General features: G+C 43.1%; 6 protein-coding genes, 1 non-coding gene and 1 pseudogene across 10 annotated transcripts; 5 read left to right on the forward strand and 3 right to left on the reverse strand.

Annotated features, from left to right (window-relative positions):
• Positions 1 to 9,115: 9,115 nt before the first annotated feature.
• On the forward strand, positions 9,116 to 10,079 carry LOC102719487. The gene has a single exon (XM_040523562.1). The coding sequence runs from the start codon at positions 9,168 to 9,170 to the stop codon at positions 9,654 to 9,656; it is 489 nt and encodes a 162-aa protein (XP_040379496.1). The 5' UTR covers positions 9,116 to 9,167; the 3' UTR covers positions 9,657 to 10,079.
• A 7,632-nt stretch (positions 10,080 to 17,711) lies between these two features.
• Positions 17,712 to 20,128, forward strand: LOC102714727 (cytochrome b561 and DOMON domain-containing protein At3g07570-like). Its single transcript, XM_006652401.1, has 4 exons — positions 17,712 to 18,156; positions 18,554 to 18,950; positions 19,073 to 19,368; positions 19,736 to 20,128. Exons 1-4 carry the CDS (start codon positions 17,947 to 17,949, stop codon positions 19,970 to 19,972), a joined length of 1,140 nt encoding a protein of 379 aa, XP_006652464.1. The 5' UTR covers positions 17,712 to 17,946; the 3' UTR covers positions 19,973 to 20,128.
• Positions 20,129 to 20,815: 687 nt separating this feature from the next.
• LOC102715009 lies at positions 20,816 to 24,699 on the reverse strand (annotated as a pseudogene). The gene is made up of 4 exons (XR_005811615.1): positions 23,841 to 24,699; positions 22,819 to 22,951; positions 22,150 to 22,234; positions 20,816 to 21,412 (listed from the first exon to the last, which is right to left on the reverse strand). The product of XR_005811615.1 is annotated as a transcription factor RF2a-like (transcript).
• Positions 24,700 to 26,314: 1,615 nt separating this feature from the next.
• On the reverse strand, positions 26,315 to 30,731 carry LOC102715570. Its single transcript, XM_015836592.2, has 7 exons — positions 30,304 to 30,731; positions 29,661 to 29,760; positions 29,491 to 29,556; positions 27,993 to 28,107; positions 27,652 to 27,734; positions 27,449 to 27,510; positions 26,315 to 26,784 (listed from the first exon to the last, which is right to left on the reverse strand). Exons 1-7 carry the CDS (start codon positions 30,726 to 30,728, stop codon positions 26,676 to 26,678), a joined length of 960 nt encoding a protein of 319 aa, XP_015692078.2. The 5' UTR covers positions 30,729 to 30,731; the 3' UTR covers positions 26,315 to 26,675.
• A 1,233-nt stretch (positions 30,732 to 31,964) lies between these two features.
• Positions 31,965 to 40,577, forward strand: LOC102715293. Of its 2 annotated transcripts, none has more exons than XM_006652403.3 (5): positions 31,965 to 32,294; positions 37,383 to 38,135; positions 38,221 to 38,452; positions 39,074 to 39,153; positions 39,911 to 40,577. In XM_006652403.3, exons 2-5 carry the CDS (start codon positions 37,395 to 37,397, stop codon positions 40,043 to 40,045), a joined length of 1,188 nt encoding a protein of 395 aa, XP_006652466.1. In that variant the 5' UTR covers positions 31,965 to 32,294; positions 37,383 to 37,394; the 3' UTR covers positions 40,046 to 40,577. The 2 variants fall into 2 exon arrangements, with proteins under 2 accessions (XP_006652466.1, XP_015692077.1); XM_015836591.2 differs by lacking the exon at positions 31,965 to 32,294 and adding an exon at positions 36,863 to 37,110.
• Positions 40,578 to 40,644: 67 nt separating this feature from the next.
• Positions 40,645 to 40,717, reverse strand: TRNAR-ACG. Its single transcript has one exon. It is a non-coding gene; the product is annotated as a tRNA-Arg (tRNA).
• A 5,632-nt stretch (positions 40,718 to 46,349) lies between these two features.
• On the forward strand, positions 46,350 to 54,581 carry LOC102715846 (protein NLP2-like). 2 transcript variants are annotated; one of them, XM_006652404.3, is made up of 6 exons: positions 46,350 to 46,655; positions 49,734 to 50,621; positions 51,651 to 51,692; positions 51,826 to 52,560; positions 53,094 to 53,217; positions 53,309 to 54,581. In XM_006652404.3, exons 2-6 carry the CDS (start codon positions 49,749 to 49,751, stop codon positions 54,340 to 54,342), a joined length of 2,808 nt encoding a protein of 935 aa, XP_006652467.1. In that variant the 5' UTR covers positions 46,350 to 46,655; positions 49,734 to 49,748; the 3' UTR covers positions 54,343 to 54,581. The 2 variants fall into 2 exon arrangements, with proteins under 2 accessions (XP_006652467.1, XP_015692207.1); XM_015836721.1 differs by lacking the exon at positions 46,350 to 46,655 and having other exon boundaries at positions 50,011 to 50,097; positions 50,207 to 50,621; positions 53,309 to 54,342.
• Positions 54,582 to 58,263: 3,682 nt separating this feature from the next.
• LOC121054258 lies at positions 58,264 to 59,524 on the forward strand. The gene is made up of 2 exons (XM_040523530.1): positions 58,264 to 58,510; positions 58,628 to 59,524. The coding sequence occupies exons 1-2, from the start codon at positions 58,446 to 58,448 to the stop codon at positions 59,394 to 59,396; spliced, it is 834 nt and encodes a 277-aa protein (XP_040379464.1). The 5' UTR covers positions 58,264 to 58,445; the 3' UTR covers positions 59,397 to 59,524.
• Positions 59,525 to 60,948: the final 1,424 nt, after the last annotated feature.

Genomic DNA, 60,948 nt, shown 5'->3' on the forward strand with positions numbered 1-60,948 from the left:
ATAGACTAGGATGGAGCTTTCTGAAGTCAAAGTCTATCCGAATGTGTCATTGGATTGTTATACTATAGCTGAGTCTCACGAATATGATGGATGGCATCAGACATGTAGGTTCTGCATCGATTAAGTCCGTGGTGTTCAGACGTGACGGAATTAAAGTGATGGTGGGATGGTGGTTCAATTTGCAATGGATTATGAGCTCATGAGTTCATATCGCTTAATTGGGCCATGTTAAGTCATATTATATGGTTAGCTCTTCTCTATTCTATGGTATAAAAGGTAAAGAGATAGATATAAAGAGATGACGGTAAATAGAATATTGTTCTTTCCACCGATCGAGAGAACGAGAGATGGGAAGGATGGTAAGTAGAAGGGCTTTTTTTTATTATCCTTGAAAAGTACCGTCCTAAAAATTTTAGTATAAATTTTTGGTACCTCAAGATACAACGTACTTTTTGGTATTTCAAGATACAATATAACAGTGTGTTACCTTGAGATATTTTTCAAAGATGATAAAAAGGCTCTAAATAGAATATTGTCAATCCTTTATTACCGACCTATCAAATTTTGTACTAGTTTATTTCCCTAGTTATCATGTTTTTATCATCATTTATTCGTGTAGTACTTCCTTAAGTTTTGCAAAAAGGACGTGACCCCTCACGTAGTTTGCAATACGGTTGGTTTTCTCGATTACTCAGTAGGATGGTCTGGTCATTCAGATGCATTCTACTGTCACAAATATATGTTTTAGCGAGAGGAAATCGACCTTCAAGATGCCATAATGCCAACCTTGGAAATAAATCAAGTTCATAAAAGTGCATGTCTGTGCGAATTAGGAGCGTTAGGCTACGGTCTTCTCCGTGGATTTTAATTTTGTATTGATTTACAGGGCATGTTTAATGATAGAGTTTATTGGGGCATGTTCAATAGTAAAACCTATTATAGTTTTTATCTCAAGCCACGTCAGTAACAAGAGTCTATTTTATAATGATACTATAAAGAGTCCAGTGTGGTTTCTACATCAATGCAATAAAATATTTTTATTACGTTAGTTTCCTTTTTATACATGCTCATGTAAAAAAGTTTTCTTGAATAAATGGTAAAAGTCGACTCTAAACCATTGTCATAAATGACAATAGCTTTTCTCTCTCCTTTTCTCTCATTCATCCATCTCATCAAATTTACCTATATGGCGATTGAGAGAGTCAGCTATTAGACACCTTTGTATGTGCTCTTATAGGCTCAATCTCAAACCACTTTAGCAGAAAAAAATGTTAGCCTCTAAAGCTGGCTCTTCATAATTGCAGACTAATTAATTTCTCATTCGCATTCATCTTAGAGTCAATACACGTATAAAACATATTTTCTAGTTGTCCACTCATTTTATGCGTCAAGAGTCAATATTTTACTGACTCTATACAAAACAACACATTTTCTCTCTCCTATCGTCTCTCACTTTTTACGTCAGCGAGCATGCAGCGATACAGACGGCAATAAAAACCCTTTGTACGTATCCTTATACATATGGTTTCGAAACTGATAATTATGTTTTTTAAGTTGTTATATAAAAGTTTTAGCATCCTAATTTTTAAAATAAATTTAATTTAATTTTATCATTTAACCTATTAAATAGAGAAATCTTCATATTCATGGTAACCTTTTTAGTGTAGAACTGCACAAGGCCAGGCGCCCAGGCCATCAGGCCATGAGTTGCGGAGTGAAAAAATCAGCCTGCAACCACGACACCGGCCCGCGGTGACTTTTTTGCGCAACACGAGACGGTGGGAATCGCGGCGTCGTCGCGCGGCCGTAGTCCGTACGCTTCGTCGCAGCTTCGCCGAGGTATGCGGAGATGAGATCCAGGCCGTCTTGTCTGGGGCGCGTCGTCGCGTCATGGTACAGACCCGGCTCGGACCCCCACCCCCACCGCGGCGAAGCCGAACCGACGCAGTTACGCTACGCGGGCAAACGTGCAAACTGGAGCGGAATCTTCTCTAGCAGATCGAACGCCGGCCCCGGTCACGTGCTCGCACGCAAGAACGCCTGCAGCAGCAGCGGGCGGCCCCAAGCTGCCGTGATGCTTTGCCGTACGATCCAGCCGGCGCGTCTCGCGGTGCCGAGAAAATGGACATGGTACCATATTTAAAATATGTAGTGATTTCGCTAGAATGTTATCTTAAAAACGTGTTTATTTAAAATGTTATATTGAGTGAGTGATTTCAGTCAGTTTGCCATTTTTTTTTGAGTTTTTCAATTTTTTTGGCACATCAGTCAGGTGACACGACGAAAATATCTCTGCTTCCAGATGAATGAAACGTGTTTTACTCTAGTCTGGTCTAGCCAGTTCAGAAGGAGATCAGGCAGCCGCTCCTCAGTGCATCATCTTCCTCAGCTGACCTCGTGCTCAGTCGACATCACCTCCATCCTGCGCGCTGCAGCAGCCGTCCCCAGCCAGTTGTTGTGTCCCCAGTCGCCGCCAATCCAGCCATGGTCGTCAGCCGCAAATTTATATTTTTGTCACTCCATTCAGCATTACAAACTAGCAGAGGTCAATGCATTACAGCCGACCGATTATACTTCAACCAGAAGAGGTCACTGCATTACATACAGCGGCAGCGGCATGAGATAGAGGGATACAGTGGGGGTGGCGTCGCAGCGTCGAAGCGGACGGGGGGTCGCTGTGTCGCTGTCCTGGGAGGAAAAAGACGTTGGCTCAATGACAACCAACACGTTTTATTCAACTAGAACCAAGGGCATTTTCATTCCGTCGCCCGGCTGACGAGACAAAAAATTTGAAAAACTCAAAAAACCAGAAAAAATGACAATATGGCTGAAAACACTCACTCGATATGGCATTTTAAAGAAATGCGTTTTCAGGATGACATTCTAACGAAACTACTATTTAAACTTGGCACAATGTCCATTTTATCCCGAGCAGGATTCTCTCTTCCATGGACAACAAAAGAGCGCGTGCCGCTCTACGTCTGCAGAACGCGTGTGGCGTTCCGGCGTTCCCCGGGCGCAACTGCTTCCGCTCATATCAAAACCGAGAGATTGATGAAGATTCGTAATGTCCCTCCGGCCATTAAAGCTGGGAGGGGAAGCTAGTCAAATGAGGAGGAGATCTGCGATCGTGTCAAGGGCGCCGCGCGCCGCAGGGCTCTCAGATCTTGCTTTGTCGTCGGCGTGTCTGCTCGAGCGATTTGTGCTGTTGTTGATGGTGAGGGGTCCATCGTTTCACGGTTACAACTGCTTATAAGATAAAATTTGAATTTTAGAATTTAATTTTGAACTTGATTTTGTGGTTTCTTTATCATGGTTTCTTTATACGTTTCGCTTTTGAGTCGCTATGGACATGTATATAAAAGTTTTATCTGTAAATTATTTTTCGTTTGTAACAACGTATTTTCGTTTATTCCTTCGATAAGCGAAACGATGGGAGCCGAGAACTTCGGAATACGAGCATGATTGATTACTCCGAGTATGATCATTATGTATGTTGATGGGGTTGATTTGCTAAGTATGTTTGTACCTTGCCGCGGGCTTATGTTCGACTCTCATCATTCGTTTGTGTTCACTATCGCGGCACCTGGTAAACTGGATACAACTCGTGGAGAAAATTGCTATTCTACCATTGGTTTCGCTACAATGCTATCTCCAGTTTTAACTTCGCTATAATACCATTATCAAGCTAATGCGACACGCTGAATTGTCATTTTCAGTTATTTGATGCAAAAGAAAATATTTTTGCTCTTTCTTCTAGGATGAGTTTACCAAACTACCCCAGAGTATAGGTAATAAGGTAATTTAGTAGATTAAATGGTGTGGCAATTAGAAAAATATTCTTTCTAAAAAATAATAATAAAACATAAAATATCAAATAAGGTGGTGAGTAGACATATATTTATTACAAACTAAAATACATATAAAATAAAACAAAATTATATATGCACAAATACTGCAATATACCACTTAATCATAATTCTAAGGACTCCAAAAATATTTTAGTAGTTAACTTAATTGATATTTTGCACCCACAATTGTAAAGTTTATGTTAAGATTTTGGGTTTCCTCCACACTTAAATTTGCAAGATAAATAAGTCTTTTTCGAATCAATGGACTAAGGGCGTAAATGTCATTCCACCATAAAAAAACAGTGCATAATTGATTTTTTGGGGAAAAACAAGGCAACTGGTATTTTAGCGTGCTGCATCAATTTAAGAATGGTATTTTAGTGAAATCAAAACTAGAAGTGGCATTGTAGCGAAATCGCTTTTTGAAAGTGGTAGAATAGCAATTTTCTCCAACTCGTCTGGGCTTTCTTGGCGTGCATAGGCCTCTTTACCAAGTGGCAGCTTCGACTATGGGCCATACGGGTCCCAGTTTAACGGCAGCGGTGTGATGGGTAGACATGACATACAGAAGGAAAATGTGCACTTTGACTCACTCAACTATTGGCTGAGTTCGATTTATCTCTCTTAAGTCTTAACCATAAAATCAACTAATGGGGCTTCCTAACCTATAGATATTAATATTTTTTTATCATTCTTGAAAAAGTAACTCAAGATATCATATTTTTAGAAAATCTAACAAATGCCATTAACAAACACTTAATTCAAAGAAATGCCATCGACGAGTGTGAGTTCTAAGAAATACCTTCGTATAAACGAATTTATCTGAGAAATGTCATCGCCGTTAGGATTCCGTCAACTTTTTTTCGTTAAGTGCGATAGTATGAACAGTATTTTAACGGCGGAAATGAACGGAACCCTAATGGCGATGACATTTCTCAGACAAATTCGTTTGTACAATAGTATTTCTTAGAACTTGCATTCGTCAATGACATTTCTTAGACTTAGACATTTGTCAATGGCGTTAGTGTAAAGGTTTAGTACTTTAAGGTAACAAAAAATTTTGCTACCTCAAGTTACTTTTTAAGATGATAAAAAAATCCATAGATATTAGGTTATTTCGTGACCCATATTCATTTTTGTTATTTGAAGAAGGATGCAAACAACTATAGCAATATAATTTCCTTCCCAAAGAAAAAGAAAATAATGATTTTTCATTAAATGGGAGGTGCAAACACTACACCACATTAGAAACTTCGGTCGGTCCTCTGCCAAACAGAGAAATCGCACTAGAGACTCCGGTGAGAAGTACTTTAGACTCCGGTAGAGTTTCACTATTTGACTAAAAAAGTTGAATCGAATTATTCAGCCCTAAATACCGGAAAATGTGCTACTCCCTGATAACACTTATCTAAAACATTCATAACTCTTTGCTTCAGAGTTCGTTTTTGACAAACTTGGACTCTATGGACAGTTTATTGAGAATAAATTGCATAATCACCCAATGGCCACCCCATTACCTACTCATCTGTAACTCTCTCTCACACACACTTTAATTTTCCTTTTATTTTCTTTGCCTCCTAGAGTTCTCGCTTCTTCCCAGTCCGCAATGTTCACTTCACGCCACCCTCTCCATCGTGCTCCCCCACCAGCTTTCAACCTTTGGCCTATAAACCGTTACCATGGACTCTCTTCCACGCTTTGTGGTCGGGATCCCTCTGTTTCTAAATGAGAAAATGTTGTTTTGCCTCTCTTAACTATTGTGTGACTTCGATTTTCGTCTATCAACCGGAAAATTGGGTACAACACATCCTTCATTTTTTAAAACCGATGCAAATGAAGTCCGAAGGCAGCATTGAGTCCATTTTTTTTTTGCTGAAATGGCTGGTTTGACTGACATATGGGCCCCGTATATTTATTTTATTTTATCTCTAATGCCCTATTAGCACCACTTGGGATGATGATCAAATTAAACTAGCCACGTCATAAAAAACCAGACTCAATACTGCCTTGGGATTTTACTTGTACATTTTTAGGAGATGATTAATGTGTTGTATGTGGGTTTGCGGTCGAGGGACAAAAATCGAACTTACTCTATAGTTAAGGGAGGCAAAATGATCATTTCTCTGAACTTAACCACACACGGAGAACCGTTTATGCATGTCACATACGGACATACCACATTCATGGATGGTTGATGATGTAGCATTTTTTTTTGACCCAGGGCTTGTTTAGTTCGCGAAAATTTTTGGGTTGTCAAATCAAATGTTTGATCAGATGTCGAAAGCCTATTTCAGCGACTAATTAAAAAACTAATTATATAGGGTGTCAGAAAACCATGAGACAAAATTTTAAGCCTAATTAATCCGTCATTAGCACATATAAGTTATTGTAGCAGTTATGACTAATCATAGACTAATTAATGCTATATTTAACGATATATATATATATATATCCAAAAATTTGATATTACGAGTGAACCCGAAAATTTTTAGAAACTAAACAGGGCCTCACGTAAAACCGTCCTCCATTCTGCATTGTACCAGCACTGATTCTCGGGGAACTAGTCGATCCGTACTCATGTTTCCTAGCGGTGGCAGGCAGGTACAGAGCAGAGCCAACTGTTTGCTGTACCTCAACCTTTTCTTTAGCTTCACCATGTTCCTATGAACCGATCACCGACCGGCATGTAGCCAATTTACAAATGCGTAGGGTCAATGGGTTTCGAGATCCAAGCGTTTGATACACTACACCTAGCTAGGCGCGAATAGGCCAGTTAATTCTGGTACCCCCCCGGCGAGCTGAGCTCCCTCCACCCCACCGCGCGCGTGGCGTTCGTTGCGCGGCAAGCCGTGCGAGATCGCGGGCTCTTGTGCTTGCCGCCGCCCGGCCCTCAAAACCATACGCACCCCACGACGGTGGGCGTCGGGGAAGGTAAACAATATGCTAGCTGCGTCAAGCGTCCGGGCGAAACTTCCATCACCGCCTGAATTTCCGAGAGCTCTGATTATTAACGCAGGTACGCAACTCGATTGTGGCCTACCGTGTTTAGACGTGGTACCACAGCCGCAAAGTTCAGTAGGCTATACATTTTTTAGTGAGCAACAGTTAGGCGAGCAAGTAATTAGATGATGAACTTAATGATGACCCAAGCGAATAATTTTTAGAGATGCACGCTAGCTAGTCGAATGTACCACTACCTTGTCTGACTACTGGTACTGGTTCTAGGATCTCTGGTCAAAGTTCAAATGTAACACTGCCTTGTCGAATTATTCACTAGTATTGCAGTCTATGTTATCTGGTTTCCATTTCAAGTTGGTGACTAGCTTGCTGATCAACACTAGTCAGACACTTGCGAGGAGCAATTTCTCTAGTAGTAGTTCAAAATCTTGTTGCCTGCATTGTGCATTTAAGTAGGACTTTGAGAGATTAATGGATTTATTCTTAGGTTCCATTAACTTATTTGTGCGGTTTCTCTTAATTAATGGAAATCGGGACACACGGTGGAAATGTGGAGGTGCGTGAATACTTATGATCAAAAATCAAAATTAATTATTCCAACAATTTATCAACAGTTTGCACACAGTGCATGGATCTCTGTCACATGAACTTCGTCTTATATAGTGAACATCAAGCATGCGGCATGCCCACGTACCAAGCTACAACAGACTCAAATTTCGTTGGTCTATAGTGCAAACTGTCTACTGTCCTCCCCATGATAAGGCGACCGATCGGCCTCGTTTTCCTACAGCAGTTAAGGCGAACTCACCGATCAAAGATTCGTTGCATTCAAGCAATTAAGCACGTACGCTACGGAGTAGCCAGGGGACCTTCTTTTCAAACCACACATGACACACAACAGACAAACTAATTCTCTCTCGTACGTGCATCTGCAGCTAGCTTAACGGTGAAATTAAATAGCGCCTATATATACACACACACGCGAGAAAGCTTAGCTAGCCACCCAGAGCATCACCAATAGCATAAGCTAACTACCTCCTTAGTCTTCTACGTCGACGTACCTCTCGTCGATCGATCGATCGACCATGTTGTCGCAGAGAGGAAAAATCCTCGCTGTGTTGGTGCTGTTCGTGGTCGTATCATCCACCGTCGAGGCGGCGCGGCTGCTGCCGGGAGAGCAGGGCGGCCACGCGACGACGACGACGACGACGACGGTGTCCCTGCATGAGAGGGCGAGGTCGCTGCTCATGGCGTGGGTGGCACAGCTCACGTCGGGGCCGAGCCCGAAAGGCCCTGGCCACTAGACCACACGTACGTACGGACAATGCCAGCCTCGATGCGTACGTACGTGATCATGCACTCGATCGCGTCGACGTCGACGTCGCGCCGCATCGATATATCCTTAATTACCCTGTTACCCTAAGCTATATAAGTGCTATAGTACATTGTACTGGGACGACAATATCATATATTCATATGCATGAGTAGCTGTTATATATCTTTGCTTAATTTGTTAAAATAATTCCGCTGGTTACATGAGAGCTAGCATGCATGGTGCATGTTTTGTTATACACACGTGCTCCTTGCCTCCATCCTGTATTTTCTACACACATATATACTGGTTTCTGTTACTCGTTCATTACATGTGTACATGTTGGGATAATTTATAGCGAGGGTAATGTATATATTCTTTAGATAACAGATAATATAATCCGGCCTTTACTTCAACTGAAACTGCTATATCACTATTACACATGTGTACATGATACTTTGAATATATATTAATTTTCTGCATAAAACATTGTACGTATAAATTTTATGTATGAATTTAAAATAAATTGTAATCGTGTGCAAACTTTATAACATGATCAAATATTCACACAAACTTTTTATTATAAATATTATATATACAACATTTCTACATATACAAATATTATATATACAAACTTTATATGATAAATAATGTATATATATATAACTCCTTTTGAAAGTTTATACATTTAGAATTTATACTAATGTTTAGACATATAAAACTTGCATTTTTAAGTCCAATTTAAAATACAATTCGAGTTTCCAAATTTATATATGTTAGTTAAATAAAACGTTCGCTAGAAAGCTATTTGCACAAACGTTCGCTCGATAGACTTAACCGGGCCAACCTTTCCGGGATATCTACGCGTGAGAGGAACAGAGGACACCGCCTCGGCGTCTGCTTCGCGTGGGCCATGTGGGCCGGATGCTGCGCCAAGCTGCTCGGATTAGTAGCCCGCGTAATGAAAGCCCAATCTACCCCCATCCTGAACAGCATCTCGATCAGCCGGCGCCGCTCGCTGAGTCCCCCACTCCACCCGCTCCGAGATGGGCCTCAGCCCCTCCAAGCGCGTGGACGCCGCGATCCGGGGCGCGCCGGCGTTCGCCGCCGCCTGCGACGACGCCTACGACCGCTGCGTCGCCGACGCCCAGCACGCCTTCGCCGGCGTCCGCCCCTACCAGCTCGCCGACGCGTCCGCGCACCTCCACTCGTCCCTCCGGGGCTCCCTCCCGCTCGTGCGCCGCTGGGTGCCCACGCCGCCGTCGCGGGCCCGCGTCCACTCCGCGCTGCGCGCCGCGGGGCTCGAGGACGCCTCCGAGCTCTCGAGGATGCAGTTCCGCGAGTTCGCCGCCGAGCTGTTCAGGGAGGCCGTGCTCTCCGCCGCCGCCCAGGCGGCTCTCGTGCGTGCCCCTGCAGGCGCCGCCGGGCTCGTCGGTGTTGGCCTCGCGACCCGCGCCGGGGCAGGGGCGGTAGGGAGGTTGGTCGCCGTCTACACCGCCGGCGTTGCGGCTGCTGTTTACCTCAGCTTGGGCTAGGTTTGCTTGTTGATCCTACTGCCCCGTACAACCATAAAAAAGAGATCCGTATGTGCTAGTAGTATGTAATTCTACCTTGGAGGGCAGTTCTTTCATGGTAAATATCAGTTCCAGAGAAATGTAATATGGTTGAATATACTGATCTTGGTTTGCTGATGCTTCCGTCGATGGAAAACTGCATCAAAACGGACTGTAATCAGTGACGGATGACGCTGAAACAGCAATATACGGCTGCGGAATTGACTCTGTGCGCACGTCGGACAGATTGACAGAGGATACAACACATCTTGTTAGGCATTTCCCTGATGAAATCAGCAATTCAGATCGCTATTTAATTCCGCACGACTCTTCTAGCATCCTATAATGCGTTCCTCGTTTCTGCTTCCGGATAGGCAAGCAGATACATTGAGATTTGGACCGTGTAATATGTGCTACCTCTATATGGGCCGTCCGAAGCAGATACATTGATATTTTGATGGGCCTAACCTCCTGGGCTTTTTTTAAAGTGCTACTAATATTTTAGGAAGCTTTGCACTTTAATATATTTTTAGACGCAAGAAATAGACCAACTGTAACACGCTGTAGCCGTTACCGGGGCTGGGGAGGGACGGATTCAAAAAAGATCTTACAGAGTACAGACTGCATAGCAGCATAGACAAAGGCGAAACGAAGGAAAAGAAAGATACTACATGCTGAAAAAAACGCATACAACGTTGGCGATCGCCATTGCCCATTGCTGCTCTTTTTCCATGATCCGGTCCACCACAACTAGAACAGCGAGCGAACTCCAGTAAAGACAACGGGCGTTCCGCTGTATCCAACGGTGCCAGGAGACGAGGATGGCGAAAGAATCGAAGCTCTTCGTGTTCTGCTTCTGGAGTTGGCTCCACGACGTTTGCCACAAATCCGGAAGCATAAATCCTAAGCTCGGCGAAAGAGCTGTAGGTGAGTCCAGTTCAGCAAATTTGAACCACACCTGCCGTCGGAAAATGAGCAGCGACGCCTCACCGCGAACTGGAGGAAGAATGCGAAGCATACTGGAAAGATCACCTGAACACTGCCCCCACATTCACACGCAGCACAAGTGCTCGTTTCGCCCTCTTTCTGAGAGTAGCAACAGTACAAAGGCAACACCTTCAGCCTGCTACCCCATTCGTCCATTCCAGTATACATTCCCCTTGCTGTACACCTAAGGGGAGCTTCGTAAGTAGCAAATATTATACTGCCACACATGGGATTGTGATCTGGAGTTGCCCTCATCAATTCATCATCGCTGCTCGCTGATCAGTACGTCGCTCGCGCTCACGCACGCACGCCGAGACAAGGCAGGCCGAGTTGGAGAATATCCCTACCTCCAGCGAATGCGCTGTAGGCTGTAGCGTAGCGTCGCTCGCGGTTGGTGCGTCGCGCGCGGGGGCCGCACCGTCACATGGCCCCCCGTCGTAGTAACGCCTCCTCCCAACTCACCACACCGCAAGCACGCACGCGGCAGCACACAACAATACATGCGCGCCGGCCCGACGAGGCGGAGAGGGAGGCAGCGACGCAGCGTACGTCGCGTCGCGTTGGCGCTGGGCCGGGTCGTCGCCCGCCACCGCGGCGGCACATGGCTAAGGCCACCGGCCTCCAGCGCTCCACCTCTCCGGCCCTCGGGTGATTAATTAGTCGTCCTCGGCAGATATGCTAGCGCTTGCGGATGCAGTTTCCCTCAAGCTTTATATTACTAGCAGATGCTTCCTTGCTCCCTGCTATCATTGAATGTTTCACGGGGGGGTTTGTTTGGGCAGGAGAATAATCGGCTTATCTTTCTGTGCTGTATACGCCGTTGCTGTGCAAATTTCTGCTGATTCTCTGCTCTGTCGCCGCCTCGCATATTCCATACCATGCATTGCATGATGCATGCAAAGGTGTACGTTTTGTTCTCTCAAGTCTTCACGGAAGAAGTTTTTTAACACACGGGTGTATATACATTCGTTGCTTGTATGTTATCTAAATAGTTATTAAAAATATGAAAAAAATTAACAAGATAGTTTGATATGAGTTATATCACTCAACCAACATGTAAATTTAAATTTAACTTCTACAAGTTGTAGCAAAAATAACAAAATAATTATGATTATGCGTATACTTAGTTTTAGTTTTGTTTTTTTTTGCTACAACTTGTAAAAATTGAATTTAAACTTGCATGTTTGTGAAGTGAAATAACTTATATTAATCTATCTTGTCAATTTTTTTCATAATTTTTAATGACTATTTAGATAGCATGCAAACACACGAGTGTAAATACACTTGTGTGCTAAAAACTGTTTCCCAAGTCTTCACTCCTCAGCTGCAGAGTGTCCAGAATTTCAGGGCCTCTCTGCCTCGTCACTCTGGTACGAGCAGTAGCTGTAGTGAAGTGTGGCAGCGCGCGTGTGGTCTCTCCACGAGTTCCTGCACGGTTGAGATGGAGTAAGAATCTTCAGGTAGCCCCCGAGGTAAGCGAGGCAGGCAACGTGAAAACTGAAAAGGTAACGAAATGCTTGGCCTTTTCCTTCTCAGTTTCTGTGGCGGTGATCTTCTTTTGCTCACCCTAGTCACCTTGTGGACGCTTCTGTACGTACTCTGTTCGGCTATGTTTCAGGCTTTTCTTTAGCTTTTATCTTGATCTCCAGAATTCCATATGGTTGGAGATGGGCAACGGGTGCGGACGCTGTCTGTACTCTCACGTGGCTTTCCGCTTTATTACCAAACGTTTCCTGTGATATCTGATTGATACATCCTTGGCAGAGAAGATAATTATTGATATGTCAACTTAATTCGGGAGTGCCAACTAATTCTGAATTCACATCATTTGACTAAGATCTATATTAATTTTCTCTGCCGAGCAACACGAGACTATCATGCATGGGGCTGCATTTTAGTTGGACCTGTTCTACCGTTTCTCATGTGCAGTTGCCACCATGGGTGTATTATATGATCAGTAAGATCTGAGAGAATGTCCATGAACTGACCACAGCGGGAAATTTCTTACGTAATCAGTGATGACGAGATGATGTGTGGTCAATGAGCTAAAACCGATCACACTGATTTCCCATGAAAGTAGTAGTAACATCCTGCAGTAACAAAAGGTGATCTCGTCCATGAACTATGACTGAAGTATCTGGCCGCTGTAATTTAGGGCACGTGACGATAAACTCGTTCACGGCAAGACCATAAGTAATGTGCAGATTACTCAGAGAATGAGAAACAAACCGCTCCGTGAAACTGAGCTCAATATATGCTCCAAAGCCTTCCACTTCACGGTTTCATCTTTCTGCTTCCGGTGACAGCATGATGATGAGTGATGACCTGCTCGTTGAATGTGGTGATTAACCGGGCTCGCGCATGATGTTGGCCTGCGCAGGGACGACACGTACGTCCATGAAAACCTTTTGTAAAGAGAAAAAAAAGGGTCATGATTTCTGGATCTGTAATTTGTCACCACTGATTTGGCATAAGCATTTTCCTTTTCGCAGCGATCAAGTGACACGACCGTGCTAGTTGGTGGAGCGACAATGACGCGATTGAGTGACAGTAATTTTCAGTACGCATAGTAGCCAATAGCCCAATACGAGTGCATGCATGATTAATCCCGCACATGACTACATTAGCGCCCATCGTCCAGTTAGACGGGTGAAAGCGGCTTAAGGTTAGGTGCATGCCCGTCTACCTGCACCTGCTCCGTCTTGGTGTTATGAAAGGACAACATCACACGCTCACACTTACTTTCTCCGTTCCAAAACAAACTAATCTATCATTTTTATCTATAATTTTTGACTCCTCGTCTTATTTTAAAAAAATTACGATTAACATTTTTGTTTTTATTGAATAATAAATTATGAATAGTATTTTATGTGTGACTATTTTTTTTTAATTTCTTATAAAAATTTCAAATAAGATAAATAGTCAAACAATAAACACAGAAACCGAAACCAAAAGATTGATTTGTTTTGAGACGGAGTACATACCGTGAGAAAAATGGAAACCAGCGCAACGCTGGAAATTATGCTCACTAAGGTAGGCGACGCGTCAGGTTGACAGGTTTACTCTGGAAAAAGAAATTGCGTTTGATATGTCTACCCCCTGGTACGTTGCAACATTCTCCACAAAGTAGTTCGAGGTTTAAATGACTAAGACTGAACAAAGGTGAGAAGGTTAAAGACTTAAAGTACCCCGACGACTAGTCCTCCTTGAGCAAAAGTGTTTACCGTTTTCGTCTGGGCAAAAATAAAACCCCCAACGAATTAATGACACGAAGATCCTGACAAGGTGCGCGAAGATTCGGAATAATTAACTTTTTACCACTCTTAGAAATCACTCATAGAAATGGTGCTAACATATTTGTTACTGGGCAGCGAGTGACAAATATATTAAGTACCAGTGGTAAAAAGTTAAATGCCTCCGAAGATTTAGGTCTGGGTCAGTTAAAAATGAAAATTCAAGTACGAGTGGGCATCGGTTAGTTTGGTTACACGCGAAATTCAATTCTTTAATTATAAGGTGATACCAAAATTAGTTTGGAAAAAGTTAAAAGACCGAGCAATTCGGTTTCAATCATGACCGAAATTTCACATATTTAGGTTGCAAAAAAATAGGAATTAAAAAAATAATAACATCTCTACTCTTTTATAATTTTCTGATAGTTTAAACCAGAAATGACACCAAATCACAATTACACAATTATATTGTATTTGCATAATTTGATGAAATTTATGAGCTAATTGGATTTTGATGTACCGTTGTTTATATTAGTCGGTTATTTCAGTTATCCAGACACCGTAACCAAATTAGATATTTGGTTATTTTCGGTTAGTCATAATATGTGACCAGCCTAGTTTGATTCGGCTTTTTAGATCTGATTTTTTCTGTATACCCATATAGATTCATGGCCAGCTTCCAGGTCCCACAGCGTGGTACTGCAAAGTCCGCGACTGTACCAGCACACAAGATCACGGCCCCCAGCCTGACGCACTCGTCGAAACCCCGAACAAACCAAACCAATCGACCGACCGACCTGCAGCAGGCAAGCGGCATGTGCGAAACCTGGCATCTCCTTTTAATCCCCATGAGCTGTTTCGCCCCGGGCCGCAATAATCATCCCGGGCCAACCCATCCAGCCACCGCTTTCCCTCCCCCTCCTCCCCCCGTGCATGCACAGCAGCGCCCGCGCGCGCGCCTCGCCGCTGCATGCGAGCGCCGCCCCCACCACCGGCGGTGGTCGCGCGGGACGGCCGGCTTATTATTAGTTTTCTCCTTTTTTTTCTTTTTCACCTCTCCTCGCTCGCTCGCTCGCTCAGGCTGTCGTAGACGTACGCGCGCAATCTCGCCTTGTTGGCTTTTGTCTCGCTTCATGCCCTGGTGGTGTGGTGTCAGTAGGCGGAGGAGGACAAGCGACATGTTGGCCGCGTTGCTGCCCGTTGATGGGCTGGGTGTGCAGGGGAGGGGTTCCATGATGGTGTGCACTCACTCACAAGCAACGGCCAACGCGGGTCCCCGCGCTTGATTGGGGTTTGGGTTTGGATCGGCACGTGTATAGTATAGGCCATGCACTGCTTTGCCACTGTGCGTATGAGGCATCGAGGATAACAGGGAGTGGATTTTAAATCCCTGAGTGAACATCCACTTGTTTATTACATATTATCTAAATAGTCATCAAAAAATTTAAAAATAATTGTGAAAATAGATTAATATAAGATATTTCACTACATAAATATGCAAGTTCAAATATGACTTCTACAATTCACAACAAAAATAATAAATATGACTGTGAGTATACGTATATTGTTCAGAGTTCAATTTTTTATTTTTGTTGTAGATTATAGAAGTCATATTTGAATTTGCATATTTGTGTAGTGATATATCTTATATTAATCTATCTTTACAATTTTTTTATAAAATTTTTGATGACTATTTATATAGCATGCAGTAGATGAGGGGATATCATCTCGAGAGTTTAGAATACTTTCCCCGTATAACAAGAAGCTGAAGCGTGTTGAAAATATAACAATCCAGAATAATTTGCAAATAGAACTTTGATGTCCATGTTATTTACCATTTAAAAGAAAATGTAAAAAAAATAAACCATTATGAAAATACTCTAAATTAAATTTTAAATTTTAGATTTAGATCGTGACGGACAAACTCATGGGATTTTCTATTACGCAATTGGTAGAAAACACCACTCGAATTTTTGCAATATTTGGATCATTGGGTGTTTTGAGATTCATGCAGCTACCCAAACACTAATCCTTTGTCCCTTTCTGTTTCCCTTAGCATCGCACGTTTAAACAGATGTCCCTCATTGTCAGTGCTTTCTCTAGCACCACCACGTAATGCGCCTCCACCTAGTCTCGCCGACTAGGCAAAGGAGTCAACAGAGCTGGCGAGGTCCTTCTTTCCCCTCGTTTCTCCCTGCTCTACTCCTTAAGCCAACGGCAACTAGGTGTCCTAGCCTCGTCTTATTTCTATTCTCCTCTCTAACGCATCTGCCATCACCGGTCGTTGCCATACTTTGCCCTCATCGGGTGTCGATGTCGTGGCTTTGACAGCGTCATTGGCGCGCGCCTCACTATTCGCCTGTTCCGCTACCTACCGTTGGATTGTATCCTATAAACCTAGTGACATACCTTGTTCTCCCCTCCCCTTCCGTCCCCACACTCCCCCCTCCCAATCCCAAGACCATGATCCATAGGTCCTTTCCTGGAATTTGTGGTGTCGCTAGCGCCGAAGAAGGAGAGGAGGTCGCCGGAGTTCGGGGAAAAGCACATGGAGCATGAATCACGAAGTATGTTCAGTGTTCCGAAATCCGTAATATTTGAAGATGGATTTCTATCAATAGATGACTAGCAGTTTCATAAACTTGGGCCTGTTTGGGGAGCTTCTCCCAGCTACAGCTTTTTCCAAAAACTGCTTCTGCCAAAAGCAGCCCCAAACGGTTCATAGCTTCTGAGAATTTGTAGTTACAGATTCTAGAAAATAAACTAAGAATCTAGAAGCTAGAGAAACTGGGTTTAGGAGCTTTTCCAAATTCTCAGAAGCCGGCTACCGAACAGCTGCCTCTTAGAATCTAAAGCTTCCCAAACATACCCTTATACTCCTGCTAAGAAAAGATGAGATGCTAGAGTGTTCCATCATATTTGGAATGCACGGCATATGATCTGCTAAGTACTCCCTTGATTCAAAAAGAAACCAATTAGTAGAGATGAACGTGACCATATCTATATCTGTCCAAATTCATTACGAGGAATTGGCCTTTTTGAAAGTGGGTGCAACAAAAAAGAGAAAAGTACATAGTCGGTCTTAAACTTGTGGCGCGGTACCACTTAGATTCATAAACTATGAAAATGTACGTTTAGGTTCACGAACATGTTTTAATGTACTACCTAGGTCTATGAATTTGTTTTAATGCACCATCCAGGTCCATGAATTTGTTTTAATGTACCATCCAGATCTATGATTTTAGACGTTAAAACAAGTTCATAGACCTAAACGTGTATTTTCTAAGTTTATGGATCTAAGGGGTACCGTACCATAAGTTTAAAGACCGACTATCTACTTTACTTTAAAAAAACAAACTTTGAAAGAAATAGCCCTAGCTTTTCCGTACATACTGGGACAGAGTGAGAGGGCAGGTGGATCACATAAATTCAGTTCCTGAAGGAGTTAGGTGAAATCCCATTCGTTTTGTTCAGTGAAAACTCCCTGAAAACAATTTCCGTCGTGGCAAAAACTCCCTAAAACTAATAATCAATTGCCTGATCATATAGGTCTCCAAGAAAATTTGGCAAGAAAGTGAGGGTATCGTGCCGCCGGTGGCCCTGAAACTCCTAATTGGCTATACGTACGTACGTCTGTCTTGTTATTCTAATCAAACAAGTGGGTGGACACTGCAAATTGCGCTACACGGATTGCTGCCATGCATGTGCGGCATCCCTAGGCAAACAACCACACAGCTCTAACTACGCACACCAAGGACGCTGTCCACTTGACGATATATATATATATACACACACGCTGGGACAGTACTTGATTGGGGGTGATTCCATCAGCGAGGTGCAAAATACTAGCATCCTCTGACCTGCCAAACTGTCCCTCGCGGCTCACATTTCTTGGCCATTTCTTACCTTCCAAGCACCACCAATCTTGTCCCAGGCTAGGGTAAAGCTAAGCCGGTGCTACTCAAAGCTTCAGCCGTCGCGTGCCAAATCCAAGAAAAGGTGCGGCAAGAGGAGGAAGAGGAAGAAGTGCTTGTGGCAGGGCTGACGCGCCAATGGGGGCAGCTTCTTCTTCTTCTTCTTCAGTCCGGCATCTGCTCCTGCTCTGCCTGCTCTGCTTCTGCTTCGCGCTCGCGGTGAGCCAGCAGCAGCCGTCGTCGGACTCGTGCAGCAGCGCCGGCGTCGCGGTCTCGCATCTCGTCCCGTTCAACTCCTCCGCCTTCCGCTGCTTGACCGTCTGGAAGCAGGAGGACTTCGTCCTGCGGGTATGGTGCTGAATTTTGCAATCTTGTCGATTCTTTTGAGTTTTACTGCACGCCAATTTCATGTCAGGGAGTTAACTGTTGGAGTTCAGATACCATTTCAAATGCATACCTGCAGAGTGCAGAATGCAAACTAGACTATGCTGGAAAATGGAAGTTTGGTACTTAATTGATTACAGTGTAATACTGCAATTAGTTAATGAGTGTTGCTTTGATGATCTGGTTTGGTCGTAATGATGCAGTGGTACTGTGGCAGTGTACTAATTAAGCACTGTTGCTTGGAGTATGTTCTTGCGGTAGTTTGGGAGGATCCAAATTTGATAGCATCAAGTACTGCATCATAGATAAGTAATTAACGGTAAGCTTAAGTGATCTGATCCAAATTGGTCGTGTCACCCAGTACAAGAATACCGGCGAGAGCCAATGGAGCTTCATCCTCTCGGCGCCGGACAAGGGCACCTACGTGGCGGTCGGGTTCTCCGGCAAGGGGCTGATGGTCGGTAGCAGCGCCGTCGTCGGGTGGTCGTCGGGCGGGAAGGGCACCGTGAAGCAGTACTACCTCACCGGCAAGAGCCCCGACGAGTGCTACCCGGACAAGGGACGCCTCACGCTGGTCAAGAACAAGGCCGTCGCCGTGTCGCACTCCGGTCGGCTCTACCTCGCCTTCGAGCTCTACACCGACCTCCCGCAGCCGCACCTGATCTACGCCGTCGGCCCCGACGGTAACCTGCCGCCCTCCGATGGCGTCCTCCCGATGCACCGGAGCATGCACTCCCACGCCTTCAACTACACCTCCGGTACAAAGCTCGCACGCATTTCGACAAACAGTTTGCGGCAAAGTTTCTCTTCTTCTCTCCCGGTGAAGATGAAGCAGAGGACTTATTATTTTTTTTTCGCTTTTTGCCTGTTTCGTTTTCAGGGATGGCATCGAGCTCCGGTGGCTCGGGCAACGGGGGGTTCCCGCCGGAGAGGAGGCACGGGCTGCTGGCGATGATGGCGTGGGGCGTGCTGATGCCGCTCGGCATGATGGCGGCGCGCTACTTCCGGCGGGTGGACCCCTACTGGTTCTACGCCCACATGGCCATCCAGGTCGTCGCCTTCGCCGTCGGCATCGCGTCGGCCGTCCTCGGCTTCCGCCTCAACGACGACGGGCTCAAGAACGTCGACGTGCACCGGGCGCTCGGCATCGCCATCCTCGCCATGGCCTCGCTGCAGGTAAGACCTGCTGTTAACTCAAGTCTCTGAAGTCTGAACATGACGGAGGACTAGAATAACAGTTGAGTGATAAAAAAAAACAAATTGCTCAATGATTTGCACATGCGCCCGCAAACGCCAGCTTCCATTTTTCTAGCCATGAGTAATTAAGTTGACTGTGAATGATAGAATTGGTCCCGTGAAGCCGAGCTACCGAAAGCTAATAATCGCATCAGAGAATCTGAATACTTTTAGTAAACGAAGACTGTAACGCCGCTGCATGTTCTTGAGCTAACTGGTTCCGTTTTCGCCATGGCCGAATTGTTTATGCCCTTGTGAGGAGCTGGAACATTGACGGCTTGGCTGATGATTTGATGGGGCAACGCAGGTGATGGCGTTCCTGGCGAGGCCGGACAAGACGTCCAAGGTGAGGCGGTACTGGAACTGGTACCACCACTACGTCGGCCGGGCGGCGATCGTGGTGGCCATCGGCAACATCTTCCTCGGCCTGCACATCGCGCAGGAGGTCAGCGCCTACATCGTCTCCTACGGCGTCTTCGTCGCCGTCTGGGTCATCGCCGTCGCCGCCTTCGAGATGAACCGCTGCTACTCCGACGACGACTGACCGTCCGTCCGTCCATCCATCCATCCATCCGCGATACACTCCAGATCACGGCGACGAGGCGAGCAGCCGGGCACACGGAGGAACAGGGAGGGACTAATGGGCACATACTGCGTTCACGGCAAGTGACGCGGCATACAGCAAAAAAAAAAAAAAAAACACAGCGATTGTTTTTTTTTCTTTTTTCTCTTCTAGCTCTCACACAAGTTGTTAGTTGGACAGCGCATTTTGAGGGGAGTGTGTTTAATTGGTTGATAAATTATTGGATTCTTTTGTCATTTGGGGGGTCGGGGGTATAGGATATGAGGTCAGGGCCGGGGCTGGGCTGCTCTTTCTTTGCCTAGCTGGACGCTCCGGTTCGCGTGTTGTACATTGGTGCATGGTGTCGTTGCCTGTGGTGCTTGTACCCTTTTGGTTGGTAGTTTGTTCACGTTTCTCCCTTCCCCTTGTGCATTGATCAATTGATGGCATTATTTCATTATTTGCTGATTCAGCTACAGAGCCTCTCTGAGATTGTGGGATTGACCTACCCTGGTTTCATTTGTGCAAGTGAAGGCGACATCTACCAATTTATGCGTGAAACAGCAGCAATGCTGTAGCGAGCCAGGTTTCCAGAAGGCCAACGCGTTGGGCAGAGATTGTTACCGGCCAAAAGGCAATAAAATAAATTCAAAGTTTTTGAAAAAACTAAAGTCTGAATCCTTTCCGGGCAGGTTACCAGATTTTTCCAGGCAAAACCGGTATTTGCAACAGGAAGAGGGACTTGTCGACGTCTGACATCTGATGATGAGCGCCTTCGGCCCCGCGCCATATGGGAACAAGGTCTTAGTGCACGATTGCATATGTCGTTAACATATTCATGTCACCGGTGAATTACTCAGTTTGCCTCATCAGTTCTACGACTTACAACTGAATTGGATCTACATTCTACAGGCTGCATCTGCTGGCATCTAAGTTCTTAGATAGTCCGAAATTTTACCTAGATACTGTGCTAGCCTATGCATGATCCCTTCACTCAGATACAACATGTTATTATTACTGACGACCGACATGGACCTATGCCACAATATCACGGCTCACTCCTCAGAGCGTGGCTTTCAGACGCGCCCGCATTCTGTGCATGGGATGCAGCAGCAATTCCTTTCATCTTCAGATCCCCTGGCAAGGGCAACGACTCCTGCAGAAGCTGCTGCTGGAGCGTGCTAAGATGCTGCTGCTGCTGCTGCAGATGCATCTGTTGCTGCTGGTGCTGGGAGTGGATCTGTAGCTGCTGCAGCTGCTGAGCTGCCAGAAGAGATTGTATGTGACTGCGCTGGTAACCTTGTGGATTGGCGCTTCCAAATGAGGACAGGCCAAAGTTTCCCACTTTGCCACAGCTGGTGTTAACCTGACCTGTTGCAACCTTCAGCTTTTGAATCTCATCTCTTAGCCTGTCGTTCAGTGCTACATGCAAACAAGGAACAGTTACAATCCTAAAGACGATAGGTAAAAAATGTAGGATAAAGCTAATATGTTACCTACAAAATATTCCTTCCAGTTTTTTTATTTGATATTGTTTACTTTTGGAGTTATGTTTGACCATTCGTCTTATTCAATTTTTTATGCAAATTCGTAAAATTATAAATGATCTGAAGCCTATCAAAGATATAATCCTACTACCTCCATCTCAAAATATATAGGCTTATGACTTTTTTTTGGAATGATTAAGGTTGAAGTAAGAAATGGTTGTGATTAGCAGAGATGAGAAAGTAGGAGAATGTTGGGATTGGCTGACAGAAGGATGTAGGAGTTGTATTTTGAGACAAATTTGAATCCTATAAGTAGCTATATTATGAGAATAAGTCTTAATTTTCATTAACTAATGTTTACTCTTTTCATAGAATTGTTATCTTGTTTTATCATTTTTTTCCGTCTCTACCATATACAAAAGGTTAATAATTCAGCAAAAGAGGCAGCAGACGATGAAAAAGAAAAGATCAGGAGAAAATCGAAGGGAATATCACACTGTAATATTCCACCACATCCACTGATCCACAAGAGAATAAGGAGAAAAGAAAGCAGTATTAATAGTCTCAAGTAATTTCCAGTTACATAGTATTAAATTAGTGTGTCATGAAGGCACTTTTTCTAAAATATCTGTTAATTGGCTTGGAATTATTGTGATGATACGAAAACCTTACCATCCTGCAGCCTGACTTGTTGCTCCATTGTTTGCACCCGTATTTTCAAATCACTATTTTCACTTGTTAAACCAGTAGTATCTCTCTGTATTATTCAGATAGAGATAATCAAGGATAGACTCGTGAAAACTGAAAAGTAAGTTCTTTGAAAAACTACACAATCCCAATATATTAACAGTATCAACCTGTATGATTGAAAAGGTGTATATGCAGAGTAATAAACCAGATGTTAGCATCCTAACTACCATATATGATTACTGCTCAGACAGAGGAAATAATGCATGAGTTATCGGAATGTCCAGAACGAGTAGAACTATGTCAAGTAGCTTCACTAGATATAGTGATATACAACCAGCCATACTTAGATATTTAGAATAACCTACAAATTTAGCGACTTTATCCTAACGCAGATAAAACAGGCAGCCTACCAGATAAAATTTCTAAGTTCTCAAAAACTCAAACATGACAAGAATTAGAAGCTCTGACTAAATGCTCCCCCCAAAGAAAAGCATAGGCATGTACCAAACTAAATATCTGCACTCTGTGTTGGCGGTACGTGGGACTGAGTGGCATTTGATTAGTACAGTACAACTAACTGCCAAACCTCAGTGTAAAGTGTCTAAATCATAGATGCACTAAGTATGGGATAAGGTAAAGCCAATACAGAACCTGTAACATGGACAACTGTGCTGATAGTGTAGTTGCTTCTGTCTGGAGAGTCTGTACTTTTCTCTCGAGCTCTGCAATGTATCGCATCTTTCTTTCTTTTGACCGAGCAGCTGACTGGCGGTTTGCCAAGATCCTAAAATGATTCAACGGAGTAAAAGAATTAACTATAGTCTAAACCCAAAAGGCACGCAATAAGATCACCTAATAAGTGAAACAAAATAATCGTAAGTCAAACACAATCTGGATACATAGCTATGGAAAATAACTGGACTGGTTAATTATTTGATGGCACTAAATGGCATATACTTAAAGAAAGTTGTGCTAAATACTGCTGATAAAAAGGGATAAATTAGAGCTAGAGCTATCTATTCTTCTGTATTCCTCCTCTAAGTAGGGGAATGCATGCTAAACAAGTAAACAAATATATAATTGTCAACATCACATATTAATAACTAAGCATATTCTCCGTTGTGCTATTGAAGAACTGACTGACTATAAGGGACCAGAGCTACTCAGTTATATGACGAGCACAGAGACATCACCATAAGCACTTACGAAAGTGCATAAGATCTAAGATTAAGAACAACACAAATGACCACTAGGTCCTTCCTGTTAGCTTTGTCAAATAACTATTACGCTTTATCGAACCTGCTCAGAACCAAATCTCCCTTCATCAATGATAGATAGAGACAGGCTCAGTAGTTAGTAGTTAGTGCCATACTCTGTTTTATCAATAGACCAAAAGAAACGGCACAGGTTAATTTTAATGTACGAACGTTAAAAACATAAAATTATGGATGCCACAACTTTCTCCCCATTCACACGCTTAATCACTCTGATGACTTCGGAGGTTTCTTTCCTCAGAATTAGGAAGTCGCGCTCTAAGTCAGTTAATCCGTCCCTATCAAACGCCGCTATCGATAACCTTTCTGCTCAATTCTCACGGTCCAAAAATACTAGAAAGGTGACAAGCAGGCGAGGGGAGAAGGGGGATTCTCACTTCTCAGACCAGTCTGTCTCACCTCTTGGCGCGCTTGGGGTCAACGAGGGCGAGCTCCGCAAGCTTGGCATCAGAGATTGCCTTCTTAGCGTCAGCGCCCATCCTCCCAGCCACACCGGCGGCGGACGACGCCAGGGACGTGGAGCCGTCCATCGACATGCTGTGCTGGTGCCGCGGCCGAGCGGGCGGTGGGGGCAGCGGCGCCGCGGGCTCCGGGGACTCGAGCTTGCCCCCGGCCTCGAGGAACAACATCTCGAACATCCGGCTGCCGCCTGCCCCCTCATCCTCCTCCTCGTCGTCCTCCTCCTCGTAGTCGTCGCCGCCGACCTCCCCGACGACGCCGAGGTCGGCGTCGAAGGCGATGTCGTCCGGGAGCGCCGCGCCGAGGAGGATCTCCGACTGCGCGCGCCGGTGCCTCGCCGCCCGGCGCGGCGGCGAGCCCGACATCGCCGCGACGTCCCGCGACGACAGCGACGACGGCTCCTCCTCCTCCGCGGCGGAGGTGGAGGCGGAGGCGGAGGCAGTCGGGTCCATGGAAACTGCGAGATCTGGCGCGGCAGAGGGTAATGCGGGGGGCTGGGAGAGGGGCGGGTACGGTGGCTAGCGGCGGATGGGGCAGGGAGGCGCGGCGAGCGGAGAGGAGGAAGACATGGTCTCGTTGAGCTTTGACCGAGGCATTGACTCTCCGGAGAAAAGGAGAAAAAAAGAGAGTTCAGTGGAGAAGAGGATGCGAGGTGGGGGAGGAGTGGCCGCGACGTTGGATGGTGGTGGGCCTCTGATCTCGGCGAAATGCGCGCCGAGTTTAGTAGGGCCCAGTAGGCTGGACTGGGCTCCCTTTTGGTGGTGGGCTTGAGACCTCCGAATGTTCTGGACTCTGCCATGGAGCTTCGCCTAGCTCATGACACACTTTTCGTTGTCCATTTCTTGATATTTGTGATTGATTTTTGTGAGTATAGGACTTTTTTACTCATAATTTTGGCGGTTTGGATTTAGGGATTTTTTTATCTCTCATCACATCGGATGTTTGGACGTTAATTAGGAGTATTAAATGTAGACTGGTAACAAAGCTAATTGCATAAATAAATGCTATTTTATTAGACAAATTTTTTAAGCCTAATTAAGCCATGATTAGCAAATGTTTACTGTAGCATTGCATCCACTAATCATGGACTAATTAGGTTTAATAGATTCGTCTCGCGAAATAGTCTAGAGTGTGGGGTGTATTTTATTAATAGTCTATATTTAATACTTCTAATCAGTATCCAAACATTCGTCGATGTAGTCTCTGTCATCCAAGCAGGGTCTTAGTCATTTGTCTTATTCAAAAAATATAAAAATATTATTTATTTTGCTTGTGACTTACTTTATTATAAAAAACTTTAAGCACGGAATTTTTGAATAAGACGAATGGTCAAACGTCAAAAAAAAAAGTCAAATATACGTCATGACACGGAGGTAGTAATGGTTATGGATCATGAATTCAAATAATAAAACCCAATTCATAAAGTGTCAAAAGAAATCAAATCGTGGAGTCACGACGAGCATTTCACAGATACGAAGCACCCTGCCAGTATACTGTATGTATTATTTCACCCTGGTTAGTATGCTGTAGTATTATTTTACCCGGACGTAAGTATGTACTATAATGTTAACCATGATACACTGTATTATTTTACCCCGATGTAATCATTGACTGTAATGTATTACATGAATATATCATCAGTACTCACTCCGTTTTTTATTATAAAATATTTAGATTCTATTTAAATTCATCTATAGGATAATGTATATATTTATAATACATTTAAATTCATTATTATCCATATAAATCCAGTGAAAACCAAAATATATCATATAAAACAGAGGTAGTACCACCAATTTTTTATTTGACGATGTTGTCTTTTAATCACCAATTTTTCATTTGATGATGTCTTTTGGATCACCAATTTTTCATTTGACGACGGTTTTTGGATCTTTAAATCTATTTTTAACCATTCATCTTATTTTTAAAAAAATTATGTATTCTCAATTAGTCCTTTAGTTCATAAATCTTATACCCTAATGCAAGCATTTCTAGTACTTTTTACTTTTTACAGTAATACTCGGTACATCAATTAGCATTTTTATTCCCACCTTTTCTCTTACATCTGTTCGTTCCTGAAGCACGTTAGTGTTTTTTTCCTGAACCTTTATCCTTACTTAAACAACATAAAAATAATTATATTTACTTTAAACTCAACTTATAATTTTATATATTTAAACAGAACTTTTGAATCAAACGAATGATTAAATATAAATCCAGAAGCAAGTATGTCAATAAAAATCCAGAAGCAACTATGTCAGACTTAAAACGGAGGGAGTATTTCCTAGTAAATGAGGGTGTACCGAATACACATTCAACTAAAAAATGGTATCCAAATAAATTATCCCCTCATCAGTGTACTACAGAACTATGGTAAGAAAGCAGAAAACGAACAGTGCAGCGATAACGCCTCATTTAAGACAACTGCAAAGAGTAATTTCTAAAGCTTCCCATTCCAATATTCGATCATATTAGACTAAACAGCTATAGATAGATTACAAAACATGCCAGGGTTTGAACGCGACACTGCTGTAGGTATGGTACATGTTCCGACCGCCCGATTTGGAGAACGGTTGGAAGATCAACAATCTAGAATGCTAGAGTGCTAGAAGGAACCCGTCGAAAAGGAAAAGATTGGAGGGAAGGAAAAGATTTAGAGCGAGGCCCAGAGGAGCTACAGAATGAACAAACAGAACAAGGCTGGCATTTTTATTTTAGCTGTCTATTCTAAAGGGCTCTTGAGACTAAAGAGGATTATATGTTCATTGACTATCACTACTGCATAGGTACAGTTGGCCTGGGGAGCATTGAGTTGACGAGCTCCTCGTTTATCTTCACTGGTAGCGGTGGCATCTGCTTCATGATATCCGGAGCGTCATTTATCCTGTAAGAACGTTGCATGAGAAGCATAACTAAATTTTCGAGCTGTCAAACAATATTTGGACCTAAAATATGTTAAAGAGACAATAGAGATTGAGTACAGTAACATATTCACATTTCATGGATGCAAGCATTTGGTGCTACCTTTTCATACTGAAGAGCAGATGGCTCCAAGAACAGGATTAATGAGACAAGTTTTGTGTATTTGAATTTGTGAAGTTTGTGTTAACCTTGGAAGTGCACGTGTATGCTTCCCATAAGATAATGACCATATAGATTGGACTGTCCTGTAACATGAGGACTACCAGAAAAATCTACAGAAGATATCCATGAGCCATGATCGATCTACGCACAGATTTTTAGGGTGGGAAAATGAAAGAAAGAATGTTTTATCTGCTCATCTATAGTACAGTAGAACTACAAAGAGGATCATCATTCCAAATTTGATGCCTACATATGATTCATCAGTCGTCACACATGACAACTGAATGCAGCATTTTAATTTGATTATATGCACCCAAACAAGGAAAGTCACATTATGCAGCTACATATTAAAAGATACAAGGACACTAATTAGCAAGTAATATCATCAAAGAAGGTTTGGATGAATGGCATGAAGTCATTTCAAAACTTTGCAAATTTAACAGAGCAAAGGATTCAGTATGTACTCTTTCAAGACCCTGAGTATATTATCTCGAGTTTGGCACAGCAGAGAGATGTTATCTTGTATCTGCAAAAAGGATAAACTACCAATTGAGCAAAACTGGAAAGGCATGGTAGATGTAACAAGAAAATCAAAGAACAATTACATGATCGTGAAATATATTGATGAGACAGAGTATCGCCAGAGGTTGAAATAAAAACAAAGTACCTGCATAGTGCTGAGGTTGGTTGAAATTTGACTCAAAACCTGAGCGTTGGTTTCAAGAAGTTCTCCTGTTGGACCTCCAATTGCTGCAAAAGGGAAAAAATAACTCAGCAACTCGATACCTAGGTCATCAATGGCAAGTTGCAACAGTCCCAGTATTTCTGGACATAAAATTATGTGCATTCTACTTTATTAATCAAATAACGATCCATAAGAAATACACAAAACAGAACTTCGCACAACATGCACATTTCCACATTGCAGTATCTAATTATATGGACCAAAGTAAAATGTTTAAAAAAATTGAACTGTAAAACAGTTCAGAGAATATCATGCTGACTTACCTTTGGAAGAAATTTCGTCATCATCAATGGGCAGAGCTGGAAGTTGGAATGGAGGAACATTAGGCCTTCCAGCTATATGAACAGGTGGTTTTGATGAAGAATCTGAAACCTTCTCCTGCAGCAATAAGTGTCTGTCAGCGTAAAGCTTGTCAAAAATAGTGTGCATTAGCTATAAACACATACACAAGGAACTTTTTTCTCTTCGTGAATTATTACAAGTTAACAAAGTTATAGACAAGCACTTTCACATAAATATAATAAAAAACCATGTTACATGCCAGCTGGAGAAAAATAAAAAGTAGCATAAGTGGTTCCAATTTCCAAGTGCACAAATGTAATTCTCAGAAATAAAGTGCAGAATTTTTAAAAGTATCAAGTGCAGGCATTAACCTGAGGTTCTAATTTTTCTCATGAATACAAAATCAAAATAAATGCCACGTTTCTTGAGTTGAGGGGTATAGATCAATATAGGAAGATCCAAGCTAGAGCCACAGAATAGTAGCACACACTTAAAATATGATGACTCTTGCAAATGTCATCTTGAAGCTTAGATATATGGCTTAGCAAACTTACATCTCGAACAATCGAAACCATATTGTGAGCTATTACTCTAGTAGATAGCAATGCCCTAACTCTTACTCTACACAGTTGTCAAAGAAATGTAATAAAGTTGCTCCAAAAGAATCTATTTATAATAGGAAAAAGTCTACTTCACCCCCTGAAGTATGAAACCGGATATTTACCCTCAAACTATAGAAATCGATTCAAATAACCTCCTTGTGTGGTTTTGCTGAGTACATGATGACATATTGACATGGCGGTGTTTTTGGCCATGTGAAGTATGGGTGGGCAATGGCATGGTGAGAGTCAGTTCAATACTATTTTCTTCAAAAGTGAACCGGCCTGAGAATGATGAACATTAGTGATAATATGTAATATTTGGGATTGCTAATCAGTGGGTGAAAAGTAATGGTTGGTTCAACTTGGGTTTAATGGACCAATCTTTGGGACATGCAAGCAATACCGTTGCCATGTCATCGTCTACATGGCAATAAAATTAAAGCCACTTCATGGGGTTATTTGATCCAGTTTTCATACTTCAAGGGGTAGAATAACCGGTTCATACTTTAGGGGGTTAAGTAGACCAACCCCAATAGTCCAAGGGTGAAGCTGACCTTTTCCTTTATAATATGGACAATATAGTTTGATTAAATCCACAGGTGTTTTTGTGGTGCATAGTAAGTGCTGACAATTAATGAGTATAATAAAACTAGATGACTTAATATGTTTGATTTTTGAAAGAGATGATTCTGACATCTTCCATTTAGAAAATATCATGATAACATGCTAGATAATCTGGAGGGTTTTCATGCGGTGACTTTTCGGACTATGCCCAATCACATTCTGTCATAAATTTACTAATTACAGCAAAATCAAACATTGATTTTCCAGAATGAATTCCAAGAGTCATGAGTAAGGGAGAAAAAAAATGTAAAACCTTTTTATCTTTGCTTTTCTTTGAGGAGCTGTGGTCCTCTTTCTTTCTCTTCCCACTTTCCTTTTTCTGCAGAGCAAATACATAACCTCGAATCATTGCTGAAAAAGGGTAACGAGACCAGGCACCATGATAACAGTGCTGAAGGAGTATCCTATGTTTATACTACTCACATTCATCCATCTACACCGCAAGGCCACATCTCGAACCGTTTTGTCTGGCAACTTCATGGCTATCTTTGCGTATCGGATGACAGGTGCATCAGATGCATACCTGAGAGCAAACACCAGAGTAACATCAAAGCCAAAAAATAAAGGCCCTCAAAGCTAAACAATCCATGGAACCCCTCACAATGTTGTTTGCAAACACTAATGCAATATTGGTGCTACTGTCATTTTGATGGCAATGAGACGTGTCAAGTGCCATTTCGATAAGAGTACCAACCATTATGCAACGACTGAGCATTCATTCACATCGTCTATACACTATACAGTGCAACAAAATAGAGCAAGCCTAGACGACTGGGGAAAAAAATCCGAAGAAAGGACGTAAATAGTCTCGTAATTATCCACTTGTCCAAACAAATACTGCTTAAGTGAACGAAAATTCACATGAGGAACTGCAAGGAAATATCGACATTAAAACCCTAAATTAAACCGTGGTACCTTACAATCTACGCCTGTACAGTAACAATCTTAATTACTCGGAAGCAATTGCAATCCAGACCCAGAAATCAGTACCCACACGCGCTCCACCTAATCCGAATTGCCAAACCCCCCAAACATGCATAACCCAACAAAGCAGCACGCGACTTACTTGACGAGCAGCTCGTCGAGGGTGGATTGCTCCTCCGACGACCACTCCCGCGCCAGGCCAGGGTCGTGCCGGAGCGCCGCCGCCGTCCCGCCGGAGCTAGGGTTTGCTCCCCCTCCACCCCCACCGCCGCCACCGCCGCTGGAGTGGGACCCGTTCTGCGCGGCGGCGCTCGCCGGCGGCGGGTGGCCGTTCGCGCCCATGTGCCTCCCAATTGGGCGCGAATTTTTTGTGCGCCCTTCCGGAAGCCGCTCGCTGCTTCCGCGCTCCGAGCGCTGGGAGAGCCCCTCTCTCTTCTTCCCGCGACGAGTGGATGGGAGGAATATTTTTTTCTTCTTTTTTTTTTCTTCTGCGGGATCTTTTGGATCGATTTGGGGATTTTTGCTGTATTTGTTTGCAAGGTACGAGGCGGGTTTTGCCCTTTCCATTGTGGGGACTTCTCTCATCGTTTGGAGTTGTGGGCTGAAATCAGGTCGAGCTTGATTAAATTTAATCTTTCTTGTATTTTAATTCATACTACCACCGTTTTATGTTCGACTTTTTGTTCCAATATACATTGATCATTTATCTTATTAAAAAATTAATATAAATATAAAAAATAATAAGTCGTGCTTAATTTTTTTAATAATAAAGTAAGTCACAAGCAAAATAAATAATATTTTTATAATATTTTGAATAAGACAAATAATCAAACATTGCAGGCAAAAATCAAACATCTTATGTTATAAAACGGAGGGAGTAGTTTAAAAAATTATCTTTGTTTATTTTAGCCATACTTTAAATTTTGAATAGATTAATTATATAGTGAGTACGGATATAACGAACGCATACCTACTTGGATACATATATAATATTGGTAACAAATACTTATTCGAGTTTCTTCGTAGCAACAACCATGTATAATAAGTAATAGCTATTCAACCAACGCAATGCATCTATAATGCAGCTAGACTAACGAGGAAGCAACTAAAGACCAGGATGATAATTTCGTTCGTGGGTTCGGGTCCTCGGCGGGAACCCATTCCTACGGTACAGGATAGGGTATGAATTTCGTTCCGCGGGTAACCAGATCGGTACAGGATAGGGTATGAATTTCGTTCCGCGGGTAACCAGATCTGGAGCCCTCGCATATGGACGGGTGAGGGGCTAGGTATTGAGACCTATCCGCGAGTCACCTGCGGGGGCTGGGGGAGTATATTAAACTATAATCCCTAAATTACAACACATAAAATATATAAAAACACAATCCGAAGCCCATATATATAATATATATAAAGTAACCTAGGAATGTTTAGGAGGACTAAACTTTAGCCCATTGCCCCATCAAATATTTGGACTTATAAATAGTAAACGTAAACGTATATTATTAATAAAACCCATCTATAATCTTGGACTAATTCACGAGACAAATCTACTGAGCCTAATTAATTCATAATTAGCTTATGTGATGCTAAGTAAATATGCTCTAATTATAGAATAATTAAGTTTAAAAAATTTGTCACGCAAATTAGCTTTCATTTCTATAATTAGCTTTATAATTTATCCATATTTAATATTTATAATAAGTGTTTAAACATTCGATACGATTTATATGAGTTGAGATTAAAAAATTTAGCTCTAGATACCCCAACACTGGCCGACTCGATGACTCCCTCTCTCGGTTTCCTTCCTCTCCTCACGCAACGGCGCAAGCAGGCGTAGGGCGGCGGGCGGCAAGGCGGCGGCCGACGGAGTCCGAATCCCATCCCTCCCCTCCCCTGCTCCAGCCGACGGCGCACGCGGTGGCCGAGGCGGCGGGGCTGCGGGGCGTCGAGCCGGCGCGGGGCGGCGGGTCGGTGGGGCGCCGAGCAGGCGCAGGGAGGCGGTGCTCGGCGAGAAGGCGCAGGGCGGCTGGGCGCCGAGCAGGCGTAGGGCGGCGATGCGCCAAGCAGGGCGGCTGGCGAGCGACGCCGAGGTACAGAAACCGGCGAGGCCGAGGTACTGAAACCAGCGAGGTATAGAATGTTCCTCAATTCGGTTTTAGAATGTCCCTGTTATCCTGTTCATTTTATTTGCTTTTGATACATTATCCAGAAATCCTTCATCAATACCATTTTACTTGTGATTCCAGTTTGTTTCTTTCGATTTCTGTTATGGCGGGAAAGTACCCGACTGCAGCACGGACTCCAAAACGCAGTTTATGTATGATATGTGGGACCATGTATTAATGTTTTGTAGGTAACTATTGTATGAATTGGCTATTAGATTATTTGTAGATGAATTAGAGCTAATAGTTGGCCGTACTGTTGAACTTGCTCCGAGAAGATGATCAAATACTAGACATAAAAATTAAAAAATAAAGTTTTTCTGGGATAAAGGTAATACTACTAGGTATGGGTGTTTTTTTTTAAATTTTAAGATAGAGGGTAGGAGTACCACTTTCTTTATTGATCCCCAAATTTTGATTTTTTTTCTGGGATAGCACATGTGAGCTGGGTGCCACCACTTACACATGGGCGTGACCACGCCCTTGCTGGCTTGCACACACTGAAACGTCCGGCCCCTCGGCCCTCGCGCTCTCATACTCTCACTTCTTCTCTCTCTTGTGCACGGCGAGGGTGGTGGTGGTTGAGCTGATCAACGGCGGCGGCGCCGACTTCCTAGTGGCGGTGTCTGGCGAGCGACGGGGATGGGAGCATCGGAGGTCTGGGGAGATAGATCAGCGGAATGGGGGACGATCGAGTGCGCCCCGTTCCATCGATGTATCCTCCCTCCTTCCTGCAGCCATGGCGGCTAGCGGCGACCTGGCTGCGGCAGCATGAAGGCGGTGGGATCTGACGAACAAGGGGAGCGAGAGCATGCAATGGCAGTAGCGGTATATAGCTGCATTTAAATTTATTGGGTGGGGTGGTCGGTCGATTGTGTGGCTATGTTCCTAGAGCAATGTTGGTCGCGGAGTTCATCTTTTAGCTAGCTGCCCGAATCTGCTAGAGTTTGTGCATGATTTACGCTGCTTTTCAGATGATTTTTCCCTTGGTCTACATCGGCAAGCTAGGGTTACTTGACTGGAGAAATTAGCTTGGCCTTAGATATTTGCTGCTCGTAGAAATCATAATAATATAGTGAAACACTGAGGATGGTATGAAGGCCATTGCAGTGGATTTATATTTGAGCTTGTGCTTCAAAACTCATGTTTCATCTTCTTGGGCATGCTCAATGTTGAATAGTCCCACATTAGCTGTGGAAGCCTGGAAGGACAAAGAACCTAAGATATAAGTGGAGGAGCTTCTCACCTCAATGACTACCTTTTGGGGTGGGAAAGGCTCTTTACGATCCTACAAATGGTACCAAATCCTGACTAGTTTAACATCTTAGCCTGATGGACACAGTGTGAAGGCCTGATGGACCGTGGCCCGTGGGTGCTTGCGGGGCTCATATACCTAATGGACCATGGGCATGTGGGGCCTGAAGGGGCGGTGAAGGGCCGAGGGACACCAATATGTGAAGAGGGAGATTGTTGAATAGTCTCATATTGGTTGTGGAAGGGAACAAGACCTAAGATATAAGTGGAGGAGCCCCTCACCTCAATGGCTAGCTTTTGAGATGGAAAAGGTCCTTTACAATCCTACAAGTGGTATTAGAGCCTTGTTTTCTTTTTTGGATTTTCACCGATCTATAGTTTTAAGCCATGGCTAGCAAGTTCACAACTAAGCCTCATGTTTTCGATGGATTGAATTTTTCTTATTGGTGTGATAAGATGCAATCTTACATTATGGTCGAGGATTATGATGCCGTTAACGTCAGATTTTGGCAAATTACCGTTATGGATTGAAACGTGATTAAAGACCGAATCAGACAAGAAAGGGCGAATCGGCTGGAGGAAAAGATTGAAGGCGATACGGGTGCAGCCGATGGAGTCTGAATCGGACATGGATTGGAGTCCGATTGGGCCCGAAAGTTAGACATAGGTTTGGTATTAGTCACGAGTCCGTGTAAAGTAGTTAGTTGTTATCTTGGAGTTTGTTTAGGATTTTAGATTTAACTAAAGTCTGGATGTAATAAGTTAGTTACTAATACAGATCCTTACCCAGTTAGGTTAGTTAGATCTGAGGCTATAAATATGTGTGCCCGGAGTCATTGTAAATCATCAATCAGATCAAACACACAACTTCGGTGCATCGCCAACTTTCTCGACTTGCTTGGGCTTTCGGCATGGGGTTTGTCAGCTTCGTAATGTAAGCTCGAGTTCGTCAGACCCGTCGATCGGCTGGAATAGGACTGTCTCGGTTGAGTCCGATCTCGTGCCTAGTTGATCGACGAGCCGAGTTCTATTGTTGCTTTAAGCTGTTTATAGTTTAGAGTAGTGGTAGTTTCGATCAAGTCCTCGCGAGTTCCTCTGTTTAATCTGCTAGCACAAATCTAGTCAACTTTATTCTGTCTCGGTTTGGTTCGATCAATCTAGTTGGCTCGGTTTATGTTGTCAAATTGGATCGAGTACTCGTGAGGGCTTATCGCTGGAGTTCTAGCCAGCATTATCCTGAGTAGTCTGTTAGTTCACCGATCTTCATATTCCAATCTATGCATGTTTAGTTCGATCTTCATATTAATGAATAAGTTGATTAATCTTCATGTTTAGTTCGATCTTCATGTTTAGTTCGATCTTCATATTCCGATCGGCTGATATTAATGAATAAGTTGATAGATTACGCTGGTTCGATATCTGGTTACTCGTATGCTGCAATACTTAACCGTATGCTGCAATACTTTACTGATATCATACGTGGTTACGCTTAGATCTTTACCGTCTCGGTTGAGTCCGATCTTCTAGGTCTAGCGTGAGTATGTGTGCGATTGATTATTATTGTTTTATGCTAGTAATTGGTATATCAATCCGGTTTATCTTAAATTCCATGTTTAGTCTCCTATCGGATGCTGATTTTACGTGTGATAAGTACTGGATCGGTCAGATCGGCTGATTAATCTTAAAACTATCTTGGTTAAGTCCGATCTTTTGAGATTAATTAGTTGATTGGTCTATTCGGTGGTTATCCTACCTCTGATTTGGCCGATTGAGCATATTTACTTCTGTTACCATAAAATTCATGTAAAGCCGATCGTCTAGTTCATCGGCTAGGGTCCTAAGACGGTATCGGCTATCTGGCCGATAGCGATTTTGGGTTTTACTGTTTTCCATGCTTGTCAGTTACAGGATCAAAGTGACCAGCATTCTAAGAATTAGGTCCTGCACTGGAGTGGTCTTAGAGTAACTCTCAGGCCTACGTGTGTGACACGTTGTTGTTATTTTCAGCGTCAACAAATGTTTGGCAAAGAGTTGCACAACCATATGTGATTCCTGAACAAATTAACACTGTTGCTTTAAAAATTGAGTTTAATAACAATTGCAAAGCTATGATACCACTTGTAGGATCGAAACAGAGTAAAACACACCTACCATGGGGTGAATGGTAGGTATATCAAAAATCCAGATCTTTTTAGCGGAAATAAAAGATTGCCTTTACAAAAGCCTTCACGAAGCCTCCGGTCGCACTGCGCTTATACCACCGGTCAGACCGACGTTACGTGACCAGTCAGACCGCTCGCATACCTCCGGTCAGATCGACGTTATGTCACCGGTTAGACCGACGTTATGTCACCGGTCAGACCGGCCTCTTGCCTGCGGTTGGAACGTCGGGATCCTGGAAAAATGCCGATTGACAATACTTGAAGATGTAGATTGAATCTCTCGACTTTTATCGATCAACTAACTTTTACAAAGTGCATAAACAACACTCCAAACAAAAACTTTTGATCTAAAATCGAAATTGAATCTAAACCCTAATTTTCTCTCTCAAAAGGCACACCGGGGGCATACCCCTCGGTATCTATTTATAGCCTCAACGTGGTTATGCAAAGCCCACGTATCTAGCACGAATTAGGACTCCCAATCTCATGGGAAACCTTTTCTTATCCGTAACCAATGTATCTTTATCTCCAATACAACTAATCTTCTCATATTCGGACTTCTATCCGAATTCAACTTCATATCCCATACGCACACAATATCTCTATCATATGCCATATGGAGTCTTCACCAACCACGTGCATTGATCTTTAGTCTAAGTATCCCGTATGATATCTGACCGTCCGGACGTCACCTTATCTCCAAGTTGACTCTCGATCCATCACCGGTAATACTCTCCTGAGGCATCAAGTCATCTACATATGAATCAAACAAAGAAACCATATTCCAAGACCAAACTATCTCTAACTTGACTCATTGTTAGCAAAACAACAGTACCCTTACGTATAGAAACCATCTAGAAGTCAAATCCACAAACAACAAATCCGAAACCGAAAAGATCATCTAAAACCGAAAGCTGTCAGCCTGCCTTGCCGGTCTGACTGCCCAAATACATGCGGTCTGACCATAGGTGTCTCAACTGGTCTAACCGCCCGGTTAATTTATCACAAAAACACTTCGTCATCACAAACCACCAATTGTTCATCACAAAAACTTGTAGATCACTCCTTGATCTTACACTCAACAATTCAAGGATTGCCAGTGTTCTAAAAGGCGCCGCCGGTGCCAGTTATCCACATTAGTCCTTAGATGACCGGTTAGCCGTATTAGTCATTAGATATTTTGTTGCTATTCTAGAGTTATGTAGTCTAATTATTATGTAAGTATGCTTGCTAATTTCTTGGATTTAGTTGGTCTGATCTGACCTAGGCTACTGCTAGGCGCCACCCAGCTGCTCATTTGAAAAGGAAAATTAATTGAAGGGGATCAAGAACACAGGGGAGACAGGGTACAGCCCTCCATCGGTAGAGGTAAATCAATCAATCAAGCTTGCATGTCCAAGTCCCACAGAGGCCTACTCGCCCCCCGCGTGGCCACCTGATCTTCAAGTGCCCCATGGATGTGGAGGGCCAACGATGGAGAAGAGAAGAGTTCCATCGTGGACTAGTTGATTTCTTGTTCAGTAAACTGATGATGATTTCTATTTCGTTTGCAACATCATGTGCTTGTGATGCAGATCTCTGTATGTTATATACAGATTGTGTAGCATATGCAGTATATATAACCCTTGTTGAATTTCCAGGAGAGCTGCCAGATGAAGACCCAGAACATGGTGGGCAGATCATCTTGCAGCAAGAACAAAGTGTTTGGTAGTCTAGCTGTTGAAAACATCCCAGAAATAGATCCAAGTTACAGGCTTTTCTTGGAACATCTAAGGGATGATGGGCATGGCTATGTGCTTGATGCCCCAAGAGGGGACCATGGCTCGCCTGTTTTTCTAAGATATGCAGAGGATCATGTGTCCAGCGGACACACTAGGGCCAAATCTGGCACAAAGATCCCAAACAATTCATTCCATAGAAGACAGTGTGATCCAAATGGTGAGGGGCTTGGTTTAACATCAGAAGAAGCTGTCAATGTAAATGTGGGGCATTCTTTTTCATCAGGAACATCATGTGTGGCTGAGACATCAGAAATTGATGAGTCTTATGCTACATTTCTGAGACTTCTGAAGATTAAGGATGGTCTCATGGTTATTGAGCCAGAACCAGGCGTTACCATTGTATATGGGCAAGCAGAGGAGACACCTCCTGGGTATGATGAATTGAACAGAGCTACTTCCACAAATGAAAGACACCATTCTTTGACAACTACACTTGAAAACATGGATGAAGAGAATGCTACGAATACAGATGGAGATGGGCTTGTGAAGATTAATACTTCTATATCTGAACGTGAAATGGAAGTCGTTGAACTAGAGAACACACGTAGTCAGGATCTAGTCTGCACAGACCACAGTGGATTTCCACCTTATACTGAACTTTCTGATTTAAACGTAGGTCACCTTTTCTGCTTAAGTTCCATTGGTAATCTCTGTAAATGATGTTTTATTGATCATGCATCTTGTTTTTTGAACATAGGTATGTGTAGATGATCAAGGAGAACCCCTTGCTCTTAGTTGTGGCATTTCCTCTACATTTGATGATAAACTTAATGCTGTTTTAAGTAAGCCATATGACCTAAATGAATATAAAGAGCTTTTGAGAAAAGCCACGGATCGGAAGCTTGTGAGTAGACAGAGACACTTGCGAAATGCATCCAAGCCCTATGCCACAGGGGCAGTTGGGCTCTCATATCTTGATCACTACCCAGGTAAACACTATATTCTGGTGGGTTAATTCTTAAGTCGGGTTATGTTTGCATGTTTGGAATCCATGTGCTTGATTTGAACCTAAATTTGAGCAACTTTGATAATCATTGACACTACTTGTACATTATACTATTTAGGTGCCCATATGATGTTCAAATAACTAATACTCCTATCGAGTTATAATCTCAATAAGATATATAGTCTATTTCTCATGAAAAATTAGCATAAAATATTAGGATATAATGGCTCGCAAAAATCACATATCAATGTCTTCTCCTCGGTTGCAAGGATCCGTGGAATCCATTTAATAAGCAAATAGCCTTGACTGTCTGACTAGTTTATTGTTGCAAAATGATACCTAAGCACATACCAAACATAGAAAAAAATCCTTAAATATTTACTTATAGCATATCATTAAATATTAGCTGTTTTTAAATATGATACCCATTTCACTTGTATGATTCATTTTTGGATATGAAGTAACCTTAGCGACATAGATGTAATTGATAGCAGTTTAGTTGTTTTGAAGTCTGATTTTGTCCTGTTTCTTATGAGCCAGGTCAGTAGATTCTGTTTAGTACTTATTTTTTTTAAGCAAGACTAATGTTTGGTCTCTCTTGCAGATCTGGCCATACAAGTAGATTCTGCTGAGTCTGATGAGAGAAAATTGTTCCTCCTGAGAAAATTCTTCTTCTGGCTGGAGGTGATGTCCCTATTTTTCTGGTTTGCGCACTAATGATCTCTAAACGACCCTAGAAGTGGAAATGGGACTTTATTTTACTCATTTGCCAGTGAAGTAATATGGTTGGACATAAAGTAAAATATTGAAAAGGAATCAAAGTTCAATATTAACATTACTTTTTATTTAAATCCCTGTTATTATTTTGTTGTGCGAGCTGCTAAATCCGTTTCATAATCAGCATACAACTTCATTAGGAAAAAACAGTTGCTATTATCATTTTTCACCAGATCAACACAAAAAGAGCTAGTTTGATCTTCCTTCTGTGCACGCTACTTGCTAATTTGGATCAGATATTAGGCAGTATTCTTTGGAAGATCTGGAGTTCTGGACACTAGCCAATGAATGCTCATTTGCCACAACAGACAGTATTACTAGAATACTAGTAGATTCCAACTCTAGTGGAAAATAACGGCACTCTCCTGCCTCATCTTTTCACCTTTTATAAGCATAAGCGAAACACCTTATTAACGATTAAAATGTAATTTATGGGTAAAACTTTTACATATGTGTTCTTAGCGATCTAAAAGCAAACGCTGAAAAGTAAACTACAATGAAAAAACCAATTTATATTTTAAAATTCAAATTTTAGGTTATAAGCATAGTCATAAGCGAAAATATTGAGGACTGCTCCTCTATTTGTGAATTGAGGAATAAAGACTGTTATAAGTTAATTTTGCCTAAAGCTAAATTGCTAAATTTGTTTTGATCGTTTCTGCAGAACCTATGCCACGAGGGGGCCTACATGCCATGGATCGACAAGCCACTAGCCTGCAATCCGATCGACGCAGACGACTACGAAAGGGACTCCGACCCGACGGCCAGCATTGAGATTATCCAAGACGAAGAAGACTGAGGCCACCCATGTCTCCCTTGCCCGGTCATTGAGATAATCCAAGACGAACAGCTGAGTGAGGCAACTCGTGTCTCCCTCAGGACAAGGGGGGGACTGAGCTAAATGAACTTGGGCTTCCATTTCTCTTGTTGGTGTCTCCGCTGCCATGCGATCCCACCGTCTGTTCTGATGCAACCTGGTGCAGGTTTTGTAGTGTAACTCTTCTGCAATGCTACCGCTAGTTTGGGTTTCAGATACTGCAAACTTTTGAGTGATCTGTTTCGCTTGTGCTGTACTGCTTGCTACTCTCTAAACTCAGTGCGGTGATGTGCTGCGCTTGAATGGGAGAGGAGTTGGGTGCGGTAAATCGTTTCTGATATGATAACGTGTTGGCGTACTGGCGTGGTGCTATGCAAGTCGCCAGCGGCTGAGCACACTCTACAGCTGCAGGCTGCTTCAATATTTGAAGCGTGAACACGTGACCTTTGTTTGGAAATGTCTCAGATTTTTCTTTTGAAGGAAATGACTCAAAAAGCCTGCAGCTATATTTGAAGCCTGAACACGTGACATTTTTGAAAATGAGATGGGTTGCGAGCGATTGAGAAGTGAAAAAAAAAGGACGACTCCGCTGGGGATCGAACCCAGAATCTCTGGTTCCGTAGACCAGCGCCTTATCCATTGGGCCACGGAGTCATGGACAATCCTCTTCCTTGATGTTGCTACTAATATTGTCAACATTAAAACTGCCGCCTTCTCAGTTTCAAAGTCAGGAGGCTTATATGTATTTCAACTGGATACAGGTAACCCTAAAAACTGGTTTCTCGAAATCTTACAAACTAACTTTTGGCTTATAGTTCATCCACCGTAAATTCTTAGAAGCCAAGTGCTACTTTGTGGTGCTTATGACTTTAGAGACTACGTGAGAAACTACAACTTTGATATCAGCTCTCCCAGTAAGGATCTTATTAGTATGTGTTCACTCTTCAACAGTACAACAATGTCTGGCAACGATCTCGACTCTATGAGCACCTCCTCAATGTATCGTATCACAGAAGGGAGGAGATAAAAGAAATGCTTCAAATATGAACTTTCAAATATAAAGTGAGGAGAGAAACTTCGTATATAAGCTTTCTCTTTCTATTTTAGAGGAGGCTCTATTTTTAAGGATGAGATGAGGTGTTTGATAAATCAACTTTTTTTTCTACATGTTTTATTTTTAAAATGGATGATGAGACGAGGTATCTACTGAGAATGTATTTAAACCCTAAGGAAAAAGCCAAAGAATATATTTAAAATTTAAAAAATTATGAATAGAAATTTTATGTATATTTTCTTAGCGATCTAAAAGTCAATGCTGAAAATAAAATATGATTCAAGCACTAAAATCTATTTTAAATTTAAGGCTAAAATTTAAATTTTGGCTTGAAGCCATGGTGTCTTGTAATCTACGCCTATACAGTAACAATCTTAGAACCTATTTGGTTTAAGATCTTAAGAAGCAGTTGGTGAGAAGACAACTTCTCAGAATTTGAAAAAGCTAAGCTTCCCAGCTTTTGTTTTTTTAGTTCGCTTTCTATATTCTGCAACTCCAGATTCTCAGAAGCTTAGTGCTCTTTAAGAGGACTTCGTACTTCCAAAAATTGTGTGCGATGCTCTAGCTGACAGATGCTCCCAGACAAACCCTTAATTACTCGCAATAATCAAGGTAATTGTACGGAGTAGTCCATACCCTTAATTACTCCTTAATTTTGTTTTTTTGTCCTTCTAAAAATTTACTTTACAAATAGACCTATAAAAAAACTTATTGCACGAATGGATATGTTTTATCGTGCCAACGTCATTGGCACCGTCGTTAAATAGGATAGCGCCAACCCATCCTCTAAGTCATTATATTATGCTCATATAGTCGGAGGATGGCACCAACGATATTGACGCCGTCATATTCAATAACGGATTGACGTCGTCCTATGCAAATAATGATGCCACTAACATTGACACGCTCAAAAAAAGCCATTCTTACTATACGTTTTTCCAAGCAATTAAAATGTTAAAATTACAGCATAAATCAGCACCCAGACGCGCTCCGCAGCTCGTCGATCGTGGCCTGCTGCTCGGTCGACCACTCACGCGCCAGGCCGGGGTCGTGCCGGAGCGGGAGCGTCGCCACCGTCCCGCCGGAGCTAGGGTTGCTCCCCCTCCACGTCCTCCTCCCCCCGCCGCCGCAGGTGTGGGACCCGTTCTGGGCGGCGGCGGGTGTCCGTTCGCGGCCATGTCCATGTGCCTCCCAATTGGGCACAGAAGAGGCTAGCGCGCGCGGGCCTGCATATGACATCATAGGTAGAGCACGTCAGAGAGATCGACGAAGCGAGATGCCCAGACTGTACCCCCGTATTCGGCGCCCGAAATTTTATCCAGCACTGCCCTCGCCGTCGACACCCAGTTCAAGGAACCGCGCGCGTGCAGCACGTACAACCAGAGCCCAACATCGCAGCTACTCCTACACGCTAGGCTAGCGCGAGGAGGAGGCTGGTCGGCATGAAGCTCCAAGAGGCCACGCGTGGCTCGAGCACACACGTCTCCCATGCAGGCGCGCGGTTCTGGTTCCGGCCGGCGCCTGGCGTTGCTACGTCGATACGATCTGGACCGGGGGGGGGGGGGGGGGGGGGGGGTTGTATGTGTATCATCTATCTCATCAACCAACATGGCAACTCTAGCTAGCCAGCGTTGGCCGCAAGCGGCCCCTGCCCCAAAAATTCCAAGCACCACGGTGCACGGAGCCGCCCACGGATGCTCCGTATCCGGTGAATCTCCACGCACACAGCCGGCGCGGCGAATCATGGCGGGGGGCCCGGCAGAATCTACCGAGCGCTCGCGCGCGCGTCTCGAGTGCGAAGCCGAGGCGGCCGTCACCAAAATGACCAAACGGGTGTCCCATTGTGAGTTGTGACGCGTCCCCGTCGAGCCTGCAGGGCGATGTTGACGACGCGCGCGACAGCTGGGTGATTGTTTTGTTTTTTTTTTTTGACAAAGTCAAATGTTATATCACAAAACAATTTATGAATAATTTTTTATATCGTATTTTTAATAATCTAAAAGATAAGCTAAAAAATTGTTTAAAAAACTAATATAAATTTTAAATTTAAAGTTAACTATTTAATTTTTGACTTATAAGTCTCAGCGAAAAGATGGGACGAGGGACAGCACGCCTGCACCGGTGTGAAGGAGGAACTGGATCGCATCGTGCGACGACCGGTGCTACACAGATGCCGCAGAAGCTGCGAGCCAAATGGAGCAATTTTGTTATCTGCACGCTGGATTGTGTATTATAATATATAAATAAAGAGCGAACTGACCAATCTCGTTAACTCCGTACTCAAAAGTCCAGTGGGGAACGGGACGCGAGACGACTCTGTTTCGTCAAACATGGCGTTAGGTACGTAGACAGGTAATTACACTCGAAGGTTATCCTATATAGAAAGCTAAACACACGGGAGTAACACATACTACCTGCCAGTAGGAGACACGACTGACCTACCAAGGTGCGTCAAATTAAAATACGCTAACCGATAATGAGTTCAAGCTTCACACACTATCTCGTTCAAAAGAGGAAAAAGATTCACGCACTAACCACGATTACTTTAGGTACTCCCTCGCTTACGAATGCGATACGGTCGCGTCAACTTATTTGTCGATATATTTTACTGCCCCTCGCCTTGCGAGTTCTTGCCGTCTTGCCATCTCCATCCATTTTGCACGAAGCCATCGAGACATCTATCTACATTATATTATATATACATATATAAACATATAAATAAAGTAATAGAAAAAAGTCACCACGTTCATTTTTATGGGTTAAAGAATACCACATTAATCAAAGAAAAATAAAAAAAGAAAATCCAATTGGAAAAAGTATCCAGGTTAACTGTAGGAACAATGAGAAAATAAAAAAAAAGGTCAATCAGACATTAGATTAGTAAATTTGAACTCTTTCTTATGTACTAAATTTGAGTCCATAAAAAAATCCCATAAAAATACAATTTCGGAATTAAAGATAAATAAAAATAATAAAAAGTCCATGTGTAAATACAGTTTCAGAAAAAATTCAAATCTCGAATTAAAAATTTTAAAATAATGGATATTGAGGGAAGAATCTATCTATAAATACAATTTCAAAATTAAAAAATAAAGAAAAATGGAAAAGTCCATGTGTAATACAGTTTAGAAAAATCCAAATCTCGGATTAAAATTTTTGAAATAATTGATATTAAGGGTAGAGTCAATCTATAAATATAATTTGAAAACATATAAAATTCTAGTTAAAAATAGGTAAAATTAAGAGAAAGAGTCAACATATAAATATAATTTAGAATATATAAAATTTGAATTGTAGATTAGATATTATGCAGAACAGAGTTTATGATCAGTACAGTTTAGAATATCGGTAAAAGAGAAAAAAAGAGAATCTAGCTAGAAATACATTTCTGGAATTAAAAATAAATAAAAATAATAAAAGAGAGTACATGTGTAAATGAAGCGACCCACGTATTCCACTCCCGAGGTAGAATACCGGTCTATGACACATTACTCAATAAACTCCGTTCATCAAGAAATATGTCCATCAGAGTAGCATAGCAGAAACTTTACGATGGTTCCGATTATTACAATACCCTAAAAGCTTAGCTCAACACCGAACTCAAGCAATGACAACAAAAGATACAAGGTAGAAGCTAGAAATATAAACAACAAAAGCACTCCAACTACTCGTACAACTACCGGTATTAGAAAAACTAATGTTCTACTGCTACTACCCCTACTGTGACAACGCATCACACACTACTGCTCGTCGACCCCGACGTCATCATAGAGACCTTCAGGGTTCTCATCCATCACCTGCTTTTCTTCCGCTCCTTCAGTATAATCTTCTTCTTCATTTGTATCTAATGGTTCAACATCTATATCCAAGGAATTAACATAGGGGATGAGTACGAAAGGTACTCAACAAGACCATCAATAGCAATGAAGTGTTTGAATGCAATAATATAGTATCCAAGATCCTTCAAGGAATTCCTAATAATTTTGGCAACTCTTTCTTTCAAAATCTCCAATTTTAATTTGAAAATCTACTACACATGAGGTACCACAGGGTAGAACCTCCGATAGATTCCTTTCCTGCCGCGTCCGCAGTTTCTACGAAACAGGGAGTGACATATCACAATTCAATACACTCTGCAGAGGTGTGTCGCTGTACCCACAGACGTCTTAAACCTTTTAATGCCCACACCCGTCGACGCTTTAAACATACTGCACCTTGTATGCCGGCAAGGTTAAGATCACAAGCTTTTCATCAATCCCATCTGTCAGTTATCTCTGTGGGTGATCCCCGCAACAACAGTAGATCAATCATCGGATTCCGCAACAACGGCAATCCACATCATCTAGTCGGATCCTGCAACAACAGCAATCCTCATCGCTAGCCCACGCTCACAGGGTTCACGGAAGTCCTTAGCCCACAGGATAAAGCCATTAAGAAAGCATTACTAAGCCAGCCCGTCCCATTCCAGGTCATGTGGTCGACACGATCGTTACGGCGCTTGCATACCAGATGGCAGTTGTTAGTTAACCTTATGATATACTCCACAACCCACAAGTACCAGTTGCCAACAAATAAGATCATCAAGGAACTGATCCACATATATATCCATGCACATAATTAACATTTAAAAGTAAACTTCTGGTTTTCTATGCAATGGTGAGGGTTATATAGGTTGTAAATACTTGAAATAACTAAGCAATATGATCAAGAGATGGACTTGCCTGGATAGAAAACACCAAGAGTGTCTCCGGATTCAGTCGAAATGATTGACTCCTCTGGAACTCGAACTTCTAAAAGACAATACAAAAGTCTGAATAAAAACGTATTCCGATCGTATGATATATATACGCATGCAATGTATATGCATAGTGTCTTATGAATATTGACCTCAATAGATTTTATTTAATTTAACCTTGGTTCCGATGTTAATTTAAAATGTATACTTCAAGATATTTAAATTATGATGCTTAAGTGATTTATTGAATAATAATTAAAAATAGACTTTATTTAATCAACAATATGATGAAATTAAGAATTTAAATAATTGAATAGTACACTATATAACTTACAAACTATAGTTTGGAAAAGAAATGAATTAATTCATTTGCTCAAGTTTTATTACTCTAATATATGGAATCAATTATTTAGCAAACCACTAAAATAACTCAATAGTGAATGCTCACTACACCCCCTCACCTACTGTTCTCCTCTTATTATCTTCTTCCTCCTGCCTGCTCTCTCTCTCACGCACATACATACACTCTCACCTTGCTGCTGCCATTGAAGCTCCATTTCTTCATTGCTGCTGTTGTGCTCTACCTCTAGTGACTCCTTTGCTGCTGCTACTCGAAGTTCCAAGCTTGCCTCCTGCCAAGCCCCTCACTCTCTACTGCTCTCTACCTTTCTCTCTCTCTTTCTCTCTCCCCTAGATCTGGATGTATGCAGCCCCCTTGGCCGTTGGCACCCAGCTCCGATGGTGGCTGCCGTGAAGAAGGCCAGTTGTAGTTCTGGCAACTCCGGTGACCCTAACATTCATAAGTAATTTCACTAACTCCAGGATCCCCTTTTCCCCCCTTTTCTCCTGCTATACAGTACACACATATATCTCCTCGTCTAAAGTTCTTCACTGTGATTGCATATATAGCTGGGATGTATATACTACTACTACAATCTGACACTTTAGTTTCTATAGCTTTTATATATTGGTTCAGAATGGTTGCTAGGTTCAGAATAATTTTCCTCTAATGCAGTGTTCTGAAATAATGTCTAACTCTAAACTTCTAAAAGTAATTATATTTCAGAGATGATAATTATGACTAAATACTTATAAGGTTGATATCCATACTAATAAAATAAACTGAACACTCTAACTATGTCCGATTCTTATGCATGCTCTATTTCTTACTAATTGTTTCATGAATTAAATATTTATTTTTACAGAACTATAATAGCACATAGACCAACTATGATTGTCCAGTAAAAAAAATATGCAATACCTTTCTCTCAACCTAAACTCTAGATTGATGTGAATTTATATCCATCTAAAAATACTAATGCTACTGATTAGTATGCAGTATCCCCTCTCCTCCTTTGTTTTTAAAGTTTTGGTTACCTTTTTGTTGCTTCTATTCTGATACTGAAAGATGTATGGTAAAACTCCTCCTGTACTTCTACTGCCACTCTCTGGATCAGAATGATTTTGCTATAACAATCTTCTTCTCCTTAACTAGGGTACCTACTCCTTCTGGAGCTGGAGCCCCTGCTCCACCTGAGCTTGCTGGTCTTGCCCTCTTCTTGCTCAGATTTTCCTCTCTCTAACTCTCCTTTGGTTGTACTGAGTTCTACGGCTGTGCTGTGTGAATTGATTTGGAATGGCTTACTGGTGAGACTCTTGTTACGGTGAATTTGAGAGATTTTATTACTGTGTACAGTGTTTTTCTAGGTGACTCACCTGCAAAGAACTTGCTGGCAGCACTAGAGCTTGACACCTCACATTTGCTTGCTCGGTGGAAATTTTGAGAATTTTACTGATTTCCAGAAAAATGGAAATTTTGGCAAAATGTAGATATTTGATACCTTTTTCATTCCAGCCCCTAATATTTTCAAAATTCAGGAGGTAACTCTGAGTTTAGGGACTGATTTGTAATTGCCCAAAAACATAGGGTTTTCTAAAAATTGAATATTCATGGAAATTTGTAGAGATAGTTCATGCTACTAATTTTGTGCCCCTATATGGTCTGGTTGCAAAATATATGGCATGAATAACTCATAATATTTCTATGGTGTCTAAAAGATAAATTCTGGTAACCTCCTAAATTAATTTGGTGTTAGAATAAACACCACATTTTTAATTAGCTACTGTATTTTTCATAGTAATAGGTGATGATGTATACTTGAAATATGAAAGAAGAATGTAATATGTATATGTAAGTGAAATAAAAGATTTTATTTATCCTATTGTGTTTTCCTATTTTGATGATATGCATACGAGTCGGTCTTCTAACGTGAAAAACCAAACCACAGCATGGAAATTAAATGAAATAAAAAAATAGGGTCGTTACAGTAAATTCAATTTAGAAGAATCCAAATTTTCGATTAAAAATTTTAAAATAATTAATATTGAGAAAGAGTCTATGGATAAATACAATTTAGAAACATCTAAAATTCTGGTTAGAAATAAGTAAAATTAAGAGAAAGATTTAACATATAAATATAATTCCGAAATATATAAAATTTAAACTATAAATTAAATATTATGTGTAAAAGAACTTATGTACCCGTATATATTAGAATACAGTTAAACGAGGTTTTACATAAAAATATAATTTATAAAAAAGTAAATTCTAATTAATTATTAAAAATAATTATTATTTAAAATAAAAAATACAATTTATAACGGTGCTAGTCGCGCAATATGTGCGGGCCAAGTTTACAATACAATACAAAATATTACCGGTGATTTTTATATCCTCTGTATAAACAAAGAAACATTATTATTTTATACTTAAATTTAACAATTTCACAGTCTTATTAGGTTATAGAAGTTCATTACTCACTCGTTACACCCTCTTTTATCATATTTATTTAATTCTATAATATAATATTATCGTAGTGTTTGCACGCTAAGAGAAACGGGGAAAAGCAAAATAAAGTGATTAATTAGTGGAAACGAAGAATTCGCTGCGGGCGCCTACCCGCCTAGAATAAAAGGACAACAAGGCCAGGAGTTTAGGAATTTCTGAGCCAGGGAATCTACTCCCCTTCTCTCCTCCGTCCTTCTCCAGTCTCCCTCTCTGCGTGCTTCGATTCTTTCCCTCCACCGCTCGCTTGCTCAAATCTGGGCCATCTTGCCCCCCGGGTTTCGCCGCTTCCTTGTCGCTGCACCCAATCGGGGAGGCGAGGCTGCCGCCTCGTTTCCTCCGTTCGGGGATTGGGATTTTTCCGGACGAAGAAACGATCTCAGCTAGAGCTTGGAGGCTTCCGCGTGGCCCGGTGATTGGAGGTGGAGCCGGGACTGGGAGTAGTTTCTGCGAGCTTTCTCCGGATGCAGTGTGGAGTTCTTTGTTCAAGGCTGGATTTTGTTTGATAGGAATGGATTTGGTGCAGATGTACCTGCTGGCAATTGGTTGTGGGGACTTTGAGTTGGTTGCAAGTGTCAGATTTGATCGCCTCGGTGCTTAATTTGAGGTTGTGGATCACTTTTTTTTTTTTTGATAAAAGGACGATTCTTTTTGGATCAAGGAGTACTTCTAAGACAGAACCCTGGTCGATTATAGATTCTTCGCTGTTGGTGTCGTCTGTCCCTTTATTTCCATGCTATCTTTCCTGTGTCAATAGGAGGACTTCGGCGGAGAAATTTGCTCCTTGTTGATGCTTTAGGGAGTTACCTTTCTGACCCTTCCCTCGAAAGGCTTGAACATTTTTAGTCACTGTGCTGATTGTTCAAACAGGTGTTCTACCAGTCGTGGAGAGTAGGCCTAATCCCTCTATGAACAATACAATCAGAAAAGCAGTATCCAGTTCTGAAGCTGCCTATTAATCTAGTACCAGTGTCGTACAAAGATATTTTATTTTTGGCAGAATACAGTGATCCCTCTGCTTCTTGTCCAATTTTAGGAGTGGAGCAAAGCCATGGATATGCCTACACCATCCAACCATGGTGGCTGTAACGGAAACATTGGCAGCAGTGAAGTGCATTCAGAGGATCCTTATTCCACTGCAGCGGCCATGAACTTTGATTCTTACTCAGAGATGTGCAATCCTTCGGTGGCTGACCAACTGTTCTCTCTGCTAAATGATCCAGCTGCAAACCGGATGTTTGCCATGTGGTCATCATCCATGGGATCATCGCCTCGTGGTGGGGGTATGAGCGAAGATATGATGCTCGACACCTATTCAGGGCTAGGAGAGGCTGCGGAAGAGCCTTCTCAAATAATGTCATTGAATCCTACTGAAGCAGAGAGAATGGGCAATAGATCAGGTGAGCTTGGTTCAGACAATGGTGCCCATCAATGGAGTAGCATAGTTCCAAGATCTGTCGTGGGCAATTCACTTGCTGACAGGATGCTCATGGCTTTGTCCTTGTTTAGGGAATCATTGGGCAGTGGTGCTCTTGCCCAAGTTTGGATGCCTATTGAGCAGGAGGGTCATCTTCTGCTGAGTACATGTGATCAACCTTTTCTACTTGACCAGGTTCTTGCAGGGTACCGAGAAGCATCCAGAAAATTTGTATTTTCAGCGAAGGAGGAGCCTGGTCTGCATCCAGGGCTTCCAGGGAGGGTATTCATTTCCGGGGTGCCAGAATGGACCTCAAGTGTTCTCTACTATCATAGGCCAGAATACTTGAGGATGGAACATGCTCTTCATCACGACATACGTGGGTCACTTGCAATGCCAATTTATGACGCTGACAAGGATTCTTGCTGTGCGGTGCTTGAGCTTGTTATGAAGAAGGAGAAGCCCGATTTCAGTGCAGAGATGGACAATGTTTGCAATGCCTTGCAGGCAAGTTCTAACCTGCTGATGTTACACCATGAGATTTCACTTTCAAAACTTGAAAACAGATGAATTTTGAGCACACATGATGGACACTATTCCTAATGCTATCCCATGTCTACTTCCTGCTGTAATCTGTAGTGCTTCATATGTCACCATTTGTTAGCAGCTTCTATAAACATTGTGGTAAAAGTACATATACTAGATATAAAATATAAATCCAATTTCCTTATTTCATTTGTGCGAGCTATGTAGAAAAGAGTACACTAGAAGTTAGCTACAAGTATTCCAATTCCTTTGAAGCAATACATAGTAGGCCCACGATTCATAATGTAAGATTTTCTAGCTCTACCTAGATTTATATGGATGCTAATGTATCTAGACATATACACAAACTATATACATTGATCAATAGATGAATTTATACAATGCTAAAAAGTCTTACAATATGAAACAAAGAGAGTATTCTTTAAGAAAAGATATCCAGTGTGTAGTTCTAAGCAACATGTTGCATACTATGAAATTTCTTCAAAGCAACTCTTTGCATTACCCAAGCATTTCATGTTTTTTATATTGGTATAGCAAAACCATGAGGCCTGTTTTAGATACAAATATTTGCACTAATTTTTCAGGATTTGGAATAGCACAAAACTCCCCTCATCCAAATAGACAAGTACCCCCTTGCATAGTTTCCACTATGGTATTTTCAGAATTCTTTATGGCACTGATTTGATCTAGCCATCATTCACCATTTGCTAATATGTGGGAGTTTCATTATCCTTTATGATGTTGATTTAATCGAGCCATCACTCTCTATTTGCTAATATATCATCTGGTACTGTCAGCAAAAAGGCCTATACTCCCTTTAAGTTCTTTGCATAAATACTAATTCACTGAGCTGATAATAATAATGTGAAGTTGTGGCCTTGTGGGTTCATTTCTGCTCTTGTCAATGATAAATTCGTGATAGGTTTTTTTTATGATCTAATATTTCTCTTGGTACTTACATTTGGTATTTGACCCATTACTCTTATGCAGGCAGTGAATTTGAAGGCTGCAACAGATTCGAGCAACCAGAAGGTAATGTTCTTCACTTTTGATTCCTGGACGATTGTTTTGTGACAATCTCTTGCAAACCACAGACAAAATGCATGCTCTCATTTTATTAGTTTTGTATTGACGTTTGATGAATGCACTATTTGTTCATTTGCAGTTTTATACAGAGAACCAGAAAGTTGCTTTCACTGAGATTTTAGATGTTCTAAGAGCTATTTGCCATGCACATATGCTTCCGCTGGCCCTTACATGGGTTCCTACATCAAATGGCATTGATGGTGGTTATGTTGTTGGAAAGGATAGTACCAACCATTCACAATCAGGGAAAGCAATACTACACATCCATGAGTCTGCGTGTTATGTTAACGACACAAATATGCAAGGTTTTCTTCAAGCATGTGCCAATCGTCATCTTGAGAAGGGGCAAGGTATTGCAGGACGAGCACTCAAATCCAATCTACCATTTTTCTCACCCGATATAAGAGAGTACAGTATTGAGGACTACCCTCTTGCACATCATGCACGTAAGTTTGGTCTGCATGCTGCTGTAGCCATTCGTCTAAGGAGCACATACACTGGCAATGATGACTACATATTGGAATTCTTCCTCCCAATCAACTGCAGAGGCAGTGAAGAACAACAGATGTTGTTGAATAACCTCTCCAGTACCATGCAAAGAATATGCAAAAGTCTGAGAACAGTTTATGAAGCAGAGGTTGGTAAAGTTAATGCTTGCACTGCAGCTGTGGAAAGGAAAACCAATGAGAATTGCTTACCAACTGGACACACAGAAAGTTCTTCGCATGGTGATCAGCCAATCACAGAAGCTTCATTCCAGGGTACATCTATAGCTAACAAACCAGGAGCCATGGAACCTGAGTTGGCTGAGCAGGTGCTCTACTAACTTTGTCTTAAAAATATGTCATGCTATGCACCTGATTTAGTAAGTAGCCAATTGGCATAGCTTGAATATAAACTCTTTTTATACCATGAACAATCAAAATATACATGACTGAACTGAAGATGTTCTTTCTGTAGATATATCTAGTTCTGTAAATATTTAGAATAATCATGTCTTAGTTTTCATAGCTGTTGCTGAAAATTTAGTTGAATTATGTATCTTTGCCTCTGCCTTTTAAATAATGTCATCAAAATCAGCCTTATTAATTAGGTCGCCTTATTAATTAGGTATGAGATTAGCATACCCCTTTCAGTTTTATTAGAGGAAAAGGCATCCAATAGTAGTAAAGGTAGTAGCAAGGTCCTTTCTGAATATGCTAGTAACACAAAATACACCATAATCCGTCTGGGATGGGTTTGATCCACAAAAACTATACTCAACATGAATTCATAAATGTAACTGAGTTGATAGTAGAATCTAGAATGCCCTTATCCACTTGTCGACCATCTTCTTCTGCACTTCAGGTACAGTCTAGTTCTATAGGACATGCAGAGAAAAAGCGCAGTACAGCCGAGAAGAATATTAGCTTGGATGTTCTTCGTAAGTACTTCTCTGGAAGCCTGAAGGATGCTGCAAAGAGCCTTGGTGGTGAGCCTCTAGCGTGTCTTTTTTTCTGTAAAGCAGTGTATAGTTAAACGGTTGACTTTCTGCTGACACCCTCTTTTAATATTGTGTGCAGTTTGTCCAACAACTTTGAAACGAATATGCCGGCAGCATGGAATTTCACGATGGCCATCTCGCAAGATAAACAAGGTTAACCGTTCATTAAAGAAGATTCAAACTGTCATAAACTCTGTTCATGGTGTGGATAGATCCTTGCAGTATGACCCTGCTACTGGATCTCTTGTTCCAGTAGTTTCAATGCCAGAAAAGTCGGCGTTCCCTTCTCTTGATGCTTTGCCAACTCCATCAGTTGGAAAAACTGTGGAAGACCCAAAATCTGAACAAGGGTATTCTTCGCCTGATGGACTGCAAAGGCAATGCTGCCAGTTGCAGATCTCTGATGAGAAGAAAAGTAATGATAATAAATTTCACATTGGCAACGGTAATAGTGCTTCTTATGGTACAAATGCCACAGCAAAATCTAATTCTGAGGGCACAAAAAGCCCATTATGTCCAACTGGTGCTTTTAGTGCTTTGCATCTCAAAAGAACGGATTACGCCAATCCTTCTGGTTCTCTCCAACCAAGTTCTGAATGCACCAGGGATCAAATAGTTGGAAGAATCTCACCATCTATACAACAAGCAGATCTTGATATGCTTGATGATCATGCAGCCAAGGACAAGGACAACATGCATGCTTCTACCTCTGGTACGACAGACTCTTCTAGCGGCAGCGCATCAAGCCACTCCACCTTCAAACAGAACATTAGATGTGCCCTTAAAGATACAACCAGTCCTGCGCTAACAGTTAAGGCTACCTACCATGGAGACACTGTGCGGTTCAAGTTCTTGCCTTCGATGGGTTGGTATCACCTACTGGAAGAAATAGCAAAGAGATTTAAGCTACCAACCGAGGCATTCCAGCTCAAGTACAGGGATGACGAGGATGAGTGGGTCATCTTGGCAAACGATTCAGATCTCCAGGAGTGCGTTGATGTCCTCGACTCTATAGGCTCACGCAACGTGAAGCTCCAGGTTCGAGACCTTCCTTGTAACATCGGCAGCTCAGGAAGCAGCACTTGTTTGCAACTGGAAGCGCATAGCTCATGACAGAGCAAGAAGACAGGGTAAGAAAGAAGTCCTGGGCTCTCAACTGTAACATATTACTGTAGGCTAGTCTTTATTGTAGCAACAGCGAACAGGGTCTGTATTCTGTATACAGTAGGGGTATAGTATACAGTGTAGCAGCAAGAAGGGTAGAGTCCAGATCTTTACTCTCGCAACAATGCCATGGAGGTCTTTAAGTTAGTCGAACCACGACCATGACAATGATCCGTTGTCGTGATGGTCTACAGTGCATGAGGATACGTAGTCCTGTCTCTCTGTAATATCTATACGTGCTCATGAATGTTTCTGCACATACTGTTCCAACTGTAAATCTGTTTCTTTCAGCTCCCCTTGGGAATTATTGTATTTGTATGGTACGAGTGATTGCTGGTATCCCCTGCCCTGCTGTACTTACTACTGGTGTTGTATTTCTTTGTCTTTGTGAGCATGAAGCGATTCTGAGTCACTTATGGATATATCTTTTCTGCACACACTCAACTTCCAAAAGTGACCCGATTGCTCGTCATTGGCGTAGTCTTTATTGGCAGAAATGTAGCCGGGGCAGGTTATACCGTGGAGCAGCTGGTGATTTCTTGATGATACGAAAGCTACCGCCTATGGACTATGGTCTGGTGAGCTGAAAAAGTCCAGCTGACAGCGACAGGTTTGAACCGGACTAGCTAGACATCTACTCGACAAAACAAACTGCAACTGAGCATCGCAGCTCGCACGCACGGTACGACGGCGTCGCCACCCCGCAAGCGGCATGGCGATGGCGGCTGGCTGGCCAATCAATCAGCCATACCACCGGGAGCGGAGGGGACCGACCAGCCGGCGGCGAGGCTGAGGAAGAGGAGGGGCAGGGAAGGCCCATGTCATCATGCGCGTGTGGCGGTCGGGGGGGACTGATGACACCACGGTGGCCTGGTTGGTCGCACGACCCGACGACCGATCTTTTGACCGGAGCTTGCCTTGTGTTGCATTGCATCCCGCCGTCCGGCCGGCCAAAGCCCTCTCTCTCACCGTCAGTCCGTCTCTCGCTGGACACCGGGACAGACGGGGCCGCCCTCTGGTCCAAAGACAAGAAGTGGCTGGCCTGCTAGCTGGGTGGTCCATCGCTGCCGTGGCCCCGATGACGACGGACGCGAGACGGCGAGAGATCATTACAAGTGGCTACCAATCAAGCAGAAACAAATACAATCATGCCGTGACAACAACGGAAGTGAGTTTCAGGGATTAGCCAGGCACCTTCCTGGGTTCCTGTTCCGTTTTAATACTACGAGATGCAGAAACTCTTAACTGTGATCTAGCCTGGTATGAATTTTCCTCCAAGGACAACAAGAGATCGTAAGCAAAACACCAAAGCCATAACCACATCCCGTACTCGCCGTATACGCACTACTAGCGCTGTAGCAACGTAGTAGTAGCATACTAGCATTTATACTCGATGAAGAAGCTTAAAAAGAGCTTTCAAGTTTCAACTGCAGAGCCCGTCGTCTAGCTAGCTAGCCTGCACAGAATAAAATCGCCGATCATCTTATGCAGGCATGCAGCAGCAGCAGCAGCAGGAGCAGAGCAGTGGTCCTGTCCATCGAGGTATCAGGAAGTACTGATCCCCAGCGGCATCCGTTCCACGCTGTGCCGCCTGCTTTTGCGACATGCTGCATGTGTACGATGAGTTTTTAGCTAGAGAGACTGGAGAGTGTGAGCAAGCGATCAGTGCATCGGCTCAACACGATAGTATAGTACTCCTCCTGTGTGATAAAGCTAAAGCTCAGCTGCATGATCGATCATGATCTTCTTTAGCGGCCTAGCTAAGCTAAAGCATCGCATCAACAGGCTAGCTTAGGTCCAAGCGATCATGGGCGCTTTCCTTTGCCTTTTCGCCCTCCCATTTTGCACCTCCGATCGGTCCAACTTGGCCATCACATCATCATGGCTCCCTCACCTCCGTTCGCCGAAACTTAACGAAATTTTAAGATAGTTTCGATTGATCTGAACTTGTGAAGCATCTCACCAACACTATGAGTGACATATTTTCTTTTGTAGGATGAATCAAAGCAATCGCGTACGTGTGGCATGTGTTGCTAATTCAGATTAAACCTCTCCTTTTTTTGGTTCAGGAAAGGAGTACTTGAGATTTCAGAAGTTGGCACGGACACATATACAGGAGCTAGTTTATACTTATTGGTACAAGGAGCAAACCAAATGATCGGTAGTAGTTATAAACCTTTACTAGCTTTTCTGAAGATGACAGGAGACATGACCTCAATACAAAAAAAAAGAATCGCGAAGTGTTGTGGTCGAATTGGTAGCTTCAGATTTTGATTAATCAAGCTCGTCGCTTCTCTGTAGTCTGAACCACGTATCCATCATGTATATATACAACTATACAAGCGTACGTACATACTCCACGATCGGAACAAGGCATGTCTTTTCTATTCCTGCCCTGTCTCTGTTCTCAACCACCTAGCTGCTACTAATCACCAACTTGGTTGATTATAGGCATCGAACTTTCTGCACATTGTCGATTGATCTTTTCATTGCCCAGTTGACTGTTCCTAAAGAAAAACTCTTCTTAGCAATCGATGTCGCACACCCAACCATTTTCTACTCCTCCCTCCCTTTCAGAATACAAGATGAGTTTTTTTTTATCCCATGCCAAAAACGTTTAGTTTTAACCAAATTTATAAAAAAATATATACCACCATCTAAAATACCAATTTAACAAATTAATTTATTAAATCCATTTTCGAATGTATTTCCTTGGTGCTGAAAATGTTGTTTTTTTATAAACTTAGCTAAATTTAAAGAAGTTTGATTTGCGACAAAACCTAAACCCCTTGTATCCTGAAACTAATCATGTACGTAACAACATGGTAGTACCATGAAATTGAAATGTCCTAAATCACTCTTCATTTCGTTACTAATTTTTCACATAAGTACTAGGAGAGATATATCTTTTGCAGATGAAGAATAAAATGCAGAGACATCAGTATCGTAGCCCGTGCGTGTACTACGTACTTAGTATACGTACTACTAACCTAATCGATTTTGGCCGACATGAGAGAGTATAATATGGCTCTGTTTGTGATCTAGCCTTAACTACCTCCCTATGTGCAGCCTGGTAGAGATGTACTTTAGTGTCCGTTGGTGGTTTATACCACTAAGTACATGCAAAAGCGTTGCACCGCCTTTTTGCCCATTGGGATTTAAATTTGCTTGGATCAATTAGCTTGAGAGGAATCATGGCTAAAGGGAAAGCATATGCATGCTGCTAACATGCAAGGATCAAAGAAAAGAGGCCATCAAGCAGCGGAGCAAGCTTGTCAAAAGCTAAGGCTAGATGGATGGTTTTCTTTTCCTATCTTTTCTTTATAAGATGTAGCGCTGGAATTCCGCAGCATGTGTTTAGTCTCCCCTGAAATTAGGGGTGTAGATTATATAATAGTATATGTGTACAGCATTGTATTACTATAGTACTAGTAGTAGGAAATAAACTAACCCTCAAACTAGCAGAACATTCTGAAGTAGCAGTAGCTATCTATAAACTATAAATTAATTAAACCTCTCCGGTGCAAGGGTTAGCATCAGGCATCATAAATATGCTTGTCACGCATGACTAGCTAGTCTCATGTGTTGTTACCGCCATTAGCTCATTTTGAATAAGAGATTTTACAGAAAACTGTGAGATTCAGATTTTTACAGAAAACTGTGAAATTCCCAGGGAAATACTAGTAAGCAATAATGCAGCAACACCTGCAGTGCGTACTTCAGTTTTGGAAGGGTCCCAGAAAAGCATTCCTTGTTGGGTCATGGACGCAGCCTTATTCCCTCCAGAGAGCTTTGACATTTTGATCCTACTATAGCAGTAGTATCCTACGGCCCCAAAAAGGGACATGACCAAACTGCCCCTCCCCCACACACACTGACCTCCCTTAACTAACTCCCCCAGTGTACCTCCACGCCATGGAAGCAGCTGGTGATCCCTTCTCGCTTCCAAGTACTCCATGAATGTAACAACTTGATGTGACCTGAGTTCTTCTCTCCTCTCCTCTCCCTCCTCGTCATCTTCCTTCTTCCCTCACCTCGCGCCCGCTGGCCAGATGTTTCTCCACTCCCTCTTGATGCAAAACATGGCCAAGAACAGTACTGCACAGCAGCAGACGAGGTACGTACGCACGCACGGCACGCTTGCATGCGCGCGCGCAATTGGGCGTGCTTTGGTTTTTCATGACGACGTACGGGGTTGGCTGATGTGATGCTTCCATGCGATGCGAGCGCGCAGGTCGAAAGAGAGCGGTGGCGGCGCGGGGAGATCGAGAGGGATGTCGTCCAAGAAGTCGCCGTGGTACCAGCGGGCGGTGGAGGTGCTACTGCTCATATGGAAGCAGCCGGCTGGTGCGGGGACGACGGCGACGACGAAGGCCGCGGCGGCGGCGGGGGTGACGGGCGGCAAGGCGGCGGGGTCGGGGTCGGGGATGGGGGCTCGGCTGCGGAAGTCGTCGTCGCTGAATGTGGCGGCGTCGTTCACGCGGGTCTGCCTCTGCGCGCCGATCTCCTCCTACAACGAGCAGTCGCTCTACTTCCAGGCGGGCGACGTGGCGCCGCGGCGGAGCTACAGCTACCCGCGCGCGTCCTCGGCGTCGGCGTCCGGATGCGGGGGCAGCGGCAGCGGCAGCAGCAACCCGCTGGTGGCGCCGCCGCCCGCGGCCGAGCAGAGGGCGCTGATGAGGGGGGCGCCCGGAACCGGCGGGGAGAGCGCGAGGCGGCCGGTGTTCCGCGGCAAGTCGCTGACGGACGACATCCTCATGCGGCGGTTCGTCGTCGACGAGGAGGCCACGCGGCGGCGCAACGAGATGGAGGTGATCCGGCGCCGCCACGCGGCCGCCGCCAAGCGCCGGCGCCTCGGCCCCAGCCCTCTCCGCCGGATGGCCCTGGCGGAATCGGAGTCGGAAGCCGACGACGACGAGGAGGAGACAACGACGACGGAAGCAGAGCCGAAGCCGACGTCACGGAGGAAGCCCACATCCGTACCGCCCGCCGCCGCAGCGTAACATCGAAGCCTTCCCTCCGCTTGTCTCCGTCTCATTTCTCTTTCTTCTTCTTCTCCTCCTCCTCCTCCTCCCGTTCCTTGTGCTGTTGTCGTTGTCACGCAATGATGCAAGAAGAAAATTCCGAGCAACACGCGGGATCTCTTCGACTCTTCCATATCGACGACGTAGACGTCCCCCACGCAGCGTCCAATCTGCCCGCCCCCCGATCGCGCGCGCACGCATGTTTGAGGAGAAACACACGGTGACACCGACGTGTTTTCCGCTGCCGAATTCGCGGTTGCGCGGGCGCGACGGCCGGAACGAGCAAACGCGGGCGGGGGTTAACGCCAACGGCTAGGCGCGCGGGGCCCCGCGTTGCGAGGGAAGCGTAGCCGACAGCGCTCGCGCCGTCGGTCGAGTCGCGCGGGGCACGCATTGATTGGGCGCTTCTGGGGTTCGTGGTTAAATGCGTGATCGGTATGAAGTCACTAGTCACTACTACTGCCGGTGCCGGCCGTTGGGTGATTATTGACAAACATGTAGTAGTACCGTGCACCGCAGTTAAATTTGAGGGGGGCATCAACGTTCGAAAACCAAACAGTGCCTGCCAGTGGTAAGTCGCGCTCACGCCCCCGGCGAGATCTCTCTCGTCTTCCAGCGATCGCCGTGGTTCCAACTGAACAACATCGCGACACGGCTAGAATAGTGGCGTGCAGAAATGGCCCGGCTCAAAAGCAACAGGTACACTAACCCGCGGATAACATAATCCCCTCCTCGCTAATCAAAAGGGCTTGGAGTGCCAAGTAGGTCTCCATGATTGATGTCCCCCTTCTTTCCGGGCTGGAAAAGCAAAAGGGGATCGCAGCTCTGGCCTGCGTACGCAGCAGTAGACCTGTACTGCTGTAGCAGCAACCCCTGCACTGCACTGCATGCCTCGGCCGCCACGGGGCCCACAGGGCTTCGGCTTTCCTGCAGAGCCTGGACCTATCTCGCTTTGAGGAGTAGTCGAGTGGGCCCATTTCGGTGTTTTTAGTCGTGGGCCCTCCTGGAGCCGCCGCCCGTGGGCTTGTTTTGAGCCCGGAATCGGGGCTCCCTTGCAACCGCGGCTGGACAAGTCACGCTCGGCGCCAACAGCCACGGGTCAACAGCGTAAATTGGGAACGTGTTTGTGATTGATTGCTTCGGAAAAGTACGCCGTGCTCTTTAAATTATCCCGGTTGATGAATAGTTGTCGGGTCCAAATTTTGTCCGATTATTAAGTTCTGATCTTATGTGGTGTACAAGTTGTCCTATTGGATTCCTAATCGAATTGATATGGTGGTAGTCTACACCTGCGTTGTGTACAAATTAACAGTCAGAGTTATGTCATGAAATCCAAAACCAAAACTGAAAAACACGAGTCATCTCAAACTGATCATCTCGGAACCATTTTAGTCAGCACCCAGCAGTTAGCAGTATAAATTCTACTAACTGTGTGGCTGTGTCGGCATCCATTAAGAGTAATATGCTGTTCATCTGACTCTTTTGGGGCTTTCATGTTACTGTTATTATGTTGCTTTTTATGCCGGATGGC

Source organism: Oryza brachyantha, chromosome 4 (assembly GCF_000231095.2).
Source record: "Oryza brachyantha chromosome 4, ObraRS2, whole genome shotgun sequence".
Lineage (NCBI taxonomy): Eukaryota > Viridiplantae > Streptophyta > Magnoliopsida > Poales > Poaceae > Oryza > Oryza brachyantha.

Coding starts and splice junctions, on each gene's coding strand:
- LOC102719487 (XM_040523562.1), top strand. CDS start 9,168: ATGGGCCTCAGCCCCTCCAAGCGCGTGGACGCCGCGATCCGGGGCGCG.
- LOC102714727 (XM_006652401.1), top strand. CDS start 17,947: ATGGGGGCAGCTTCTTCTTCTTCTTCTTCAGTCCGGCATCTGCTCCTG. Junction 18,157..18,553: donor AGGAGGACTTCGTCCTGCGG/GTATGGTGCTGA, acceptor CGTGTCACCCAG/TACAAGAATACCGGCGAGAG. Junction 19,369..19,735: donor TCGCCATGGCCTCGCTGCAG/GTAAGACCTGCT, acceptor GGGGCAACGCAG/GTGATGGCGTTCCTGGCGAG.
- LOC102715570 (XM_015836592.2), bottom strand. CDS start 30,728: ATGGAAAGGGCAAAACCCGCCTCGTACCTTGCAAACAAATACAGCAAA. Junction 29,761..30,303: donor CTCGACGAGCTGCTCGTCAA/GTAAGTCGCGTG, acceptor GTTTGCTCTCAG/GTATGCATCTGATGCACCTG. Junction 28,108..29,490: donor AGAAAAGCAAAGATAAAAAG/GTTTTACATTTT, acceptor TTATTGCTGCAG/GAGAAGGTTTCAGATTCTTC.
- LOC102715293 (XM_006652403.3), top strand. CDS start 37,395: ATGAAGACCCAGAACATGGTGGGCAGATCATCTTGCAGCAAGAACAAA. Junction 38,453..39,073: donor ATATCTTGATCACTACCCAG/GTAAACACTATA, acceptor TCTCTCTTGCAG/ATCTGGCCATACAAGTAGAT. Junction 39,154..39,910: donor AATTCTTCTTCTGGCTGGAG/GTGATGTCCCTA, acceptor TCGTTTCTGCAG/AACCTATGCCACGAGGGGGC.
- LOC102715846 (XM_006652404.3), top strand. CDS start 49,749: ATGGATATGCCTACACCATCCAACCATGGTGGCTGTAACGGAAACATT. Junction 51,693..51,825: donor CAGATTCGAGCAACCAGAAG/GTAATGTTCTTC, acceptor GTTCATTTGCAG/TTTTATACAGAGAACCAGAA. Junction 52,561..53,093: donor AACCTGAGTTGGCTGAGCAG/GTGCTCTACTAA, acceptor TCTGCACTTCAG/GTACAGTCTAGTTCTATAGG.
- LOC121054258 (XM_040523530.1), top strand. CDS start 58,446: ATGTTTCTCCACTCCCTCTTGATGCAAAACATGGCCAAGAACAGTACT. Junction 58,511..58,627: donor ACTGCACAGCAGCAGACGAG/GTACGTACGCAC, acceptor GCGAGCGCGCAG/GTCGAAAGAGAGCGGTGGCG.